At 44.9% G+C, this 72,089-nt stretch overlaps 1 pseudogene; it reads right to left on the reverse strand.

The window, feature by feature from the left end:
* Positions 1–43,626: 43,626 nt before the first annotated feature.
* Positions 43,627–56,125, reverse strand: LOC125547139 (annotated as a pseudogene).
* Positions 56,126–72,089: the final 15,964 nt, after the last annotated feature.

Genomic DNA, 72,089 nt, shown 5'->3' on the forward strand with positions numbered 1-72,089 from the left:
AGTATTCTCCAAGCTTGATCTCCGTATGGGTTATCATCAGATTCGAATCCGTGAGCAAGATATTCCTAAGACGGCTTTCAGGACAAGCTATGGGTCATATGAATACACTGTCATGTCTTTTGGCCTCGTCAACGCTCCTCCGACGTTCTCTCGCATGATGAACTTCATCTTCAACGCCTACACCAATGACTTCGTTTTGGTCTATCTCGACGACATTCTGGTTTTCTCGAAGAACAAGGAAGATCATGCCAAGCACTTGCGGTTGGTTCTGGACAAGCTGAGGGAACACCAATTCTACGCCAAGTTCTCCAAGTGTGAATTTTGGATCGATGAGGTTCTTTATCTTGGTCATATCATCTCTGCCAAGGGCATTGCCGTGAATCCTGAGAAGGTGTCTGCAATTGTTAATTGGGAACCTCCTCAAAACGTGAAGCAACTCCGTAGCTTCCTCGGTCTCGCAAGCTATTGCCGAAGATTCGTTGAAAACTTTTCTAAGATCGCGAAGCCTCTCTCAAATCTCCTCCAGAAGCACGTCAAGTACGTTTGGTCTCTGGAGTGTGATATTTCTTTCAACACTTTGAAAGAGAAATTGATCACTGCTCCAGTTCTGACTCCGCCTGATGAATCCAAGCCGTACGAGATCTTTTGTGATGCCTCTCTCCAAGGTCTCGATGCAGTATTGATGCAAGAGAAGAAAGTTGTTGCTTATACCTCTCGCCAGTTGAAGCCTAATGAGAAGAACTACCCCACTCATGATCTCGAGTTGGCGGCAGTTGTGCATGTTCTTTTGACTTGGAGACATCTCTTATTGGGAAGAAAAGTGGACATTTTCACTGACCACAAGAGTCTCAAGTACATCTTCACTCAGCCTAATCTCAACCTCAGGCAAACTCGATGGGTTGAAATGATTCAAGAGTATAATCCGAGTATCGAGTATACTCCAGGCAAGGCCAATGTGATTGCTGACGCTTTGAGCAGGAAGGCCTACTGCAACAGTCTGATTCTCAAGCCTTATCAACCCGAGCTTTGTGAAGCTTTCCGCAAACTTAATCTGCAAGTTGTTCCTCAAGGTTTCCTCGCCAACCTTCAAGTCTCTCCTACCTTGGAAGACCAGATTCGCCAAGCCCAGCTTCTTGATGCTATGGTGAAAAAGGTGAAGATTGGGATTGCCAAGACTCAACCCAAATACAAGTGCTACCGCCTTGATGACAAGGACACTCTCTTCTTCGAGGACCGAATTGTTGTACCCAAAGGTGACCTCCGCAAAGTGATCATGAACGAGGCTCACAATTCTCTCCTCTCCATCCACCCTGGGAGCACGAAGATGTATCAGGATCTCAAGCAGGCTTATTGGTGGACTCGAATGAAGCGCGAGATTGCTCAATTCATGAATGAGTGTGATGTCTGCAGAAGAGTGAAGGCAGAAAACCAAAGGCCAGCTGGTCTCCTCCAACCTCTTGCCATTCCAGAATGGAAGTTTGACCACATTGAGATGGACTTCGTGACTGGGTTTCCAAAGTCCAAGCGTGGCAATGATGCTATATTCGTTGTCATTGACAAACTCACTAAAGTGGCTCATTTTCTGCCTATCAAAGAGTCAATCACTGCAGCTCAATTGACGGAACTCTATACCTCTCGAATTGTCTCTCTGCACGGTATCCCTCAAGTGATCTCTTCAGACCGTGGCAGCATCTTTACCTTAAAGTTTTGGGATTCTTTTCAGAAGGCCATGGACACCAACATCCGCTTCAGCATAGCTTTCCATCCTCAAACAAGCGGTCAAGTTGAGCGTGTCAACCAGATTCTTGAAGATATGCTCAGGGCTTGTGTGATCTCCTTCGGCATGAAGTGGGAGGATTGTCTTCCTTATGCTGAATTCTCCTACAACAACAGTTTTCAAGCAAGTTCGGGCAAGGCCCCATTTGAAATTCTGTATGGCAGGAAGTGCCGTACCCCTCTCAACTGGTCCGAAACCGGTGAACGTCAGCTTTTGGGAAATGACTTAATCACAGAGGCATAAGAAATGTGCAAAGTCATTCGTGATAACCTCAAAGCAGCCCAATCCCGCCAGAAGAGCTACTACGATAGTAAGCACCGTGATTTGGCTTTCGAGATCGGAGATCATGTTTACCTCCGCGTCTCTCCTATGAAAGGGACTTGTCGCTTCGGTATCAAAGGGAAGCTTGCCCCCAGATACGTCGGACCTTTCAAGATTGTCAGCAAGAGAGGCGACCTCGCCTATCAACTCGAGCTTCCTTCAAACTTTGCAAATGTTCATGATGTGTTCCATGTCTCTCAGCTCCGAAAGTGCTTCAAGATGCCTGACCGCACCGTCAACTTCGAGGACATTGAGCTCCAAGAAGATCTCTCCTATCGTGAGCACCCTGTTGCTATCCTTGAAGAGACTGAACGCAAGAATCGCAACAAGTCGATCAAGTTCCTCAAAGTCAAGTGGTCACACCATTCAAACCGTGAAGCTACCTAGGAACACGAGGATCACCTCCGTTTTGAGTACTCGGCGTTCTTTCAGTCCTAGATCTCGGGACGAGATCTTTTCGTAGTGGTGGAGTGTTGTAACACCCCGGATATGATTTTCCCAATTTGTAATCCACCTCTTGCCGTTTCTGGCTTTAAGTTAATTTATTTTCTCGGGTTCGGGTCTTTGTCTCTGTGTGTTGTTATCATTGTCATGCATCTCATATCATGTCATCATGTGCATTGCATTTGCATACGTGTTCGTCTCTTGCATTCGAGCATTTTCCCCGTTGTCCATTTTGCATTCCGGCGCTTCGTTCTCCTCCGGTGGCCAATTCTAGCTTTCTTTCATGTGTGGGGATTAAACATTTTCGGATTGGACCGAGACTTGCCAGGCGGCCTTGGTTTACTACCGGTAGACCGCCTGTCAAGTTTCGTATCATTTGGATTTCGTTTGATACTCCAACGGTTAACCGAGGGACCGAAAAGGCCTCGTGTGTGTTGCAGCCCAACACCCCTCCAATTTGGCCCAAAACGCACCTAACCCTGCTCCATCACCTAGAGCGTTCGATCACGATCGCGTGGCCGAAAACCGCACCTCATTTGGACTCTCCTAGCTCCCTCTATGCCTATAAATAAGACCCCTCCGTTTTCGGATCTTCCTCTCCCCTCGAAACCCTAGAAATCGCCCCCGCACCGGCCGGACACGTCCGAATCCGGCCGGACGCGTCTGCTTCGCCCCGCCTCGGCCACTCCCACGGCGCCGCGTGGCCTCCCGCGCCGCCACACCCGCCGGCCCGCCGGGCCCAAGGCCGGCCCCCTTCGTCCCGCGCCCGGGCCGCGCCTCCTCCTCCAAGGCGCCTCGCCACGCCGCCCTGCCTCGCGTCCGGCGCCGCCGCGCGCGCCCGCCGCCCCGACGCCCGGCCGCGCCGCCCCGCCGCGCAAGCTCGCCGCCGTCGCCTCCTCCTCGCCGGCCCCGGCCACCTCGAGCTCGCCGTGCTACAGTGCCCGCGCCGCCGCTATAGTGCCGCGATCCCGATCCAGATCTGGCGTGAACGGTAAATCCTAGGAGGTTGAATTTTCTCTAAGTCCGTAAATTTTTAGTCCATGTGCCTATATTCAACTTCCTATATCTCCGCATTCGTAGCTCCGAGTCATGCATATAGCATATCAAAATGTTCGTCTCAGAGAGTACATCATTTCATTCCATTGCATCATTTTCATTTGAGTTCATCTTGATGCCCGAAATGCTGTTAGAAGAGGGCTACTTGAGTTAATTGTCAGATCTGCTACTCCATCTTAGACATTTGTCATTTTTGCCATGATTATTGTGTGCATGCTATGCCCATGAGTTCTACATATGTTTTGTTAAGGGTTTTGTCATCTTTCCAGAGGTGCAACCCATGTATTTTTGTGATGTGTGTGGTGCCTAGTGCAAGCTTGCAAAGTGAGGCACCCGGTAAATCTGTTTTCAGTGACTTAGTAATTTCACTAAGTCCTGGGATTGTTTAGCTCATGATGCCATATGTCCATGTTGTTTCCTAGTGATCTGTGCCTCTTTTGAGGATGATCAGTAAAGGAGTTTTGTTAATATTGTAGTGCTCTATCCATTCATGTCTTTGTTTGCATATATGGAGCACCCTAGCTTGAGTCAATCGAGCTCTACTTTTGCTTCGTTGTGAATCTGGGCAGATCGTCAACTTGTTTGCGATTTTGCCGATGTTATTGTAGTTGATCCGTGCATGCTATGCCATTGTTCTTGCCATATCTAGCTTGAATTTTGTGCCTTCTTAATGGATGTATGCTTGTCTTGCCATGACTTGCATCGTGGTGAGTGCATCGAGCTCGTAAACATGCCTGCTTGAGTTATGATTTCAGCATGTCCCAGTTTTCACTAAGTCTGAAAACTGATTATGTTTTTGCTATGTTCGTGTGCTTGTTAGTATATATTTTCGGATCCCTTTTGGCTCAAGGTCACTAAGGGACTTTTGTTAAGCTATTTGAGTAGCTCCATGCCATGTTTTACTTTGCCATGTTCAGGTCCTGTAACATGTTGTTTTGGTGCTCCGAAGAGGGCTATATGATCTGAAATTCCAGACAAGTGTTAATTTCACTAAGTCTGAGATCTGTTTTACCATTTGCATTTTTGCCATGATTGTTTGAACCTCCTAATGGATGAATTGGCCGTAGATTAGTGCTATACTTTTGTTAAGCATCTTGAATGCATCCCTGCCATGTATTTTGTTGCCATGTTTGAGTGCTGTAGCATGTTCATCTCATTGCATTTAGATGCCTACTTGCTGTAAATCGCAGACCGGTGTCATATTTGAATCGCTTGCCATTTACAAACCGTAACTCCGATTCCGGTGATATTTATATAGTTTTCAAGCGATTTCATATCATCTTTCCAGTGGCACACTTGGGTTTCCAAGTTTAGGCCAGGTTCATGCATTTCCTATCATATCTTTCATATGCATCCCGCATCGCATCCCGCATAGCATACCATGTTTGCATCATCTTGTTTGATCCTTGCACGTGGTTGATTGTGTTCTTGTTGCTTGTTTGTCTTGTTTGGGTAGAGCCGGAAGACGAGTTCACTAACGAGGAGCCCGTTGAGTTTGCTTTCGAGGATCCAGTCAACTCTGACAATTTTGCAGGCAAGATGATCATACCCTCGAAATCACTACTATCTTTGCCATGCTAGTTTGCTCGTTCTTTTGCTATGCCAATGCTACGATGCCTACCATTTGCTTTCAAGCCTCCCAAATTGCCATGTTCAGCCTCTAACCCACCATTGTCCTAGCAAACCGTTGATTGGCTATGTTACCGCTTTGCTCAGCCCCTCTTATAGCGTTGCTAGTTGCAGGTGAAGATTGGAGACCGTTCCTTGTTGGAACATTTATTTACTTGTTGGGATATCATTATATTGCCATGTTATCTTAATGCATCTATATACTTGGTAAAGGGTGAAAGGCTCGGCCTCTCGCCTAGTGTTTTGTTCCACTCTTGTCGCCCTAGTTTCCGTCATATCGGTGTTATGTTCCCGGATTTTGCGTTCCTTACGCGGTTGGGTTATAATGGGAACCCCTTGATAGTTCGTCTTGATTAAAGCTTTTCCAGCAATGCCCAACCTTGGTTTTACCATTTGCCACCTAGCCTCTTTTTCCCTTGGGTTTCCGGAGCCCGAGGGTCATCTTATTTTAAACCCCCCCGGGCCAGTGCTCCTCTGAGTGTTGGTCCACCTGTCAGCTGCCGGTGGCCACCAGGGGCAACTCTGGGCAGGCCTACCCGTACCTAGGACAATCTGAGTGTGCCCTGAGAAAGAGATATGTGCAGCTCCTATCGGGATTTGTCGGCACATTCGGGCGATGTTGCTGGATTAGTTTTAACCTATCGAAGTGTCTTGAAGGACCGAGATACCGAGCCTGATCGGAACGTCTCGGGAGGAGGTCTATTCCTTCGTTGACCGTGAGAGCTTGTCATGGGCTAAGTTGCGACTCCCCTATAGGGATTTGAACTTTTGAAAGCCGTGCCCGCGGTTATGGGCAGATGGGAATTTGTTAATGTCCGGTTGTAGATAACTTGAACCTTAACTTAATTAAAATTAATCAACTGAGTGTGTTACCGTGATGGCCTCTTCTCGGCGGAGTCCGGGAAGTGGACACGGTGTTGGAGTAATGTTTGCCGCAGGTTTTCCCTCTTGAGTTATGCGTTCGCGCTTTGCCTTCTCTTCTCGCTCTCTTTTGCGAATAGGTTAGCCACCATATATGCTAGTCGCTTGCCGCAGCTCCACATATATTTACCTTACCCCACCTATTAAGCTTAAATAGTCTTGATCGCGAGGGTGCGAGATTGCTGAGTCCCTGTGGCTCATAGATTACTATTACACTAGATGCAGGGCTTGATGATACAGCTCCAGATGGCGCGCTTGAGCTCAAGTGGGAGTACGACGAGGACTCTCAGCGCTATTATGTTTCTTTTCCTGATGATCAGTAGTGGTGCCCAGTTGGGGTGATCGGGACCATGTCGCTTGTTGGGTTGTCTTTTATTTTGGCGCCGTAGTCGGGCCATGAGTGTTTGGATGATGTATGTTATTTATGTACTTGATTGACGTGGCGAGTGTAAGCCAACTATGTTATCCCTTTTCATTATCTATATTACATGGGATGTTTGTGATGATAGCCTGACTTGCGACATATGCCTTCAATGCGATTATGCCTCTAAGTCGTGCCTCGACACGTGGGAGATATAGTCGCATCGAGGGTGTTACAATAGGCCCTCCGGTCGCACACACATGGGAAAAATGAGCTCGGTGCGACGACCGAGCGATCAAATACGGTTATACGTATAGTTGTGTTCAAAAAAAAATACAATTATATAGACCAATCATTTTCGGTCATAAGTACATCCCACACAGTCAGTCCCAGACAAACGTTTCCGTATGTATGTACATACCACACAGTCAATCCAATGAATACGTTTCCGTTTGTTTGTACATCCCACATAGTCAATCCAAGAAGTATGTTTCCGTTCGTATGTACATCCCACACAGTCAATCCAAGGAAAATGTTTCCGTTCGTACGTACATCACATACAATTGTCCCCATTAAATCGTTTGTGATATCATTGTCATTGAAGACGATATTAACAATTTTACCGTTTGCGTTATTGAATGCATCACACACAGTGCATAGAAGAAACTATGTGACATCGGGGTTGTCCATCACACACACTTTTTATATGGTAAATGTTTGAGCAAGGTGGCCTGACGCAAACACTTTTCAAGAGAAGGTCGTGTGTGATTGTTCATTGATCCAACACGGTTTATTCCTAGAAACTGTGTGTGTTTCTTGAGGTCATCGCCAACGGTATTTTCTTAATAACCGTTTGCAATAGCAAAACCCAATTAGCCTTCCATCCTCCGTCCTCTTCAGGAAGATTTCAATATTGAACCGTGGGTGTTATATGAATACATTTCTCGCCTCATGACCATATAGGTGGTTTGAGAGGTAATCATCAGTGACTTGCTTTGGAAAGGCGTGAAAACAAGGATATGCATAAATATCTTCTCTAGATTTTAAATGGCGCAAAGGAATTAAAAAGACAAGATATAAGAGTTAGTATCATCCTATAGTGAACTGATGTCTTCTTCATTGTGTAGACAAAGATCTTGTAGTTTTTTTGTTGCTAATTTTTTATCCTAACAATCTTTCTGAGTTTCTTGACTTGACTGATATTCATGGACAACTCATTTTCCGATATGCAAAAAGGGTCGAACAGTGGGTCACAACCTCTGACATTAGGACCTACATGTGCAAGACCAAATTGTTAAAAACCTAATATTTAAAAACAAGAAGTGGAAAAGCGTGTTATTAACTGCAACAAAATATTTAAAAACAAGCAAACATAGTCATTCAAACTTGTATTGTGCAGGTCTAAGGCCCTGTTTGGATACTCTAACTTAGCTGGAGGTTAGAGTTAGTTTCTAACTCATGACTAACCCTAAACTAACTCTTACCAAAGAGGTGTTTGGATGACAGGGTTAGATTGACAATAAATGCACTAGGAAAACTAGCTCCAATTAGCACCTCTTGCGTGGATCCAAACTGGGCCGCCTTTGGCCCGGTTTGGATCCATGGGTTAGAGTTAGTTTGAGCTAGTTTGGGCTCAAATAGCCCTAAAGTATCCAAACATGAGGGCTACTTTGAGCTAGCACTACTATGGAAAACCTTATACACAGAAGCATATCAGTAGCGAGGGATGAAAGGAGGTGCTACTGCTAATTAGCAGTAGCGCATGTACACAAAGGGCGCAACTGCTATGTGCATATCAGTAGCGCGGAGAGAGTAAAACACTCTACCACTATACATGCCACACCATTGACAGCAGGCTAGTTATAGTAGTAGTGCCCCCGTGGTAACTGCGCTACTGCTAACTAGATAGTAGTAGCGTCGGTCTGTGGCCCGCGCTACTGCTAATCCGGCCTTATCCCCCCGCCCACCCGTTTCCTCACTGTCTTGTCTCACTGCCACACCGTCGCGGCCGTCCTCCTCCTGCCATCGCCGGCGTCGCCGCCTTGCTGCCGGCGTCGCCACCATCCTCCGGCCTCGATAAGCCTCCTCCTTCTCCTCTTCCTCCTCCCTCCTCTAGCTGCCTCTCCTCCCTCCTCTAGCTGCCTCTCCTCCCTCCTCCGCCCAACCCCTCCCTCCTCTAGCCACCTCTCCTCCTCCCCTCATCCCTTCTCTCGCTTCTCCCTCCTCTAGCCGCCCCTCCTCCTCCATCAATAGCCCATCCTCCCTCCACAACCCCTCCTCCCTCCATAGATTTAGTTGATAGTATAGATAGGTAGAATGTAGGTTTTTTGAATAGTATAGACAGGTAGAATTTTGTAGAATGTAGGTCTTTTGAATAGTATAGATAGGTATGTAACACTTTGATTGTAGAATGTAGGTTTTTTGAATAGTATAGATAGCTAGAATTTTGTTGTAGAAGGTAGATATAAATATTTAGTAGTACAAAATTTTAGTAAAAAAATTAGTAATATAATTTTTCAGGTATAAATTTTTTTGAATTATAGAAATGTATTGGAATGCTATATGCCAATTTTTTATGTATCAGATTTAGTAATAGGAATTTCAGCAATCAAACTCTAAGTTATATTGTGAAATTTGGACATTTTTCTATGGTTCAAGAAGTAGACAGTAAGTTATATTCAAATGGGATATTTACTTGATAGCTTATCACTACTAAGGAAAACCCTATACACAGAATCTTAGCAGTTGCGCGGCTCAAAAAGGAGCGCTGCTGCTAATTAGCAGTAGCGCGGGTGTGGAAAACCCGCTACTGACAAGTGCTTAGCAGTAGCGCGCTCGGCGTAACCCGTGCTGCTACAAATATGGACCGACAGTGCCCACCCAACTCCATTTAGCAGCAGCGCGGTGCCGCGAGCCGCGCTACTGCTATAGTTGTAGCAGTAGGGCGGTTTTTCTGAGGTCGCTCCTGCTAATTTTCAAATCGGGCACACTTTTGGTCCCGGTAGCACTAGCGCTTGTACCGAAAGCGCGCTGCTGCTACTTTCTTAGCAGCAGCGCGTTTTACGTCCCGCGCTACTGCTAATCCGCACCCACCACCTTTTCCCCACCCCTCCTCCCCCCCCCCTCCCTTTCCCCTACATCTCCCACTCTCACTCTTCTTCTTCTTCAATACTTCTCCCCCATTAATCTCCCTCTTCTACCTACCTTTCTCTCTCTTCATTACTCCTACCTAACTACACCACCTCCACTAATGCATCTCCTTTCTCTTTTTCCTTCCCCCTCCACTAGTTGAAGTTGTCTCCTCCCAAATTAGGTAGCTAGGTAGATGTAGTATTTAGTTAAGTGACCTATTTGCCCCCTAACTAGATCTATCTTTGTCAAGAAGAGCTTTGTGCACTTTTGATCTCCCTACATCATCATCTCCACCGTGTGCTCGATCTCGAGATATAGGTGATTAAAATTTCATGCTTTTGCAAAATGGAAATATGTTTATGTGTGTGTGATATGTTTATGGAAATTGTGTGTGTGGCATGAGTTGATGCCAAATTGTGCTTTTGAGTTGCCTATGTTTTGCCGAAATGTTGATTTATTTCCGTTTTGGCGAATTCCGGGCAAACTCTAGATCTATATATGTCCTATTTTTAAGGAAGGTCATGCCGAATTTTTGTATGACTTTGATGCATGCACACATTTTTATAATCAATTTGTTTATTATTACCGTGCAGAGTTGACGATGGTCGGTGGAACGATGGTGGACAGGTGGTTGCGGTCGGCAGTGCAGGACATGAAAGAAAATAACCGGACAGAGGTTTTATGTCTGTGTCGAAAATGCAAAGGAATAGTTTGGCTCGACCCCCATGACGATGGTCGTGTCGAAGCGCACCTGCTCATGACTGGTTTCATGGATGGCTATACTCGGTGGATAATTGAAGATGAGGATGACGATGTTGAGGATGCCGACGGGGCAGGCAATGATGACACGGGGCAAGACAAAGAGATGATCGATAGTGGTGGCGGGGAAGAGGCCGGACATGGCGACAGAGAAGGGGCCGGACATGGAGGCGGAGAAGGGGACGAACATGGCGGCGGAGAAGGGGCCGGACATGGCGGAGGAGAGAACGACATGGACTCCACGCAGCAGAGTTCGTCGGTACTAAGTTCAATCGTGCGGGACCCTCATGTTCAAGCATTGCTTCGCAAGGAGACGAGTACTGAGAGAGCTGCTTCTAGATAGGAGGCTAAGCTGGAGCAACTGGTGGTAGACTCGAACACTCCACTGTATGATGGTTGCAATCCTGAGTTGACCCGCTTGAGTTTCACGCTCCAACTCCTGAAGACGAAGGCTAAAAACAAATGGACTGACACTAGCCTCGATGAGCATCTCAAGTACCTAAAGGATGTTCTTCCCGCAGGTAATCTATGTCCTAGTAGTGTTGATGAGGCCAAGAAGATCGTGTGCCCTCTTGATCTGCCACACGTTAGATACCATGCATGCATCAACGATTGCATAATTTATCGGAAGGAGCACACGGAAAAAACAAGTTGTCCGGTGTGCAATGCTTCTCGATACAAGAAGGCCGGGAAGAAATGTCCCCAGAAAGTGGTATGGTACTTACCGATCACTCCCCGTCTCCAGAGGTATTTTGTAGATCCCAAGGAAGCAAAGCTAATGCACTGGCACGCGGAGAGGAAGAAGCCCGACGATGGAGATGATCCGAAGCTGAGACACGTCAAGGATGGAAGCCAGTGGAGAGCGTTGAACAGCTTCTATCGGTATTTTGAATGTGATACAAGGAACATCGTGCTCGGCGCGTGTGCCGATGGCATGAACCCGTTTGGCAACCAGAACACCAACCATAGCACATGGCCCGTGTTTGTATGGATGTACAACCTCCCCCCTGGTTGTGCATGAAATCAAAGTACATTCACATGAGCATGCTTATTCAAGGGCCGAAACAACCAGGAAATAATATTAATTTGTATCCGGGGCTACTTCAAGAGGAGTTAGACACGTTATGGAAAACACCGGCCAAGACATGGGACGCCAGAAAAGTCGAGTATTTCAACATGAGAGCCGCGCTGATCACGACAGTGCAGGACTATCTCGGTTCCGGATATGTGGCAGGCTAGGTGTGCCATGGATATTACGGATGCATGCGGTGCATGGATGATACGACGTCTCAGCAGCTAACGTCAAGGAAAGATGGTGGGTCTGGGAAAATCGTGTACATGAGGCATCGAAGATGGCTCGAACAATACGACCCGTGGAGAAACCGTGGAGATCTATTCAATGGTCAAGCTGAGCATCGAGGACCTCCACGTAAGCGGAGCGGTGCCGAAATCGATGAGCTGTTGAAAAACTGGAAGGAGTGCCCCGTGCCGGGAAAGACGACGAGAAAGGCGCCGGAGCCGCTGCTGAAGGTATGGAAGACGAGGTCTATGTTCTGGGACTTGGAGTACTGGCACAAACTCGATACACCTCATTGCCTTGATCAAATGCATATCTGTAAGAATGCCCTTGAGAGCTTGCTCGCAACACTGATGAACATGCCGGATAAGACCAAGGATGGGCCGAAGGCAAGAAAAGACTTGCAAGATTTGAAAATCAGGGAAGATCTGCACATGCCGCCCCGTAAAATGTCAGACGAGACAGAGACGGAGACAGAGGCACGGGAGAAGAAGGGCAAGAAAATAAAGAAAGATGATTATTGCCCCCCTTCTTGCTTCACCTTAAGTCAGGCTGAGATCGATCAATTCTTTAAGTGCCTTATCGGAGTCAAAGTTAGTTCCGGTTACTGTGGCAAGATAAACAGATATCTAGACACGGACAAGAAAAGGTTCAGCGGGATGAAGTCCCATGACTGTCATGTGATGATGACGCAGATACTACCTGTTGCCCGACGCTACATGGCGAACAATCAACAATGTCCACAAATCCCTTTTTCCCTTATGTGGTAGCCAGGCACTCCTCTTACTACTGCCGTCGCTCCGTGTACCAAACAAAGCAGTCTCAGATCAATACAACTTCTGTTAAGGCCAGCCACACAGGGGAATCTAATGAAAAAAGTATCCATGATAGCCGGGTTAACCAAGCATAGTCATATGCTACTAGCTCATGTGGAGAAGCAAATCAAGGCCCCCCACTAATAATACTTCTCACGAGGGTACTACATGAGGACCATTAGTACCCCGTACATGGGAAAAATCATCAGGACGCGCACCAAGCATCAGTGTCCGCGTTTGTCTGACAGAAATACCAGATGCTTATCAGTGTTGAGCCGCCTCTGCTGTATTGAGCTGCCGGAGCCGCGTTAAGCTGCCTCTGCCGTGTTGAGTCGTCGGGAGTCGCCGGTCTGCCTGAACCGCCATCTGACGCGGCATACAGATCATCTATCATTCACAAACATCAGGTGATATCCGTCCGGTTTTGTTTTCATAACATATATTAATTTTTGTGTGAACAATTACTTCGGCATGTGGTATTTTTTGACGCAGGATAATTGTTCATTACAAATGAGGTGTCATATTACGGGCACGGAGCACGCGCTAGCAACGTTCTGCACCGGCATTTCGTCCGTGTCATACCACCCGGTGAATGAACATGCGCAAGTCGCCGTCCCCGTGGCCCGGTTTACATCAACGCGCTGGCCGGCTCGCCCGTCCGCACCGCCTTACAACGACACGGATGACTCGCCCGTCCGCCCTCGCGGCCGGTTCACACGTCCGCACCGGCTTACAAACATCGCGGCCGACTCACCCGTCCGCACTGGTTTACCACGCCGCGGCCGGTTCACCCGTGAGCGGTTTCAATTTCACCTAGCGATCATCAATTTCATGGCGGATTATTTCTGGCCTGGCAGATCAGCCGATTCTCCCGCCCACGCCGGTTTACAAATCTGCGGCCGATTCATCTGTCCGCGCTGGTTCTAAAGCCGCGGTCGTCTTTTGCGGCCTGGTCTACATCAACACACCGGGCCGCACCTGTCTGCATGAGTTGTTTATTGAGTATGAGCAAGTCACAGCTTGGGTAGCCGGTTTTCTTTCAACAAAATGGAGGCAAATTATCATATACTATCAACCACCGTCTGCACTGGGTGGCTCAATGGGCAGGCGCACAAGTCACCGCCGCTACAGTTTGGTTAACTTCAAAATCACCAGTTGGAAGGAACCATTGGCCGATTTGCTGACACGGCTCATACGGGATCATTTATAACCCACCGCAGTCACCTCAATCTTCTGTGGATTCACATCGTGCTATCAACACCAATAATATACAAGTTATGCCAGTTTACATCACGATCAAATATGGAGAGTCTCAAGCCAACTCCTCGAGTCACCTTTGAGACTCGGGGGCTACGATGACATGACTCAGTAAATCTTGCTAGTTTCAGCAAATTTAAGAACCCCAGGACGATGGAGGAAAGGATAACCCGGTCCCGGAGGCTATTGTTATATTGATGAAAATTCAAAGGCCATCAGAAAATTTCCGGCTTAGAAAGTATATGACAGTTACAAAATCCCGGCTCAATAAAGAAGTTCCGGGTCATCAGAAAGAATCCCGGTTTAAAATCCGACTCAAGGGAAGTCAGTCTCACTGAAGCACTCAATATCCGGTTTACGACCCGGTTCAAGGGAAATCTATTCTCCCACAAAGATCTGAAGCGCTCAAATCCGATTTAACAATGTCCGGTTCAAAAAGGAATTAACTTCTCGCAAGTTCGAGTTTAAAGGCCGTTAGAAAATTTCCGGCTGAAAATGAAGATTCCGGTTTAAGGTCTAGTTCAAGGGAAGGATGTCTCCCACAAAGCTTTGAAGCTCTCAATATCCGGTTTAACATCCAGTTCAAAAAGGATTTATCTCTTGCAAAAAGTTAAAGGGTGCCAAAGAGGACCTATTGCCATGATGCGCGGTTCAAACATGGGTATCATGCCTTATTGGCTTATCATATTATTGGTCACTTGGGGGCTTGGTCATATCTGAACCATAGTCACACCTCTTGATCGGCTCAATGCCACAACATCACTTGGGGGCTTTGGTCGTATCCGAACCATAGCAATACCTTTTGATAGGCGTAAAGCCACAACATCACTTGGGGACTTGGTCACGTCTGAACCGTAGTCACGCCTCTTGATCGGCCTAGTGCCACAGCATCACTTGGGGGCTTTGGTCGAACCCGAACCATCGTTACACCTCTTGATCGGCGTAATGCCAATGCATCATTTGGGGACCTGGCTGACTTGAACCATAGCTACGCCTTTTTGGGGGCATGGTCTTGTCCGACCATGGTAATGCCACTTGATCGGCTCAAAGCCTTATTTGCAATGGTTTTATCTTTGCCTTTGCTGCTGTTTCTCTTTTGGTGAAATATTTTTCCTTTGTTGGGTTTTCGACCAACATTATTAAACCGGTTCGACTGTCAATTACAACATTATTAAACCGGTTCGACTGTTTCTCTTAATCCGAAGACTATCTGCCCGGTTTGATTTTCTGTTACCATCTTATTATGGAGTAAACCGGTGTTCATCAACCCGGTTCGGCTATCAACTACAAGTTGTCATTACATGATCAGTTATAGTCCGGCGATTATTAACCCGGTCTGGTTGACTACAAGTCGCCAGTATTATATACGGATAAACTGGTGTTTGTCACAACCCGGGATGGTTTTTTCATAAACCGGTGGCACAATATGGGAGGAGTTATCATTACTCAAAGTTTGGGTTATCACCCTTACTACAAAAAGTTGGTAAACCAACAATGTGATTCAATGTCACAGGTTGAATAAAGCATGATTATAAGTCACCATGTTTATTAAACCTGCCTGGCTTTCGATTATATGTCGCCAGTCTATGATGAGAAATTATCCGGTGTTTATTAAACCGGCCTGGCTTTGGACTATAAGTCGCCAGTATATATTTGGATTGTGCCATTGGAATCATGCGTTTATAAATCATTGGGTTATATTATTCAAATAGCCAAACTTGGTTGAATTTTCATTATGATATTAAATGAATAAGATTTTCATACCGGATTATATTATCTTGAATAGCCAACATGGCTGGATTTTATTACGGTTATTAATAACCGGTATTATTGAGGTTTTCAAAGTCGCTTTAGCGCAATGGCTATTATTTTATCAAAGGATATGATTTATTCTACAATGGAAGGAATAGTCCCGAGTCGCTGCAGGCTTACGACCCGACACTTGGGGGCTACATTATTCAAATTGAGATTACATGCAAGCCTCATGTCGCTGCAAGCATGCACCATGACACTTGGGGGATAATGCAAAGTCATTTTTATTGGCCTTATTAAATACCCGACTCATCATATCATAATGAGCTGGCCCTTGGGGACTACCAATTGGTCCTGTCAAAAATTCAAGGTACACAAGTCTTAACCCATTATATTGAAGGATCCACTACTCAGTTGGTAAAGCACAAAGCTCTTAACCTTATGGACATGAGTTCAAGTCCCATGGTGGAGATTATATCATATGATGTTATTATCAATAAATTATATACAAAGTCCCAGCCCAGTATTTTCTTACTGAGCCGGCACTTGGGGGCTACATATATGGAGTATTCAGTTTATATGATTGAGATGAACAAAATGGATTTCTTCAAGGTTGCAACACTGATTGGAGCAAGTCTTAAGTTATCACTATATTCTCCTCTTAAGACTTGGGGGCTACAGGTATTATGCATGTAAAGGAGGAACATCTTCAAAATTTCAATTTTGAGCACATCAGGAAGATCAATTGTGTGACCCGGCGTTGGCAACAATCATAACCCGGTGTCTATAAACGGTCATGACCCGGGATCATCAGTTCTTATAACCCGGCAATTTTGGCAATGATAAACCGGCAAGTTCTACATTTTCAAACCGGCTGATATCAGTTGAATATTTGAAGACCAATATTTTTGTCAAATCAAGAGCATTGAAGGCCGATTCAAATGGATTCTTTATTCTCAAATATCTTCTGCAAGCAAATTGAGTATGAAGCTGGCTTATTGACCCGGATTTTCTAGAAGAAGGAAATGACAAGGATGATCAGGTGCCGGTTTACAAGAATTCTTAACCCGGAGCATAACCTGTCAAATTTGCTCTTGAGTTTATGTTGCAGATCAGTTTAACATGGATAAATCCAAATTAAACTGGGGGCTAATGTCGGGGATATACCCCGCAGCGTAAACCGGCCGGAAGTATAACCCGGCCGGACTTGGCGGTTTACTTGAGACCCGGATGAGACTTGGCGATTCACGGGCGACCCGCCCTAACTTGGCGGTTTACAAGCAACCCGCCTGAACATTATGACTCACTGGTAACCCGGCGGGCGGGACAGATGGATCACAAGGCCCAAGGCCCAGAAGGCCGGTTTATGCTAATGGTGGGCCGGTTTAAGAGAAAAGGTGTGAGGAATATTTTCCTTACAAGGAGTCAAGACCCGGACTTGTATCCGGTTTGTATTAAGATAGACTAGTCCTAATCCTAATAGGACTCCACATGTAACCCGCCCCTTCAACATATATAAGGAGGGGCAGGGCTCCCCAAAGAGGGACGGGGGAAGAAGAAACAATCTCTAGGGCTAGACACAAAGAGCCGGCTTACCGGCGACTCTCTCGTGATCATAATGAGACCTAGCCTCAAACAGCATGTAGGGTTTTTACCGGATGATGTTTCCCGGGGCCCGAAGCTGTCTAAATCCCTGTCTTGTGTGTTGCGTCTCTCATCCCGATCAACCCCTCTCAAGCTACCACCTAGATGCGTTAGCCTCACGACTAAGTCCTCACCCTAGGACATCTGCCGTGATAATTCCACGACAACGTCAGTGACACGCTTATTGCTCTCTGCAACTTTTTCGACGTCATCTCTCGAAAGTTGATCAGTGTGAAGCAGCTCTGAAGGCTACAGGAAGAGATCGTTGTGATACTGAATGAGCTTGAGATGTACTTCCCGCCCGCGTTCTTTGACGTGATGGTGCATCTGTGTGTCCATATTGTGGATGACATAATAGACCTGGGGCCGTCATTCCTGCACAACATGATGCCGTTTGAGAGGATGAATGGGATCATCAAAGGATTCATTCGTAACATGTCCCGTCCGGATGGAAGCATCGTCCAGGGCTATGTGACACAAGAGTGCATCTCTTTCTGTGAGAATTTTCTATATGGCGCAGACCAGCCGCCTGGTGCCCGTTAACAAGCACGATGGGAGGCTCGAAGGAGAAGGTCACTGCAACGGTCGCAGGGAACTGCACGTGGCATACTCAGATCGACGCAGCGACTTTGACAGAGCAAACTTGGTAGTGCTACAACACCTAGACGAGGTAGATCCTTTCGTGGCACTGCACAAAGAAATTATCGCAATGAAGTATCGTGACCGGGGGGTATGCAGGACGAACGCCGAAATTACTAGAGAGCACAACTCCACTTTCCTGCATTGGTTCAAAGAGCATATTATTGCTAATCCCCCGGAGGAGGGCTCTAAGGACGGATTGCTCATATACGCCTTAGCACATGGCCCCTCGCCCAACCTCGTAACCTATCAGGCATATGATATCAACGGATACACGTTCTACACGGAGGCCAAAGATATGGACAGTGATGATCAGAACTCAGGGGTGACGATGGAATGCATGACCGGCAGCGACAACGGCGCAACTGAACGATTTTATGGAAGGGTCGAGGAGATCTGGGAGCTTGACTACTCTGGACTGCACAACACGACGATGTTCCGTGTCAGATGGGCTAAGAATGTCGAAAGAGAAAACCGGATTTTTACTACCATGACTATACCCGACGCCAAGAGCGCTACCGTGAACGCTATCGCCAAAAACGAGCCATGGGTACACGCTAAGCACGTGACACAATGCTTCTTCATAACCGACCCATGAAATCCCAGTCGTGTTGTCGTGAGGAGAGGCAAAAGGAACATCATTGGAATGGATGGAGTCGCCAACGAGGAAGACTATGATTAATACGGCAACCCAATGAGGGAAGATTACGATGATGATGAAGTATACGTCAAAAGAAGAATCAATACTACATTACCTAAGAAAAATCGTACTCCATGGAAAAGGCAAATTCACAATGAGGGGCTCAATTATTCTTCAATGAACAAGAAGGGAAAGAAGCTGACTCAAAAATGAAAACGTCAGCGCTGAGGAACCATATGTTATCGGTCAAATGATGTAATATATATATATATATATGTTCCTATTTTGTATACACACTTAGCCATTATTATGCATGGGTTCAATGATGTAATATATATGTTCCTATTTTGTATACATATTTAACCGTCGAATGATGCAATATATATCGCCTTCCCTTTGTTCACCGCTCTCGGGAAATAAAAGTGGGAGAAAATGAAGGAAAAGAAAAAGGAAAACTGGCAGTAGCGATTTCCTTATAAAACAGCTACGGTCAAGCTAGCAGTAACGATTTCCTTATAAAACCGCTACAGCTAGTGAAGGTAGTAGCAGCGCGTTTTATCTAAACCGCTACAGCTAGTGAAGGTAGTAGCAGCGCGTTTTATCTAAACCGCTACATTTAGTGAAGGTAGTACCAGCGCGTTTTGTCTAAACGCGTTACTGCTACGTCCACTTAACCCAAAATTCTCACTCTCCCTGCTTCATCCCGCCTCTTAACCCCCAAATCCCCACTCTCTCTTCCCCCGTCGCACCGCCGCGCCCCGGCGCTCGCCCCCGACCCCGGCCCGCGCCCCCCCCCCCCCCCGCCCCCCCCCCCCCCCCCCTCCCCCCCGCCCCGGCACTCGCCCCCGACCCCGGCGCTCGCCCCCGACCCAGCACTTGCCCCCGACCCCGGCGCGCTCGCCCCTGACCCGTCGGCCCTCGCCTCCGTCCTCTGCTTCCTCCCCTCCCAACCTCGGCCGTCGTCGGGCCTGCCTCCTCGCCCCTGCACCCTCTGTAACCCCCTATCTCTCTGCTAGCTAGGGTTCTTCGGTTAATTTACTTAGGTTTTAGTTAGGGCAGTAGGTTAATTAGGTTATCTATTTAGTTATGAATTTAGCTAGGTTTTAAAATAGGATAGAAGTTTAGGGTTAAGCAATTGTAGTTAAAAGAAAAGGCAGCATTTAAGCAATTGTCCAAATCAACATCCCTTGTTAAAGCAAATTTAGGTAGGCTAAATTTATATGCAAATTTGAACTGGACATGTGATATGTGGATATGTCATGTTTTGGACATGTCATGTTTGGAATTTGAACATGTCATTCCCCGCAACCCCATGCAACCCACGTTCCACAACCAGCCGATCCCCGCTGGGCACTTTAGGGTTAGCTTGTCTAGTGTGAAATCAGGGCACGAGCATTTGCCTCCTCCGGTATATCCCGTGGGAGAGGACGACGAGACCCCGCCACGGATTGGAAACTGCAAGGGTTGGGTGCTGCTATGGCCGAAGAATCTTATTCGTCTGGAGCCGGCCGAGAGCACACCAATAACCACACATCAACAAGAATGTGCAGAGACCACCACCCCGCCTACGCAATTACCAGCTCCTGTAGTGCCGAGTGAGAGCGGCGGATGACGTGATGAAGGGGGTGCAATAGTACTGGCTGATGTAATCAGTCGTGTAGAACAGAGAATGGATGATGAGACGGAGGTCAACCCTATGGGTTTCCTCAATACAAACGCGTATGACTGTGACATAGATATGATGAGTCAACCATATGATGAATCGGGCTATCAGCATGCTAATGAGGATGTGGATGATATGCCCGAGCAGGAAGGTCGTTGGAAGGATTGCAAAAAGTCTCTCTTCATGAATTCCTCACAGGACATGCCTGAAGATGTCGCCTCAACACAGGCTCAACTAGCCGGGGGTCGTACAGTGCTTAGCCCGGGAACCCTGGGGCAGGGGTTAAGGAAGGGTCTGGAAGGTGTGCCCAAGAAAAAGGAGAGGAAGAGATCGGGGAAGATAACTGCCTCCAAACAAGCCAGAGCACAAAGCAGCCAGACGATGCATTCTGAAGAGCGTGTACTCGTGAAAGGTGCAGCCATGTTCCATCTCACGGGCGAGCCGATGCTACCGCCGAAACCGCTGGAGGCACTATCAGGGGATCTCAGGAGACTGCACAACCATGTGTTGTCGACTAAGAAAAGCCTACTAGCCTCAAAGGATCCAGGATATCCGACATACGCAGCTCGTGTGCCTGAGGGGAAGCACTACTAGGGAAAAGCCTAGCAGCAGCGCGGGTTTTCGGCCTTTTAGTAGCGCGGGGGCCGGCGCTACTAATAAGGCGCTACAGCTAACGTATAGCAGTAGCACTGGTCCACCCGCGCTACTGCTACACAAGTGTTGCAAGCAGCGCGCTTAAAGGAACCTCGCTGCTGCTAATAGCTATAGCGCGCTTCCCCTGTGCGCGCTACTGCTACAACCGCGCTGCTGCTAACTTTTCTCCACTCGCTACTGCTAATTTTAGTAGTTTTTTGTTTTTTTTTGGCATATTTGTTTTGTATTTGAACAGGCTTTATAGAAGAATCTTTAGCACATACAAATGTCATCATGATACACATACAAATGCCTGCGAGACCACAAATGTAATCATAGCATATACATACAAATAGTCTCGTCATAATCATCATCCAACACAAAGTGGTATCTTGTCATCATCTCGAAAATAGCGATCATCCATCTAAACAAAGGTATACGCGAGAAGAGCTATCACTATGAGTGAGAGCGGAACTATGCAGTACATGAGATGGCGGTTACGAGTCCTCTCTCACGCTAGCGTGAACCTCAAGTAACTAGCTTCTCCTTCTTGTCTGCTTTTGAAGCCTTTATGGCTGGCGTCCGAGAACCCATTCACTTGCGCCTGACACTCATGCCACTCGTTGTACACCCCCGGAACCTTCCCTTTGTACACGACATAGCAGTTCCATCTCGCCATCAAGAAACTAGGTACCTGTTAGAGATGCATGTTCATGAAGAGGTTGTACAATCATATATATGCAACAAAATATACTAGAGAACACCGAAAAAGAAAGGGTTAGCAACTAGATGCAACTAGGGATCGTGGACATCACAAAGTTGCATCGCTACAAATAGTATACAAGTTCAACCGACACATATCATCATCATCGGCATCATAAATCACTAGAAGTTCCATCCTTCCATATCATCGAGGATGGACCCTAGCTTCTTGAACGGCGTGAGGTCTAGACGTTGCATGCCTATGCGAGTTCGGACGTCAGCTCGCGATATAGGGCCGTGGTGGAACATCCCCTTCTCATGGACGACTTCTTTCATGATGATCATCACAATGTCGCTTTGGATGCGAAAGAAGTCATCTCTAAGTTTATAATCCGCTTCTCCATGAGATTCTAGCCACTTGTTGATATGATCATCATTTCTGCTTCTCATGTGAAGCTTTTGGTGATCCGTGTTGAACTGAATCATGAGATGGAGGATGTAGAATCCATCCTTCTTGCTTGGTTTTGGGACTTGGATGCAGGAGAAGTTAGTTTTATGCGCGAAACCCATCTTCTTGTTCCTTTGTTTCCTGATCTGCATGTGGCCACCTCTAAAGCTGAAGCCTTGGAGAGCATCATCTAGAATATTCATTATGTGGATGTAGTATTTTTTCTCATAGTCTCTGGAAGGGTAAAAATACACGGCGTGGGAGACTTGCGGATAAAGAACGATAAGGACGGCGCGCCCGTTGCTGCGGGGAAAAGACACCTCAAATTATTCCCCATAGAGAGAGAAGGAATGATTGAAATGTATGAAAGGGTTGTTCGAAACTGACTTACTTTGGATGATAAGGCACGAGGACAATTTCGGCATGACCTTTGCTAAAAAATGGACATATCGAGCGCCTGAAATTCACCGGAACGGAAATGAATCAACATTCCGCGTAACATAGGCAACTCGGATCATTTACCAAAACATGGCATGTCCAAAACATGACATATCCACATATCACATGTCCAGTTCAAATTTGCATATAAATTCAGCAAATTTTGAAACCTATCTAAATTCATAACTAAATAGATAACCTAATTAACATAACTAAAACCTAAGTAAATTAACCCTAGCTAGCAGAGAGAGAGGGGGGGTGGTTTACAGAGGGTGCAGGGCGAGGAGGCAGGCCCGACGACGTCCGAGGTTGGGAGGGGAGGAAGCAGAGGAGGGAGGCAAGCGCCGGCGCCGGGGGCGAGCGTGCCTGGGTCGGGGGCGGCGGGATCGGGGGCGAGCGCGCCGGGGTCGGGGCGAGCGCGCCGAGGTCGGGGGCGGGTGCGGCGGTGCGACGGGGCCGGGGAAGAGAGAGTGGGGATTTGGGGGAAAAGAGGCGGGATGAAGCAGGGAGAGGGAGAATTTTGGGTTAAGTGGACGTAGCAGTAGCGCATTTTCACGAAACGCGCTACTACTATTACGAGCAGCTATAGCGATTTTCTGCAGAAACCGCTACTGCTACCTTGACTAGTTGTAGCTCTTTTTCACTAAAGCGCTACTGCTATAACCAGTTTCCCTTTTTTCTTTTCCTCAGCATAATAGGAACATATATATTACATCATTGGACCCTTGCATAATAATGGCTAAGTGTGTATACAAAATAGGAACATATACAAATTACATCATTGGACCCATGCATAATAATGGCTAATTAAGTGTGTATACAAAATAGGAACATATATATATATATATTATATCATTTGACCGATTCCTCAGCGCTGACGTTTTCGTTTTTGAGTCAGCTTCTTTCCCTTCTTGTTCGTCGAAGAATAATTGAGCCCCTCATTGTGACTTTGCCTTTTCCATGGAGTACGATTTTTCTTTGGTAATGTAGTATTGATTCTTCTTTTGACGTATACTTCATCATCATCGTCATCTTCCCTCATTGGGTTGCCATACTGATCATAGTCTTCCTCGTTGGCGACTCCATCCATTCCAATGATGTTTCTTTTGCCTTTCCTCACGACAACACGACTGGGATTGCATGGGTCGGTTATGAAGAAGCATTGTGTCACGTGCTTAGCGTGTACCCATGGCTCGTTTTTTGCGATAGCGTTCACGGTAGCGCTCTTGGCGTCGGGTATAGTCATGGTAGTGAAAATCCGGCTTTCTCTTTCGACATTCTTAGCCCATCTGACACGGAACATCGTCGTGTTGTGCAGTCCAGACTAGTCAAGCTCCCAGATCTCCTCGACCCTTCCATAAAATTGTTCAGTTGCGCTGTTGTCGCTGCCGGTCATGCATTCCATCGTCACCCCTGAGTTCTGATATTCATCACTATCCATATCTTTGGCCTCCGTGTAGAACGTGTATCCGTTGATATCATATGCCTGATAGGTTACGAGGTTGGGCGAGGGACCATGTGCTAAGGCGTATATGAGCAATCCGTCCTTAGAGCCCTCCTCCGGGGGATTAGCAATAATATGCTCTTTGAACCAATGCAGGAAAGTGGAGTTGTGCTCTCTAGTAATTTCGGCGTTCGTCCTGCATACCCCCCGGTCACGATACTTCATTGCGATAATTTCTTTGTGCAGTGCCACGAAAGGATCTACCTCGTCTAGGTGTTGTAGCACTACCAAGTTTGCTCTGTCAAAGTCGCTGCGTCGATCTGAGTATGCCACGTGCAGTTCCCTGCAACCGTTGCAGTGACCTTCTCCTTCGAGCCTCCCATCGTGCTTGTTAACGGGCAAACCAACACTAACACCAGGCGGCTGGTCTGCGCCATATAGAAAATTCTCACAGAAAGAGATGCACTCTTGTGTTAAATAGCCCTGGACGATGCTTCCATCCGGACGGGACATGTTACGAACGAATCCTTTGATGATCCCATTCATCCTCTCAAACGGCATCATGTTGTGCAGGAATGACGGCCCAGGTCTATTATGTCATCCACAATATGGACACACAGATGCACCATCACGTCAAAGAACGCGGGCGGGAAGTACATCTCAAGCTCATTCAGTATCAGAACGATCTCTTCCTGTAGCCTTCGGAGCTGCTTCACACTGATCGACTTTCGAGAGATGACGTCGAAAAAGTTGCAGAGACCAATAAGCGTGTCACGGACGTGCTTGTCCATTATCCCTCTAAGGGCAACAGGTAATATCTGCGTCATCATCACATGACAGTCATGACACTTCATCCCGCTGAACCTTTTCTTGTCTGTGTCTAGATATCTACTTATCTTGCCACAGTAACCGGAACTAACTTTGACTCCGGTAAGGCGCTTAAAGAATTGATTGATCTCAGCCTGACTTAAGGTGAAGCAAGAAGGGGGGCAATAATCCTCATTCTTTATTTTCTTGCCCTTCTTCTCCCGTGCCTCTGTCTCCGTCTCTGTCTCGTCTGACATTTTATGGGGCGGCATGTGCAGATCTTCCCTGTCTTGCAAGTCTTTTCTTGCCTTCGGCCCATCCTTGGTCTTATCCGGCATGTTCATCAATGTTGCGAGCAAGCTCTCAAGGACATTCTTACATATATGCATTTGATCAAGGCAATGAGGTGTATCGAGTTTGTGCCAGTACTCCAAGTCCCAGAACAAAGACCTTGTCTTCCATACCTTCAGCAGCGGCTCCGGCGCCTTTCTCATCGTCTTTCCTGGCGCGGGGCACTCCTTCCAGTTTTTCAACAGCTCATCGATTTCGGCACCGCTCCGCTTACGTGGAGGTCCTCGATGCTTAGCGTGACCATTGAATAGATTTCCACGGTTTCTCCACGGGTTGTCCTGTTCGAGCCATCTTCGATGCCCCATGTACATGATTTTCCCAGACCCGCCATCTTTCCTTGACGTTAGCTGCTGAGACATCGTATCATCCATGCACCGCGTGCATCCGCAATATCCATGGCACACCTGGCCTGCCACATATCCGTAACCAAGATAGTCGTGCACTGTCGTGATCAGCGCGGCTCTCATGTTGAAATACTCGCCTTTGCTGGCGTCCCATGTCTTGGTCGGTGTTTTCGATAACGTGTCTAACTCCTCCTGAAATAGCCCCAGATACAAATTAATATTATTTCCTGGTTGTTTCGGCCCTTGAATAAGCATGCTCATGTGAATGTACTTCGATTTCATGCACAACCAGGGGGGAGGTTGTACATCCATACAAACACGGGACATGTGCTATGGTTGGTGCTCTGGTTGCCAAACGGATTCATGCCATCGGTACACGCGCCGAGCACGATGTTCCTTGCATCACATTCAAAATACCGATAGAAGCTATTCAACGCTCTCCACTGGCTTCCATCCTTGACGTGTCTCAGCTTCGGATCATCTCCATCGTCGGGCTTCTTCCTCTTCGCGTGCCAGCGCATTAGCTTTGCTTCCTTGGGATCTACAAAATACCTCTGGAGACGGGGAGTGATCGGTAAGTACCATACCACTTTCTGGGGACATTTCTTCCCGGCCTTCTTGTATCGAGAAGCATTGCACACCGGACAACTTGTTTTTTCTGCGTGCTCCTTCCGATAAATTATGAAATCGTTGATGCATGCATGGTATCTAACGTGTGGCAGATCAAGAGGGCACACGATCTTCTTGGCCTCATCAACACTACTAGGACATAGATTACCCTCGGGAAGAACATCCTTTAGGTACATGAGATGCTCATCGAGGCTAGTGTCGGTCCATTTGTTTTTAGCCTTCTTCTTCAGCACTTGGAGTGTGAAACTCAAGCGGGTCACCTCAGGATTGCAACCATCATACAATGGAGTGTTCGAGTCTACCACCAGTTGCTCCAGCTTAGCCTCCTCCCTAGAAGCAGCTCTCTCAGTACTCGTCTCCTTGCGAAGCAATGCTTGAACATGAGGGTCCCGCATGATTGAACTTAGTACCGACGAACTCTGCTGCGTGGAGTCCATGTCGTTCTCTCCACCGCCATGTCCGACCCCTTCTCCGCCGCCATGTCCGGCCTCTTCCCCGCCGCCATTATCGATCATCTCTTCGTTTTGCCCCGTGTCATCATTGCCTGCCCCGTCGGCATCCTCAACATCGTCATCCTCATCTTCAGTTATCCACCGAGTATACCCATCCATGAAACCAGTCATGAGCAGGTGCACTTCGACACGACCATCGACATGGGGGTCAAGCCAAACTATTCCTTTGCATTTTCGACACGGACATAAAACCTCTGTCAGGTTATTTTCCTTCATGTCCTGCACCGCCGACCGCAACCACCTGTCCACCATCATTCCACTGACCATCGTCAACTCTGCACAGTAATAATAAACAAATTGATTATAAAAATGCGTGCATTTATCAAAGTCATACAAAAATTCGGCATGACCTTCCTTAAAAATAGGACATATATAGATCTAGAGTTTGCCCGGAATTCGCCGAAACAGAAATAAATCGACATTTCGGCAAAACATAGGCAACTCAAATGCACAATTTGGCGTCAACTCATGCCACACACACAATTTCCATAAAAATATCACACACACATGCATAAACATATTTCCATTTTGCAAAAGCATGAAATATTAATCACACCTCTATCTCGAGATCGAGCACACGGTGGAGATGATGATGTAGGGAGGTCAAAAGTGCACACATCTCTTCTTGACAAAGAAAGATCTAGTTAGGGGGCAAATAGGTCACTTAACTAAATGCTACATCTACCTAGCTAGCTAATTTGGGAGGAGACAACTTCAACTAGTGGAGGGGGGAGGAAAAAGAGAAAGGAGATGAATTAATGGAGGTGGTGTAGTTATAGCTAGGAGTAATGAAGAGAGAGAAAGGTAGGTAGAAGAGGGAGAGTAATGGGGGGAGAAGTATTGAGGAAGAAGAAGAGTGAGACAGGGAGGATGTGGGAGGTAGGGGAAAGGGAGGAGAGGAGATGGGGAGGGGGAGGTGGAAAAGGTGGTGGGTGTTGCGTCTTAGAAGTAGCGCGGGAGAGAAAGCGCGCTGCTGCTAAGAGCGTAGCAACAGCGTGCTTTCCTGTCACGTGCTACTGCTAAACGGGCCAACCCTGTGCACAATTTCAAAATTAGCAGCAGCGAGGTGACAAAAAAGCGCGCTGCTACTATGGCATTAGCAGCAGCGGGCTCCCTGGCGTCGCGCTACTAGTAAACTTATGTCGTTGTGTACTATCGGTGGATTTTTGTAGCAGCGCAGTTTAAGCGTCACGCGCTACTGCTAAGTTTGCACCAGTAGCGAGCTTTCCGTAGCCACGCTGCTACTACTTAGCAGTAGCGCCTGTTTTTATGCCGCGCTGCTGCTAAGATTCTGTGTATAAGGTTTTCCCTAGTAGTGAAGTGCTACGTCGAGACACGGCCCGCGGAGGTGTTCTTCCTGCGGTTTGACCATATCTTTGAGATGTTTCTGACAAGGCGGCTCGATTTTACAATCGTCCGCCTTTTTGCGCTACATATGAGCTCCGCCATGAAGAGTGAAGAAGTCTCGCAAATCTGTGTGGCGGATCCGTACTACATGCACGAGTCTTTCTTGAGTCTCGGCGACTTTGAGCGTGAAACTGCTATGGAGTACCTCCAAAACTTCATGGTATAGAATAAGGACCGGGAAATTATCCTCGTGCCTTATCATCCAAAGTAAGTCAGTTCCGGACAACCCTTTCGTACATTTCAATCATTCCTTCTCTCTCATATGGGGAATAATTTGAGGTGTCTTTTCCCCCCAGCAACGGGCGCGCCGTCCTTATCGTTCTTTACTTGCGAGTCTCCCACGCCGTGTATTTTGACCCTTCCAGAGACTACGAGAAAAAAGACTACACCCACATAATGAATATTCTAGATAATGCTCTCCAAGGCTTCAGCATTAGAGGTGGCCACATGCAGATCAGGAAACAAAGGAACAAGAAGATGGGTTTCGCGCGTAAAACTAACTTCTCCTGCATCCATGTCCCAAAACCAAGCAAGAAGGATGGATTCTACATCGTCCATCTCATGATTCAGTTCAACACGGATCACCAAAAGCTTTGCATGAGAAGCAGAAATGATGATCATATCCACAAGTGGCTAGAATCTCATGGAGAAGCGGATTATAAACTTAGAGATGACTTCTTTCGCATCCAAAGTGACATTGCGACGATCATCATGAAAGAAGTCGTCGATGAGAAGGGGATGTTCCACCACAGCCCTATATCGCGAGCTGACGTCCGAACTCGCATATGCATGCAACGTCTAGAACTCACGCCGTTCAAGAAGCTAGGGTCCATCCTCGATGATATGGAAGGATGGAACTTCTAGTGATTTATGATGCCGATGATGATGATATGTGTCGGTTGAACTTGTATACTTTTTGTAGCGATGAAACTTTGTGATGTCCACGGTCCCTGCCGAACTTGCGTAATGCTACTTTGTTAGTTTGTGTACGATGACCTGCGTACCTCTAGTTAATTAATTTGTGTACTGTATGTTGCATCTAGTTTCTAACCATTTCTTTTTTAGTGTTGCTCTAGTATATTTTGTTGCATATATATGAGTGTACATCCTCTTCATGAACATGCATCTCTAACAGGTACCTAGTTTCTTGATGGCGAGATGGAAGTGCTATGTCGTGTACAAAGGGAAGGTTCCGGGGATGTACAACGAGTGGCATGAGTGTCAGGCGCAAGTGAATGGGTTCTCGGGCGCCAGCCATAAAGGCTTCAAAAGCAGACAAGAAGGAGAAACTAGTTACTTGAGGTTCACGCTAGCGTGAGAGAGGACTCGTAATCGCCACCTCATGTACTGCATAGTTCTGCTCTCACTCATAGTGATAGATCTTCTCGCGTATACCTTTGTTTAGATGGATGACGTTGTAGTTGCAAGTAGTCGAGACTTGCATGTATCGCTATTTTCGAGATGATGACAAGATACCACTTTGTGTTGGATGATGATTATGACGAGACTATTTGTATGTATATGCTATGATTACATTTGTGGTCTCGTAGGCATTTGTATGTGTATCATGATGACATTTGTATGTGCTAAAGATTCTTCTATAAAGCCTGTTCAAATACAAAACAAATATGCCGGAAAAAAACAAAAAACTACTAAAATTAGCAATAGCGAGTGGAGAAAAGTTAGCAGCAGCGCGGTAGTAGTAGTAGCGCGCACAGGAGAAGCGCGCTATAGCTATTAGCAGTAGCGAGCTTCCATTAAGCGCGCTGCTGCTACACTTGTATAGCAGTAGCGCTGGTGAGCACGCGCTACTGCTACGTGTTAGCTGTAGCGCCTTATTAGTAGCGCCGGTCCCCGCGCTACTGATACACCTAAAACCCGCGCTGCTGCTAGCCTTTTCCCTAGTAGTGTATAGGGTTTCACTAAGTCCTAAAATGAGGATAATAATGTTTTTTTGCAGAAATCAAGGAGCCCTGCATCACCCTCGCCGTCGTCCCCGTAGCTTCTTCTTCATTCCAAGGTGCTAGATGTTTTCATAGATGTAGTAGAGTAGTAGATGAGTAGCTGTGACAATTTTCATGGAATAGAAAATTTTCAATGTAGGTCTTTCAAGTACGATGGAGATTTAGACATGTGATATGTGGTGTTGTGTATTACTAGTGCTTGCCCAAGTGGCCTATGTTTGCAGGGAACACCTCACAGTGGCCTATGTTTTGCCGGGGTGTTGATTAATTTCCATTCTGGAAAATTTCAGGCGCTTGATACATGTCCTTTTTAGCAAAGGTCATGCCCGATTTTTTCATGAATTTTGGCATGACTTGTGCTAGAATATATAGGAAATAGCGAGTGGCCCGGATTTTGTAGAAATATAATTAAACGACATTACGGGTTGACTTTAAGTCTGTCGGGACTCCACCATATATATGAGAGAAGAAGAATGCCGACTGTTGTCGTGGGGGTCGTTCTTCCTCTCCTTTCTCGTGGTAGACCTTTTGGTAATGCACGGGAAGGAAGAGAAGAGCGACCATCACCGACGGTCGCAAATGTTAGAGAGGAATCAGTGAGGGAGAGTCGCCACCATATATGAGAGGACAAAGAATCCTAACTGTTGTCGTGTGGTTAGCTTCTTCTTCATTCCAAGGTGCTACACATTTTGGTGTAATGCACTTTGGAATGACAGGAGTAGCTACCATCACCAACGGTCACAAATGTCAGAGAGGAAGAATCCTGACTGTTGTCATGGGGATCGCTTCTCCTTCGTTCTCGTGTGCTAGACATTTTGCTGTAATGCACTCGGGGACGAAGGAAGGAGCGACCATCATTGATGGTCGAATATATACACCACGTGAGCTGAGAGTTTTCAAGAAAAGACTCGACAGACCGATAGTCAACCTGTGATGAATAATAATGATCTAATTTAGTTTTTTTAGTACATATATTGAATTGTACAAGTGTAATCTTTGAATTATGAACGTATAGGAAATATCTGACAACGACGATAGGCTCCCGGAGTGCGACAGGTGCGGCGATGACCGGGGTCTGTGCGACAGGCCTCGCCTGCTAGACGGTTGTCGCTTCAGTATTAAACTCGACGAGACCTTCGATGTTGAAATGGTATGCAACGACGACAAGTGTTTTTTCGTAATTAAGCATGACTTCTGCTTCTTCAATGTGTAATTTTTGTCTTTTACAATTCGACTAGTTTATCCCATGACATGTAAGACGCTATGTCTTGGAGAAGCTGAATTTTGAAGATCATGAAAATATGGAGACAGAGATAGTTCACTTAAGGACCCATCATGGTTATGATTTTGCTGTAAATTTATACAATTCTGAGAGCGTATCCCGTTTTGGTTGCTCGAATTGGGAAGCACTACGCAAGGCATATGATTTTCAGGAGGGTATGCTTGTCACCTTCGATCTTGGTGATCCTGACATCGATGAAGAGAATATGGACATTTGGGTCCTTGTTGATACGCTTCCACTTATACCTCTATGTGAGTTTCTCAAACATATTTATTAAGTAATTTATATTGTTTCAAAATAGTTGATAGCTTATTTCCATTCTTCAAATAATGTACGGAAGATGGTAGGCAGAACCTACTACACCGATGTCGCTGAATTAACTTATCAGGAGAAAGATCATCTTATTTCATTTATTATTGATGTTGACAATTACAATATCAATCATGAAACTCCTGCACATTATGGTCAATACGTTCCACTAGTGCACGTGTTGAACTACGGTAACATCCATGGAGATGGCATTGTAAGATTTTTTTTACTATTACAACATTCGTGCATCTTTTGCATAAATTCTTCTAAAGCTAAACTACATTGCTAACTACGATGTTATTATTATGTATTTCAACAGAAAACCCCGAAGGATTGTGTGCCTGATGTGATGTTTACGAAAGGTCGCCTTCATGTTATTAGCTTACGGCCATGTCATCCTAGGCTTCACCGTTGTTCATGCCGGATTTCTAAAACCGATGAAGACATGACAATCAAGGAATGGAAAATGTATGGACAATCATAGGGAGCTACTTGGAAGCAACATTGTGCGAAGCGCAAGAATTGGATACAGGATAATCTCCATTCTCCATAATGGAGCGTCAGGGCCTATCTTGTTTTATGCTATTTTACCTTAGAGAGGGTAGTAGGTCCTAGCTAATACTCATGATCATGTGCTAAGAACAATTAAGTAGGGTTGGTCAGATGACTATGATGATGATGAGTATGACTTGTTATTATGATAACGATGATGAGTTATTAGATGACTATGATGATGATGAGTACGACTTTTTATTATGATAACGAGTAGAAGTTGTTAGATGACTATGATGATGATGAGTATGACTTGTTATTATGATAACGATGATTATTTATTATTAATGATGATGATGCTTAGTTGTTATATTAGTATGAGCATGATCAGTTATTATATATATATATCAGTGGGTGAAATAAACATGGATTAGATTCAAGTGGAGGCAACACATGGTGCAGATTGAAAGTACTACTAATCCAAACTTGATCACCAATACAAACTTGATCATACTAATCCAAACTAAAGTGATCAAGTTTGGATTAGCAGTACTTTGGATATGCACCATGTTTACGTCACTTGAATCTAATCCATGTCTTTTTCACCCATTGAAAATCATACTAATCCAAACTAAAGTGATCAAGTTTGGATTAGTAGTACTTTGGATATGCACCATGTTTACTCCACTTGAATCTAATCCATGTTTTTTCACCCACTGAAATAATAACTCATAATGATCATAAAATCATATGATGAGACTACTATAGACCAGTACAAATACAGTGGCAAGCAATAGAAAAAATGGCAAACTTTACCAGTAGCGCAGGTAGCCCACAAGGCGCTACTACTAGGGAGGTGCAGTAGTAGCGCTGGGCGGGGAAACACGCTACGGCTAGGAAGGAGTAGTAGTAGCGTCGGGCTGGAAAACACGGTACTGCTATGCAGTATAGTAGTAGCGCGCCTCAACCCGCGCTACTGCTGAACATTAGCTGTAGCGCCGTATCAGTAGCCCCCCCCTCTCCACTACGACGCCTCCAACACGCGCTACTGCTAGGCTTTTCCCTAGTAGTGTAGTTGCGTCTAACCCACCCAAAACAACTATCCCACCCAATAGGTTAGTTCTCCTAGTGCATTTATTGGCCCTGTTTGGATACTCTAATTTAGCTAGAGGTTAGAGTTAGTTTTTAACTCATGACTAACCATGAACTAATTCTAGCCAAAAAAGGTGTTTGGATGACATTGTTTGCTTCTTAGTTTAGGGTTAACCCTGAACTAACTCTAACCTCTAGCTAAGTTAGATTATCCAAACAGTGCCATTGTTAACTCAAATGGAAAGGCGTGTTAAATACTCCCTCCGATCCTTTTTACTCTGCACATAAGAATTGTCTGAAGTCAAACTTCATAAAGTTTGACCTTATTTATATGAAAAAAATATCAACATCTACCATGCTAAAGTTATACAATATGAAAATTTAAGTTATGACACATCTATCGATATTGATTTCATATTGTGAATGTTGGTATTTTTTTCTATAAAGTTCGTCAAACTTTACGAGGCTTGAGTTTAGAAAAATCTTATATGGGAACTTAAAAGATTCGGAGGGAGTATAACATGCTTAACAACAACCAAATATAGTCATTCGTAGAGCTATTGTTAAAATTTGTATTGATGAAACTGAACTGTACAGTTCATACTAGCACATATAGAACATCACACTGTAAATAGGTGAGATAAACAAGGCATACTATGAATAACCAAAGATGGCAATTGAAATTGGACATATGCTAACTACAAACAACCAAAAACCTTAGAAATAAACAAGGCGTAATGCAAACAATCGAACATAGCAATAAATACTGGATAGGTTCTCAATAAAAGGGGTTCGAGAAAACAAATCATGGGATTCCCCCGGTGAAGAGGCATGACAAAATAAATCATGGGTTTCCTCACTTATCACAAATTGGCTCCTCCTCGTGGTCGCCGTCGATGAGGTCTAACTTCGCAACCGAGGATCCCAAGCCAACGTCGCAGAACATGTCCTTGAGAAATGACAAAAGGGGCTCTATGGCGATGAAGGATGACAAATTGTTCATTACGAGCTATAGGAGATCAGCGGCAGGGCCATCGATCTATCAAACCCGAGGGCTTGGGGGTGGGCAACTTAACCTGTGACATAGCCCGCGTCAAGCCGTCGCTGTCGACGTCCTCGATGTCCTAGCCGGCGTCCGCAACATGCCAGAATACTCTGGCCCACCGATTCAAAGGATGCATCCAGTCATCATCGTCAGCTTCCTCGGCGTCCACCTCGCCGACGTCGGGCGAAGAGGCCGTGGTAAATCTCTTTTGGGCCATTCGCTCCTCGAGCTCCCCGGGAAGCGTAGCCGGGCTTAGGTTGCGATGCTCTAGAGTGGGGAAGGGGGTCGGGATGGGGATCGGATGGAAAGAGGGCATTTCGCAGGCGTCATCTAAGAAACTCAGGGCGGCGAGGGTATGTATATCGGTGGGTAACCTTCACGGGCAGACCGTCAAAGGTTGAGGATGGAGGCAGCGCGACACCAGCGGTGTCACGTGAGAACACGATCACCTATGGAGCCATTGGGCCCATTGTGGTTTGGCAGGGGCGCAATCACGTCGCACAAAGAGCAGAGGCCGTGGAGCAGCACGGCAGAGATAACACTAATCGTTTTTACCCAGGTTCGGACCGCCGTGTGCTTTGGTGGATTGATGGGGGAACCGTTGTGCTGCGGTGCGCTCGAGCCCGGCAAGGTCGCCTCGGGAAAAGCAGCTACGCGTGCAAGGGTACAAGAGGGTCCGAATCCTTTCTACGACCGCCATGGCCCTCCTTTTATAGGTCAAGGGGTTACCACAATGGTAAAATGGTCATTATCTACTGATTAGATAGCCAACACTGCTATCATACCTAACTCTGGCAGTTATGACAAAACGCATTAAATGCGCCGCTGTACGTCACGTCGTGGATGCAGCCCGGCAAGCCTTGCCGCGCCGTCTTAGTCATCTTCAATCTTCCTGTGTGACATGCGTCTAGACGGGTGTGATAACCCACAAGTATAGGGGATCGCAATAGCTTTCGAGGGTAGAGTATTCAACCCAAATTTATTGATTCGACACAAGGGGAGCCAAAGAATATTCTCAAGTATTAGCAGCTGAGTTGTCAATTCAACCACACCTGGAAACTTAGTATCTGCAGCAAAGTGTTTAGTAGCAAAGTAATATGATAGTGATGGTAACGGTAACAAAAGAGTAATGAAAGCAAAGTAATGTTTTTGGTGTTTTGTAGTGATTGTAACAATAGCAGCGGGAAAGTAAATAAGCGTAAACTAGTATATGGAAAGCTCGTAGGCATCGAATCGATGATGGATAATTATGCCAGATGCGGTTCATCATGTAACAGTCATAACATAGGGTGACACAGAACTAGCTCCAATTCGTCAATGTAATGTAGGCATGTATTCCGAATATAGTCATACGTGCTTATGGAAAAGAACTTGCATGACATCTTTTGTCCTACCCTCCCGTGGCAGCGGGGTCCTAATGGAAACTAAGGGATATTAAGGCCTCCTTTTAATAGAGAACCGGAACAAAGCATTAGCACATAGTGAATACATGAACTCCTCAAACTACGGTCATCACCGGTAAGTATCCCAATTATTGTCACTTCGGGGTTAACGTATCATAAAACATAATAAGTGACTATAGACTTGCAAGATAGGATCTAGAACTCTCATATATTGATGAAAACATAATAGGTTCAGATCTGAAATCATGGCACTCGGGCCCTAGTGACAAGCATTAAGCATAGCAAAGTCATAGCAACATCAATCTCAGAACATAGTGGATACTAGGGATCAAACCCTAACAAAACTAACTCGATTACATGGTGAATCTCATCCAAGCCATCACCGTCCAGCAAGCCTATGATGGAATTACTCACGCACGGCGGTGAGCATCATGAAATTGGTGATGGAGGATGGTTGATGATGACGACGGCGACGAATCCCCCTCTCCGGAGCCCCGAACGGACTCCAGATCAGCCCTCCCGAGAGGTTTTAGGGCTTGGCGGCGGCTCCGTATCGTAAAACGCGATGATTTCTTCTCTCCTATTTTTTTCTCCCCGAAAGCAGATATATAGAGTTGGAGTTGGAGTCGGGGGGGTCTCCAGGGGGCCCACGAGGTAGGGGGCGCGCCCTGGGGGGCGCCCCCACCCTCGTGAGAAGGGTGTGGGCCCCCTGGTCTTCATCTTTGGCGAGGATTTTATTATTATTTATTGTAAGATATTTCGTGGAGTTTCAGGTCATTCCGAGAACTTTTGTTTTCTGCACATAAAACAACATCATGGCAATTCTGCTGAAAACAGCGTTAGTCCGGGTTAGTTCCATACAAATCATACAAGTTAGAGTCCAAAACAAGGGCAAAAGTGTTTGGAAAAGTAGATACGACGGAGACGTATCAACTCCCCCAAGCTTAAACCCTTGCTTGTCCTCAAGCAGTTCAGTTGACAAACTGAAAGAAATAAAGAAAAACTTTTACGAACTCTGTTTGCTCTTGTTGTTGTAAATATGTCAAGCTAGCATTCAAGTTTTCAGCAAAGATTATAACTAACCACATTTGCAATAATTCTCGGGTCTCATGATTACTCATATCAATAACATAATCAACTAGCAAGCCATAATAATAAATCTCGGATGACAACACTTTCTCAAAACAATCATAATATGATATAACAAGATGGTATCTCGCTAGCCCTTTCTGAGACCGCAAAACATAAATGCAGAGCACCTTTAAAGATCAAGAACTGACTAGACATTGTAATTCATGGTAAAAGAGATCCAATCATAGTCACAGCCAATGTAAATTAACAGTAATGAATGCAAATGACAGCTGCGCTCTCCAGCTAGTGCTTTTTAATAAGAGGGTGATGACTCAACATAAAAGTAAATAGATAGGCCCTTCGCAAAGGGAAGCGGGGATTTGTAGAGGTGCCAGAGCTCGGTTTTGAAATAGAGGTGAATAACATTTTGAGCGGTATACTTTCATTGTCAACATAACAACCAAGAGATGGCGACATCTTCCATGCTACACACATTATAGACGGTTCCCAAACAGAATGGTAAAGTTTATACTCCCCCTCCACCAACAAACATCAATCCATGGCTTGCTCGAAACAACGAGTGCCTCCAACATACATCAGGTCCCAGGGGGAGTTTTGTTTGCAATTATTTTGATTTAGTTTGCATAAAGCATGGGACTGGGCATCCCGGTGACCAGCCCTTTATCTCGTGAGTGAGGAGCGGAGTCCACTCCTCTTGAGAATAACCCGCCTAACATGGAAGATACAGACATCCCTAGTTGATACATGAGCTATTCGAGCATACAAAACAGGATGATTATTTGAAGGTTTAGAGTTTGGCACATACAAATTTACTTGGAACGGCAGGTAGATACCGCATATAGGAAGGTATAGTGGACTCATGTGGAATAACTTTGGGGTTTAAGGGATTGGATGCACAAGCAGTATTCCCGCTTAGTACAGGTGAAGGCTAGCAAAAGACTGGGAAGCGACCAACTAGAGAGCGACAACAGCCATGTACATGCATTAAAATTAATGAACATTGGATGCAAGCATGAGTAGGATATAATCCACCATGAACATAAATATCGTGAAGGCTATGTTGATTTGTTTCAACTACATGCGTGAACATGTGCCAAGTCAAGTCACTTAAATCATTCAGAGGAGGATACCACCCTATCATACCACATCATAACCATTTTAATAGCATGTTGGCACGCAAGGTAAATCATTATAACTCATAGCTAATCAAGCATGGCACAAGCAACTATGATCTCTAATTGTCATTGCAAACATGTTTATCCATAACAAGCTGAATCAAGAACGATGAACTCATCATATTTACAAAAACAAAAGAGGTCGAGTTCATACCAGCTTTTCTCATCTCAGTCAGTCCATCATATATCATCATAATTGCCTTTCACTTGCACGACCGAACGATGTGAATAATAATAAGAGTGCATGTGCATTGGACTAAGTTGGAATCTGCGAGCATTCAATAAACAGGAGAAGACAAGGCAATATGGGCTCTTTTGTCAGATAAACAATAATGCATGTATGAGCCACTTCAACAATTTAATCATGGTCTTCTCCTACTGACCCCCAAAGAAAAGAAAAGAAATAAGACTATTTACACGGGAAAGCTCCCAACAAGCAAAAGAAGAACAGGAAATATTTTTGGGGTTTCTTTTTAATTACTACTACAAGCATGGAAAGTAAATTAATTAAAAGCTACAACTAATTTTTTTGGTTTTCCTTAAGGTTTATTAATCACACAAGAAGAAAGCATAAAAGAAAATAAACTAGCATGGATGATACAATGAAAAAGTATGAGCACCGACATCTAGCAATGAGTGTGTGTGAACATAAATGTAATGTCGGTGAGAAATACGTACTCCCCCAAGCTTAGGCTTTTGGCCTAAGTTGGTCTGTGGCCACGGCTGGCCTGGCTAATATCCATAATAATAGTTGTTAGGATCGTACTGTGATGCAACGGCTATCACCTCCTGAGCTGCAGTGTGGCGACGAGCGGCCTCTGCTCTCCTCTCGTACTCATCTGCCTCCTCTCTGTTAATAGTATATCCTCCTCTTGCCTGATAATCAAAGAAAGAAGGAGCAAGGAGAGTAATATGGACAGCACGGTGTCTGTCAAAGATTAGTTGGTACTGGAGAGGTGATTCGTTCCTCTCGACAAAATGGTGGGAAACCATCGAATCAAAATCTAAATAAGCAGGAGGCAACTCCATGTCTCCTTCTCGAATGTCTATCTCAAGAAATTTAGCTAAGCGGGTTGCATAAATTCCTCCAAAGAAATCTCCATTATGTCTATTATGATGCAACCTACGAGCTACAAGGGCTCCCATAAGATAAGATTGGTCTCCTGACACAGCACTCCTGAGAATGCTAAGGTCAGGGACACACATGTGACATGCTTCATCCTTAGCATTTATGCACCTACCTATGAAGAGAGCAAAACAATGTATAGCAGGAAAGTGAATGCTCCCTATGGTAGCTTGCGTTATATCTCTGGATTCCCCTACAGTTATACTAGCAAGAAAATTTCTAAATTCAGATTTAGGGGGATCCCTAACACTACCCCATTGTGGAAGTTTGCAAGCAAAAGTGAAATCCTCTAAGTCCATGGTATAAGATTTGTCATAAAGATCAAACATGACTGAAGGAGAATTACGCGAAGATGAATACTCAAACCTCCTCACAAAAGAGCTTGTGAGCTCATGATACTGGGGGCATTTTTTTGCAAGGACGCACTGGAGCGTCTCTTGGTGGCTCTTCGTCAGCATCACGCATTGCAAGCCTGGCTCCTTGCTTCTTTGAAGAACCACCTTGGAACATTTTCCTAAGCATATTTCTTCCTCTGAAAAATTCTGATTTTTTAAGTAAATTCAAAATAAAAGTAAACCAAACTCAATAATATTGATAGCAACTACTCCTACAAGCGCCTAGGGCCTATATCATGCATCAAAACTACTTTTGACCATATAAATTTGACATGCAAGCTCAAGAACAGGGTCACCTAAGCAGCAAAAATTTGCAATGAATAAAGCACTAGAACAAAAACTAATTTTTTTTACCATAAAACAGTAGGGCAAAAAACCCTACTGTGTGACATTTTCATTATAAAGGGAAAGAGTGCATATTACAATGGTTGTTGGGAGAGCAACCAGAAATAAAAAGAACAAGGAATTATTACAAGCTTATTCAAATGTTGTCTATCCAGGATGACATGCCATCCTTGAGGCTAGGTTTGGCTCTCAACGTGGTGAGCTTGAAAGTGTTGATGAAGGCAAACTTGCATGATGCAATGGAGCATGGTATATTTTCAAATATTAGCCCATTTCTCTGATTCCATATACTCCAGCATCCTATAGTAACAATCTCCATAAAGAATGGAAATTTATATCTCATCTTGCCATCATAGATCATATCATGGATGTGAAGATCTGTGTTCCATTCGAAGCCAATACTCCACCAGAAGTTTTGACTGAAGGTGCATGAAAATAGTATATGGGATCTGTCCTCCATGTCTTCATCATTGCATAATACGCAAGAAGTAGAGTCCAAGTGGAAAGATTTTCTGGTAAGCAGCTCACATGTGTTAATTCTGTCATTTAGCATCAGCCAGCAGAAAAATTTATGTCTAGGAAGGCAACAAGTTTTCCATATCCACTTAATGGGGTCAGCAGTATCATGTTGTCCCATAAGGGAGTTGTAAATCTTCTTAGTCATATGTATGCTATTACCCCATTGCAATATCCACTTGTCATTATCATTTTGATCCCTAATATTGTTAAGGTAATCAGACATGTTGTGAAGTTGTTGGTGTGCCACAATAGATAGAGGTAGCTGAAACAATTCATATATGCTTTCCATATTTTTGGCTGTCTTGATGGAGATCTGTTCCTGAAGGGTGAAAGAATATAACTCAGGGAATTTAATTTTCATGATATTGCCTTCCCAGTTATCATTCCAAAGCATAGCAGTATTGCCAGACTTGACTTGATAGGTGGTCATGGATTTGAATAGATCCAAGTATTTCATACAATCCTTCCACCAGAATGAGCCTTTCTTATCACCAATAGTTGGAATAGTATTAGAACCGTAATATGCATTCCAAATCAGGTTAACCCAGGGAATATCAGCCCTATTAAAGAACTTATACAGGTGCTTAATAAGGAGAGCTTGATTTTGAATCCTGAGATTGAGCACTCCCAAACCTCCTTGGTCTTTTGGCTTACATATCATTTCCCAGCTAGCAAGACACTTTCCTTTTTTTGTTAATGTCATTACCATACCATAGGAAATTCCTGCTAGATTTGTCCACATGATCCAGAATTGTATAGTGCACTTTAAGGGAGCACATAGCAAATATGGGCATGGAAGCAACAACAGAGTTTACATATGTTAGTCTACCAGAGTGGTTCATGAATCTGGCAACTCCAGAAAGCCTCTTATCAATTCTTGAGATAACAGGTATAAGATCATGTACATATGGTTTGGTGGTGCCAAGGGGTAGTCCAAGATATGTGAAAGGTAAACTTTCAACCTTACATCCAAAAGATTCAGCCAAATTAGAGATAGTCTGCTGGTCAATATTGATGGGGATCATGGAGGATTTGCTGTAATTCACAAATAGACCAGTTGAGAGGCTAAATAGGTTTAGTAGATATTTGAGATGAGTTATTTGTTCAACATCAGCTGGCATGATCATAAGAGTGTCATCAGCATACTGAATAATTGGGTAATCCTGGCCATATGCATGATTAATAGGGAGAGTTAATTCCCCATTGGCCCAAGCAGCATTAATTACTGACTGTAATAAGTTAGCTACTAAAACAAATAGAAGGGGAGAGTATGGATCTCCTTGTCTCACCCCCCTTTTGCACATAATTTTTTTCCCTGCAACTCCATTTAGTAACACAGCAGTAGATGCAGAGTTAAGAATATTGGATACCCAATTAATCCACCTTGGTCCAAAACCTTTAGCTTGAAGCATAGCAAGAATGGCCTTGTATTCAATCTTATCAAATGCCTTTTCAAAGTCAAGCTTGAGAATGATAATGGGTCTTTTTGATTGATGACATAGATGAAGATATTCAAATGCATATCCCAAACAGTCCTAAATATTTCTGCCTTTGATGAATCCATATTGGTTTTGGTGGATAACTGATGTAATGATATTTTGGGCCCTGTTAGCCAGTAGCTTAGTAAAAAATTTGAGAGGCAAGCTAACCAGAGAGATTGGTCTGAAGTCATTCATACTCTCTAGATTGGCAACTTTTGGAATGAGGGTAATGAAAGCAGTGTTAATACTTTGTATGTCACAATTTCCTTCAAAGAAATCCTAGATCATAGTGTAAAAGTCTTGTTTTATAATGCTCCAACATTTTTTTAGAAACATACCATTAAATCCATCAGGGCCAGGTGCTCTGTCAGTAGGGAACTCTTTGGCAACTTGTTCAATTTCATCCACAGAAAATGGAGCATCCAGTGCAGATAGGTCATGTTGTTGTATTAATTCATCCAGGTTGAAGAGCATAGTAGGGTTGATGGATATACCCAGTCTGTCTTTGTATGATTGCCAAATAATTGCAGCCTTATGATCATGACTCTGATAATGAGTGCCATCTTCACTGAGAATGGATGTAATATAATTTTTCCTGAAACTTTGTGTGGCCATGGCATGAAAGAAATTAGTATTCTCATCATCAAGTCTAACACTCTTCATCTTGAATCTGGATTTCCAATATATTCTTTTGGCCTCAAGTAACTTGCTGGTATGTTTTCTCAGAATTTTCCTGAAGTTGGCCTCCATAACAGATAGCTGCCTTTGCTCCTCAATTCCATCAAATAATGTAAGAACATAATTACATGCAGCAATTGTAGAATTTAGTCTGGATAAATTTTTGCTCCATTTTTTCAAGCCAAGTCTGAGACATTTAAACCTGGCAGATACATCTTTGGCAGAGTTGTTGAGCTAGTAATTTCTGTTCTAGCATTGCCCCACAGTTTCATAGAAGCCATCAAATTCAAGCCAATAATTTTCAAATCTAAATATGGATGCTTTAGGAATGTCACTGCCAATTTGGATATGAATAGGTACATGATCTGATGACACTCTGGCAAGTGGATGAGCTAATGTATTGGGGAAGGAGATAGTCCAATTTGCAGAAGTGAAAATCCAGTCAATCCTTTCTAACAGTGGAAGATCTTGCATATTTGACCAAGTAAAATTCCTGCCTTTGAGGGGGACCTCCACTAGGTCCAGCTGTTGAATCAAGCTATTGAACATTAGCATGTTATTAGTATCACCACCTGGTCTATTCCTGTCCAGTGGGCTTCTAATAAGATTGAAATCCCCAACTAACATCCATTTGTCCATATTGGAGGCATCAACAGAGTCCAACCAATTGAAAAAGTCAGTCCTGGATTCATTACTGCATGGGCCATACACATTTGTAATATGGAATATATTGCCTGATAAGTTACAAGTAAGTTTGACAGTGATCTAAAAATTAGACTGATCAATTACAGTCCCAGTAAAGAGACTTCCATTCCATATAGTTATGATGCCACCAGATAGGCCAACAGATGGACTGAATGCAAACTGATTATATCTTCTGGGTGAGAAATTTCTCAAGTAAGGCATGTCAAAATTGTCTTTTTTTTGTTTCCTGGATGCAAATAATGCCACAGTTTCTTTCATCAATTCTTGCACGTAGATCATCCCATCTAGTTTGTGAGTTTATGCCTCTAACATTCCAATTAAGTATATTCCAGTTTCTGTTCATATATTAGCTGATTGGTATAAATGATCAAGAGCAGAGAGTGACTTAATCATCTCTGAATAAGCTGCCAGATCCTGAGGATGATGTGCTAAGCAAGCTCCAACAGCAAATTGACAGCTCAAAATGCATAATATGATATCATTCATAACATAACCATTCAGACACCTCATATCAAATACTGGTAAACAAATAATGTTCTTCAAACCATAGTGCCACTTAATGGAGCATAGCTCCTTACAAACCAGAAATAAAAGTTCAACATACGAGAAACAAAAGCAAGATAAATTGCCATGGATAGCAAAAGGCCTAAGACCATAGTTGGGCATGGGAACACAGGCCCAACTCCATAAGAGGACAGATTTATTCATGATCTGCATCAGGGTTCAGGAGACTTCCAGAAACCTCCTCAGGAGGTATCTGACACTGCATAGTGGCAATTGCCTGAATGGTGGCAAGTGGGAGCTCTGGTGGGGGCGCAGCATGTGGGTCCCTGATCTCAAATTCAAAGTCCGCTGAGAGATTCTTCTTGCAGTTGCTCATCTTCTTTGCTTTATCAGCAGCAGCTTGATCCTTGAATCCCACACTGAGACCAGCAAGTCGACAGCTACGATGAAGATCTTGGATGTCCAGCGGGGCATTAACCTTCTTTCTTTTATTGACAGCAGGAGATATCATCAAAGCAGGATAAGGCGCATTAGGATTAGGTGCCATCTGTGGGTGCTGCACGGGAGCAAGGATCTCCTGGGCAGGGTATGCTGAACCAGAGGGAGCATGCTCAATTGGCTGCTGTTCATAGGGTATGTCCAGGGGGTCTTCAATGACAGGCTGCATTTCGTCAGCATATTCGGTAATGACCACAGAGGTTGCAACTGGAATTGGGGGATCTTCAGTGGTGACAGTCAGCAAGCATTTCTTGACAGAGCCCTGTTCTTCCTCCACGTTGACGATCTGACATCGAGAACTTATAACAGTGGAGCTTGCAAGTTTCTCCAGTATGGTTGGTGCAGAGGAACAAAAACTAATTGGACCAATGGAGGAGTCACATACCAAGGAACAATCTCCCCAAGCAGTTTTCTGAGAGGTGCTTTGAGCAAGGAGATCGAAAATGGCAGCAAAACGAGCTTGGACTCGGGTTTGAGTTGGTTTTTCATGTTTGGGGGAGGAAGATGAAGTGTGTGGCTGAAAGAATAAGTGGAGGAGGGCCACCGTGGGCCCACGAGGCAGGGGGTGCGCCCTAGGGGGTGGGCGCGCCCTCCACCCTCGTGGCAAGGTGGTTGGCCCCCCTGGTGTGTTCTTTGTTCCATAAATCCTCAAATATTCTATAATAAATCATATTTAATTTTCAGGGCATTTGGAGAACTTTTATTTTCGAGGTATTTTTATATTTCACGGATAATCAAATAACAGACAGAGAATTATTTGTTTTTACTTTATTTCAACTAAATAAAAGAAAGTATAGAAAGGGTACAGAGAGTTGTGCTTCTAGTTTCATCCATCTCATGCTCGTCAAAAGGAATCCACTAACAAGGTTGATCAAGTCTTGTTAACAAACCCATTCCGATTAACATGAAACCGGAGAAATTTCGAATGACACTAGGTTACCTCAATAGGGATATGCACATCCCCAATAATAAGTATATCATATTTCTTCTTGACAGTAGGAAGAGGAAATTCAAAACCTCCAAATATAATCGATGGGAATTTTCCGATAGAATTTATACTATGAACTTGAGGTTGTTTTCTCGGAAAGTGTACCGTATGCTCATTACCATTAACATGAAAAGTGACATTGCCTTTGTTGCAATCAATAACAGCCCCTGCAGTATTAAGAAAAGGTCTTCCAAGAATAATAGACATACTATCGTCCTCGGGAATATCAAGAATAACAAAGTCTGTTAAAATAGTAACGTTTGCAACCACAACAGGCACATCCTCACAAATACCGACAGGTATAGCAGTTGATTTATCAGCCATTTGCAAAGATATTTCAGTAGGTGTCAACTTATTCAAATCAAGTCTACGATATAAAGAGAGAGGCATAACACTAACACCGGCTCCAAGATCACATAAAGCAGTTTTAACATAGTTTCTTTTAATGGAGCATGGTATAGTAGGTACTGCTGGATCCCCAAGTTTCTTTGGTATTCCACCCTTAAAAGTATAATTAGCAAGCATGGTGGAAATTTCATCTTCCGGTATCTTTCTTTTATTTGTAACAATATCTTTCATGTACTTAGCATAAGGATTCATTTTAAGCATATCAGTCAATCGCATACGCAAAAATATAGGTATAATCATTTCAGCAAAGCCCTCAAAATCCTCATCATCCTTTTTCTTGGATGGTTTGGGAGGAAAAGGCATGGATTTCTGAACCCAAGGTTCTCTTTCTTCACCATGTTTCCTAGCAACAAAGTCTTTCTTATCATAACGTTGATTCTTTGATTGTGGGTTATCAAGATCAACAGCAGGTTCAATTTCTACATCATTATCATTACTAGGTTGAGCATTACTATGAACATCATCATTAACATTTTCATTAGGTTCATGTTCATTGCCAGATTGAGTTTCAGCATCAGAAATAGAAATATCATTTGGATTATCAGGTGGTTCAGCAATAGGTTCACTAGAAGTTTGCATAGTTCTATCATTTTTCTTTTTCTTCTTTTTTGAAGAACTAGGTGCATCAATTTTATTTCTCTGAGAATCTTACTCAATTCTCTTAGGGTGGCCTTCAGGATACAAAGGCTCCCGAGTCATTCTACCAGTTCTAGTAGCCACTTTAACAGCATAATCATTTTTCTTACTATTCATCTCATTGAGCAATTCTTTTTGAGCTTTAAGTACTTGTTCTACTTCAGTGGTAACCATAGAAGCATGTTTGCTAACAAGTTTAAGTTCACCTCTAATGTTAGCCATATAATCACCCAAGTATTTAATCATATCAGCATCTTGTTTTAATTGTCTACCAAAATAAGCATTGAAGTCTTCTTGCTTAAACATAAAATTATCAAACTCATCCAAGCATTGACTAGCAATTTTAGTAGGAGGGATTTCAGCTTTATCATATCTATAGAGAGAATTTACCTTTACTACCTGTGTCGGGTTATCGAGGTCTGGAGGTTCTTCAATAAATAAAGGATTAAGATCATATATTTCTTCATCAGGCGGTAAATTGAGACCATGTATTTCTTCAATAGGAGGTAAATTCTTAACACCTTCAGCTTTAATACCTTTTTCTTTCATAGATTTCTTTACCTCTTTCATATCTTCAGGACTGAGAAATAGAACACCTCTCTTCTTCGGAGTTGGTTTAGGAATAGGATCATTAATTGGAGCAGGAGCTGCCTTAGGAGCTGGCTCAGGAGGTGCCCAATTATTTTCATTTGTCAACATATTATTCAATAAGATTTCAGCTTCATCCGGTGTTCTTTCCCTGAAAAGAGAACCAGCACAACTATCCAGGTAATCTCTGGAAGCATCGGTTAGTCCATTATAAAAGATATCAAGTATTTCATTTTTCTTAAGAGGATGATCAGGCAAAGCATTAAGTAACTTGAGAAGCCTCCCCCAAGCTTGTGGGAGACTCTCTTCTTTAATTTGCACAAAGTTGTATATTTCTTTTAAAGCAACTTGTTTCTTATGAGCATGGAAATATTTAGCAGAGAAGAAATAAATCATATCCTGCGGACTACGCACACAACCAGGATCAAGAGAATTAAACCATATCTTAGCATCACCCTTTAATGAGAACCGAATATTTTAAGGATATAAAAGTAGCGAGATCTCTCATCATTGGTGAACAGGGTGGCTATATCATTTAATTTAGTAAGATGTGCTACAACAGTTTCAGATTCATAGCCATGAAAAGGATCAGATTCAACCAAAGTAATTATACCAGGATCAACAGAGAATTCATAATTCTTATCAGCAACACATATAGGTGAAGTAGCAAAAGCAGGGTCAGGTCTCATCCTAGCATTTGGAGATTGCTTATTCCATTTAGCTAATAACCTTTTGAGTTCATATCTATCTTTGCAGGCTAAAATAGCTAAAGAAGCATCTTGATCAAATGAATAGCCCTCAGGAATAACAAGTGATTCTTCATCATCACTTTCATCTTCATAATCATATTCAATATTTTCAATCTCTCTAGCCCTAGCAAGTCGTTTCTCTAGAAAATCACTAAGTGGCATAGTAGTATCAGGCATAGAGGTAGTTTCATCATAAGTATCATGCATAGCAGAAGTAGCATCATCAATAACATGCGACATATCAAAACGAATAGTAGAAGCAGGTGTAGGTGTTGCAAGCTTACTCATAATAGAAGGTGAATCAAGTGAAGAGCTAGATGGCAGTTCCTTACCTCCCCTCGTAGTTGAGGGATAGATCTTGGTTTTTGGATCTCTCAAGTTCTTCATAGTGTCCAGCAGATATAAATCCCAAGTGACTCAAAGAATAGAGCTATGCTCCCCGGCAACGGCGTCAGAAATTAGTCTTGATAACCCACAAGTATAGGGGATCGCAACAGTTTTCGAGGGTAGAGTATTCAACCCAAATTTATTGATTCGACACAAGGGGAGCCAAAGAATATTCTCAAGTATTAGAAGCTGAGTTGTCAATTCAACCACACCTGGAAACTTAGTATCTGCAGCAAAGTGTTTAGTAGCAAAGTAATATGATAGTGATGGTAACGGTAACAAAAGAGTAATGAAAGCAAAGTAATGTTTTTGGTGTTTTGTAGTGATTGTAACAATAGCAGCGGGAAAGTAAATAAGCGTAAACCAGTATATGGAAAGCTCGTAGGCATCGGATCAATGATGGATAATTATGCCGGATGCGGTTCATCATGTAACAGTCATAACATAGGGTGACACAGAACTAGCTCCAATTCGTCAATGTAATGTAGGCATGTATTCCGAATATAGTCATACGTGCTTATGGAAAAGAACTTGCATGACATCTTTTGTCCTACCCTCCCGTGGCATCGGGGTCCTAATGGAAACTAAGGGATATTAAGGCCTCCTTTTAATAGAGAACCGGAACAAAGCATTAGCACATAGTGAATACATGAACTCCTCAAACTACAGTCATCACCGGTAAGTATCCCGATTATTGTCACTTCGTGGTTAACGGATCATAACACATAATAAGTGACTATAGACTTGCAAGATAGGATCTAGAACTCTCATATATTGATGAAAACATATTAGGTTCAGTTCTGAAATCATGGCACTCGGGCCCTAGTGACAAGCATTAAGCATAACAAAGTCATAGCAACATCAATCTCAGAACATAGTGGATACTAGGGATCAAACCCTAACAAAACTAACTCGATTACATGGTGAATCTCATCCAACCCATCACAGTCTAGCAAGCCTACGATGGAATTACTCACGCACGGCGGTGAGCATCATGAAATTGGTGATGGAGGATGGTTGATGATGACGACGGCGACGAATCCCCCTCTCCGGAGCCCCGGACGGACTCCAGATCAGCCCTCCCGAGAGGTTTTAGGGCTTGGCGGCGGCTCCGTATCGTAAAACACGATGATTTCTTCTTTCCTATTTTTTTCTCCCCGAAAGCAGTTATATAGAGTTGGAGTTGGAGTCGGGGGGTCTCCAGGGGTCCCATGAGGTAGGGGGCCCCCACCCTCGTGAGAAGGGTGTGGGCCCCCTGGTCTTCATCTTTGGCGAGGATTTTCTATTATTTATTGTAAGATATTCTGTGGAGTTTCAGGTCATTCCGAGAACTTTTGTTTTCTGCACATAAAACAACATCATGGCAATTCTGCTGAAAACAGCGTCAGTCCGGGTTAGTTCCATTCAAATCATACAAGTTAGAGTCCAAAACAAGGGCAAAAGTGTTTGGAAAAGTAGATACGACGGAGACGTATCAGGGTGTCACACAGGGATAATCTTCTCTCCAAATGACTGCCACGCGCTAAGTGATAGTCACTTAACCACCTGGGGGCTCAACACCGCACCGATTGGTGAATTGCATTGCGATGCGGTGGAGCGATGGAGTCTTGGCAGGGGAGTGGGTCCCCGCTGGTCTCGGCAGGCCTACCTGGGCGCGTTGGCTTCGTCTTCGGGGAGGCCTCGACCTGACCAGGCTCGCCTACCCGGCAAGGGAGGTTTCTCCTCTGGCGAAATCTTGTCCTTCTGGTTGGTCTTGGTCTTCTTGATCCGCCCTTTGATCACTACTGCAGGATGCTGCTAACGCGACACTATGATCAGAGGCCCTTTGACGAAATTGTGTGCGATGCATTAATCGCAAACGGTGATTAAAAACCGTCAAAAAGATGCAAAATGTCTGCGATGAAGGATACAGCAATCATGGTTCAGATTTTAGTTGCATGTGCGATGCGGGGCATACGGTTCAGTTCAATTAACTATTTGTGATGAGGCGGAACAAAAGAAACAGGAAGCCAGATGAAGGCGTGTGCGATATATGGCATACAGTTCAATCAGATTAACTGTTTGTGTTGAGGCAGAACAATAGAAACGGGCAGCCAGATGAAGGTGTGTGCGATTGAGGGTATACGCTTCAGACGGATGAACCGTTTGCGATTAGGAAACACAACAGAAACGGTCAGCCAGATCAACGTGTCTGCGATTGATGGCATACACTTCACACGGATGAACTGTTTGCGATTAGCCACAACAAACAGAAACAGTTAGACAGATCAACGTTTGTGCGCTAGACGGGCACACATTCTAATTAAAAGAAGTGTGCACGATGGTAATAACAAGCGCGCGCGGTTGTTGGAACAAGACGTGTGCTGACATTGCCTGTTGCGGTGCACCCTATGGTGCAAACGCCACGTACGTGGCCGAGAAAGCGTGCCCACGTTACGCCGTCTGGGAATAGTGCTGCACTTAGAAATTATAGAACCGTCAATAAATTTTGAGCCTGTGTCCTGTCACATTCCAAATTACTACCACACTATATTTAATTGCAAGCCTACCACGATTCGCACTAGCCCAAGATGGTATCCATACTTCAAGGTGAGCACCGACAGTATGTGGTTCATGCCTTGAGATGTTCTTATTGTTCCGTTGTGGCCATAACAGCATCTTGTAATGCCATTTCAGGATTGCATTGGAGCAATAGATGGTACTCATGTCATTGCTAGAGTGCTGAGGTCACAAGCTGCAAGCCATAATGTGCTTGATGCGCTATTGACTTTGATCTGAAGTTTACATATGTGCTGGCTGACTGGGAAGGATCAGCACATGATGTTAACATTCTCAGTGACATCATGAGTCATCATGATGGCATCAACATCGTCCCCGATGGCAAGTTCTACCTAGGAGATGCTGTCTATGCATGTCGGCCAGGCGTTCTTCCACCCTTCATGAAAACTAGGTACAATCTGAACGAGTTCTCTGGTAGAAACTATCCAAGAACTCCTCAGGAACTGTTCAATCTCGAACACTCCAACCTTAGAGTAACGTTTGAGAGGAAATTTGGAGCTCTGAAGAATAGGTTTAAGATCCAGATCAAAAGCCGTTACACCCTTACCCTACCCAGGTCAAGCTTGTTCTTGCATTCATTTTTAAGAAAAAAAAATACATACTTACGCTAGCTGCAACATTCAAGAACATGGTTGCATGGGTGGATACTTCTTGCATTCATTTTTCTGATCCAGGATCTTAAATCTATGTTGGGCTGGGCATGGATACCTAAGGGACATGGCTGTGGGTGTGGAGACAATTAGTTGTCGCAGCCAGCGTAAGTATATAATTTTTCTTTCCAACTTAGCGAAGTATCGATGTGTTGAATTGGAACATGCTTTTAGAAGATATCTGCATGAGCATTTGTTTCCTACTTGGCTGGAACAGATTAACTGAGTTATCTGCATTGTTTTCACTGATATTGATCAATTGGATGCATGTTTGGATGCCTGATCCATATGTCGTGTATTAAGTTAGATCTTTCTCTAAAATGGTCAACTTTCGTGCCATTAAATATGATATTGTGCCAACAGCACCCGGAGACTGCCCTACACCTATTTGCCCAATGCCGGTTCTCCAGGTCGGTGTGGCAGCAGATCATCCAACGCTTCAACGCCCAAATCACGCCTCCATCGGCCATGGAGCCCTCCCTTGAAGACTGGTGGTACCGCTCTGTCAAATCCCTATCCCTGGCTGGCAGGAGGAAGATCAACAGCCTCATTATTTGCGCCTGGTGGTGCATCTGGAAGGAGAGAAATGCTCGAATTTTTAAGCACCGATCGACAACGGTCGATGCGGTTTGCTCGCTCATCAGCGAGGAACTTCGGCTCTGGTGCACGGCCGGCCTTGTCGGGGCAATGTGGATGCCACCTGACTAGAGACTGCGCACTAGTCTTCTAACCTGGCCGCCGGCCTTTATTTTCGTTTTCTTTTCATTCCTAGCTGTCCATTAGTAGCTACTAACCAACCTGACACTGTAACCTGGCCGTCTTGGCCTTTCTCTTAATGAATGAAATCAGCGCTGGCTGTTTTTTGTCAAAAAAAATCTCCAAGCAATATTCATCTATAACGAAAAAATGAGTATGGACAATTAGATAAGCGGCGTCATGTGGCCAATGGTACATGTCTTTTCTGTAGGAACTTGCAGACAAGTCAGCGTTTTTTATTGATTGTATTGTGGGTCGTAATACTTGGGAGATCAAATTCATGTTCCTCTATGCTTTGCTGTTCTGGCTATTTACTGAAAAAAGTGGACCAATGCTTTTGTTAATAAGTTCATTACTTCAGTTACCTTCTGGAGCTTATGGGTATTTTGCAATAAATTTATTTTTCAGGGAAGTTCTTGGCGAATTTTGAAAAATGTGCTGGTCTTGATGGGGTCTTCTGTGTGTCAATGAAAGGTAGTTTTCGATGGCCTGCTCATCTTTAAAAAAATCTCATGATCTATATAATAACGGTGTAGTACAGTATGAAATAAGTTGAATGATCATGGCATAATCACAGAATTTTGAGAAATATGCAATGTGGTCACTGAAAATTGCAGTTTGTGGTCAGTGCAGTTCTCATTGTCTGGGTTTTCGACAAAGGCCAGCATTCACTTAAAATCGCCAGTATTTGTGTTCAATGCTATGTATTCACTGTGCTGCTGAAGTCAGCAAAACTTCACAATGCTCCCAAACAGGGGCTTGGGTTTATTTGTTTCCAAAGCTAGACACCTGGACCAGGCACTTAAGGCAAATTGTTCAAGTGGTCAGCTAAATATTTTGGGTTGCTCTTTTGGCTCTGAGTAATACAGTAATAATATTCTAAGTGTGATGCAAGAACATACTGAATCAAGCGAAAACATGAAAAACATTGGTCGCAAAAAACCCGAATGGAGACGAGGCTACACAAGTTCCACATAAATCAATCCAGATAATCATTTTTTGCATAACTCTCATTTCTCATAGATCAATTCAACAAGCTCCTTGATCGCCAGTTTCCACATTCTTCATCTGCTCACCAAGTCGCCTCAGGCTGTGCTCCAAGGTATTCATTACCCTTGGGTTCACAGGCAGCCTTGTTTTGCCGGTCCGTTCGTCCACTTGCACCCTGGTTGGTTCACCCTCCTTTTTGTGAGTTGGCTTAACAGCTTCTTTTTCAGTCCGTTTGAGTTCTACTGCTGTGCCTGTATCAAAGAGTATATCGGTCACGTTAATAGGAAAATGGTTAAGAGCAATAACTGATTCATTTTCTTCCATCAACTAGATAAAGCAGCCATGTTGCCGGATACTAGCACAAAGATAAGACACACAAAAACATGCAGCTAGAATCACTTGTCCAGGTTGGCTTTGCTGAAACTTCTTACTATTAAAGTAAAACCCAGAGGAACTTAATTTCTTATCAAACACAACTTCAATATCCCCTCCGTAACATAATATAAGACATTTTTTTGACACTATGCCAGGAACAGGTTGAAACACAGACTTTTGGTTACCTATCTCTAGCTAGCATTACAAGCATGTATAAATGCAATGTATAGTTTCTCTCAACTTGGCAGACTCCACAAACATTAAACGAAACTAGAAGATATGGACATGTGGCCATTATTTACACCAACCCAATCTACAGTGAAAACAGATGTACTTGGATAAGAAGGGAGTCGAGCTGGAGTCCATATTACAACCCTGACTATTCGGTTTGTATAAGATTCAACCCCAAACTCTAAAACCGTCAAAGATTCAACCCTGAACTATCAAAACCCGGATATGATTCAACCACGAACCTAGTTCTCGCTGAGTAGGCCAGGTTTCACCGTTGACCATCCAGTCAGCTAGCCCAATCAAGAGCCAATACTATTGCCTTTTTTGGACAAATTTTGTCCAAAGAATAAAAGTATCTAGCAAATTTTGAAATAATTCACTAAAATCAGGACAAATATACAAACCCTTCTGGAAAAGTAATATACATTTTTGCTGAACAGATATAAAAATGAGCCAAAATTACAATACTCCTATCAGACTGTGTTTAGCAAACATTATCCAGAAAATAGAATATCAAGAAAAAAATTGAAATAATTCTGTAAAATCAATAATAATATACTGACCATTCTGGAAAATTTCAAGAAATTTGTGCTGAACAGATTTGAATAGCGTGAAATTACAATTCAGCCACTTTTTTGGTCAATTTTTGTCCAAATACGAAAGTATCCAGAAAAATTGAAATAATATGTAAAATCAAGACTGATCACTTTAGAAAAGTTTCAGATATTTTTGCCAAACATATTTTAAAATGCCCTGAAATTCAATACACTGAAACTACAAATTCAGGCCCTTTTTTGGCCAAATTTTGTCCAAAAATGAAACTATCCAAACTTCTGTCAAGAAAGAAAAATATACTGGGTATTCTCGGAAAGTTCTAGATATTTTTTCCGAACATATTTAAAAATACTCTAGAAAAAATGTATACTTCAAATATGTATACTTACAATATAAACCCTTTTTGTCCAATAAATGTATCCATTTTTTTGAAATAATTCTTTAAAATCTGCAATAATTTAATGATCATTCAAGGAAGTTTGAGACATTTTGGCCAAATAAATTTAAAAATAACCTCAAATTTATTGTTTTCTGCCTTATTTTAGCCCATGTACTGACAATACATCGCTGTAGATTGGGACGGTCAATGGGATCAAACCCGGCATGCACTAGCCAAAATCAGGGCCAGGGGATGGTAGGATTGAATCCAGGCATGCGCTAGCTAAAATCAGGGTCGGGGGACGGTTTTCAGAGTTTGGGATTGAGTTTTTCACTATCAATTTCCACAATAATTTTGCACAATTTTATAAGAATGGTTGCACAAAAACACAAGACAAATTCAGTAACCTATTTGTATTGGGTTACCACAGGACACGTTTAACCAGCTGATATAGAGCTGAACATTCATACGGATAGCCACACACAAAAACATGCAGTCGAGCAGGGTAGCAGTACACAAAAGTCCGTTACCTGCACTCTTGCTTAGATATGTGCAGATCTCACTGGTGAGGAAGGTGGGCATGAGATTAATGTTCTTCTGGGCTGCACGTTGTGCAACTCCTAGCAGGATTTTGTTCCTCACATTGACAGCAATCAGCATCTCCAATTCTTCCATGCCTTCGGGTTTGATGCTAGAGACGAAGTAGACAATATCGCTGTCATATATGCTTATTGGGTTTACTCGGGTTTGCCATCGCCATCCGAAGTTTCTCTAATCTCAGCATGGCGTCGCTGCCGCTGTCGCTGTTGCTCGGTAGGTCATCGTCATCAATGTTGCAAATGTTCGACTCCAATTTCACAGTCGGGCTGCCAGTCTGCAAATGAACCGGCACCGACCGGCGGTATTGCCAAGCTCCATGTTTTGGCCTTCCAGCCACCAGGGGCGACCTGGGTGACGCTCGGCTTACATCGCACCCAATCCAGATAGGAATCAGGGTCCTTATGCAGCATTCTTGGTGTCCAGATCTCCATCTCAATGTACTTGATGGTATCCTTGTGTCTACTCATGGCGACGTCCCGGATATAGTTTGGATCCAATTGCCAAAGGAGACGACCCCAGTTCTCCCTTGCTGGAACGGGTAGCGGGATGTCTTGGACTATCACCGGAGGCTCCACGAGCACGTCGCAGAGGAGGATGCCGCGCCAGAGGTCCACCCAGGCGACCGTGCCGCGCTCGCCGCCGAGCGTGATCGTCTTGGCTGTCTCGTGATACCGCTTCTTGCAGACCAGGCTGTCCGGTAGTGGGACGAGCTTGTCCCTCACGAGCTCGTCCACTGACATGGGCATGGTGATCCAAGCCTCGGAGTCGCACGAATAGGAGCGGTATAGGTGGAGCTGGAATTCCCGCCTGATAATGGGCACGTCGCTGCTGCTCTCGGTCTCACTCTCATACACCGGGGACCAATTGCTGATGGCGGCGACGGCGTACCAGGCACCGCTATCGCGGCTGAGGAGGGCGGTTGCGGAGTCGTGGAAACTTCTGGGGTGCGGGTTGGGGAGCAAGTTCAGCCTATGGGCTCGCGGCCTGTATAAGAAGAAGTCCCACGACTTTACGTCGTCGGGCGCGTTGGGGTTGATGGGGATGCGGAGGAGCACGAGGTCCGCGTCGGTGGCGACGACCCTGGGCGCAGACCGGTGGAAGTCGAGGCCGGGACAGTGGACGCACAGGTAGGAGGGGAGCGGCGGTTGGGCGGCGTGGAAGGTCACCTAGATCGGCCGGCGGCTGCTCGTGACGCCCCAGGCGGTGGTGGCGTTGGGACGGTTGGCGATGTGGCACCGCAGTTCGAGGAGGAAGGCCTCGTTGTAGCCGTCGCACTCGGCAAGGGTGGACGGAATCATGGTGGCGGCGGCCATCGGGGAAGGAGGGGAGCTAGGACCTAGGAGAGGTCAGAGCTGGGATCGACCGATGGAGAAGTGGGGTTTGGCCGCTATATATATACCCTCGCGGTTTTCTTTTTGATGGGAAATCTAGTGCCAAGTGAAAATACATGAATACTTTCTGGTAATGGTAACTGGCAAACGTTCATGAGGGAGAAACTGCCAGCGAACATAACTGTCACATGATCTTGATCCTACGGTGCAGTTTGGATGACCTTTTTACATTCAAAATAAAAGAAATGCCGTGGCATTTTTACAAAAAACCTTCCAAGTTTTCCAAATACATTAAAACTGCCAGACGAACCTTCGCAAATGCCATGTCTTGTGACGAGCTTTTAAGTGAACTTTTATAGAGAGGACATAAAATGAACTTTTAAGTGAAATGTTCGCGGTCTCTCTCGATGTCACCACACGGCAGTGGGCCCCACATCCATCACACGGCAGTAGGCACGTCTGTGGTCACCTTCCCCCATAGCGGAGCATGGCAAGGAGGATGGGGGGCATGACTACAACAAAAAAACAGGGAAGGGTGTTGTGCGGGGGCTCAATCGACGCCTGCATGCAATGATGCAGCGTTGGCAAGGTTGCAAGCAAAGCAAGGGTAGGTGCATATGGTGTCCTCGTTGATGAAAGCCCAACACAGGAACTACGATGGTGTCGAGGGATGCTAGAACTAGCTATATACCTGCGCGGTTTTGTAGATAGAACGAAATTGCTACACCTACGAACGAGTCTTATGGAAGCTGTCCCACGGAGAGACGTGGCGGCCTCTATAATGGCATCTTCAGCGGGGAGGCGCTTATTTAGACACTAGAGAGGGAAATAAATCAGAATATTAGGTTAGTGCCATGTAAGAGTCGGTGTACCCAACGCTAGCGCCCATGCATAGGTGTTACACGAAAAACAAAATAGAAAATGATTTGATCTGGCAGGCCGGCCGAAGCTTTTGGCCGGTCTCACACGCGTCGCACCATCTAATCTAGTTCGACGTCTCACAGGTCACAGGCCAACCTCGCGCACACGTCCTTTTTTAGGTTGGCCCCGCTTCGCACATTTTCACCTGCTGCCCAGTTCCATCCTTATCCCCTCAGCCCAGCAGTCCCCTTTCCTCCAACTCACGTCATCCCTAGCGGCCCCGCGAATGCCTGCACCACTCACCACCATGGTTCTGCCCCAACACCGCGATCATCAACGGCCGGGGCGAACGCGACTATAGCAGTCACCATGGCCGCGAGCTGCGACTAGCTCGGAGCGACAGCTAGGAACCACCGTCGTGGCATGTTGTGATGGCTTCGTCAACGAGTTACAAGTAGTAATCTCCATGCTACACGTTCAGTATCGAGTGTTCGAGACTACTAATGATTGGTATTGATGTGTAATTTACACTTGAGAAGCATGAGACAATCATATATTTATGTATTATATCAAGTTATTTTGCTAGATATCAGATTTATGTATTATATGAAGTTGTGCTATGAAAGAAAGAAAATGACTTGTCAAATATTTCAGACCCACCAAAGAGTGCAAAAGTTTCAGAAATTTCCAAGATTATTATTTCAGATTTCTACAATGCAAAACTGATTGGAATCCCACAAAATTTATCAAAAACAGTTCTTATTCAAAACATACACAATATGCTATATAATATCATCTCTAAAGTCACTAGTAGAAAAGGGTCAATCGTGAAGCACATTAGTGCCGGTTTGTATTTGAGCCGGCACTAATGTATACATTAGTGTCAGTTCCAACGGCTAGCCGGGCCGCTTTCATTAGTACCGGTTCGTGGCGAACCTTTAGCACCGGTTCGTGCCACGAACCGGTACTAATGAGAGTGGTGGCAGGATGTTGTCAGACAGGCGCCCCTCCAGCCCCTTTAGTACCGGTTCTTGGCACGAACCGGTACTAAAGGTCGTCCTATATAAATCCTTCGTCCACCAGCACTCTGTTCTTCCCCCTTTCCCCTCTCCGGCCCTCTCCTCTGTTCTTCCCTTCTTCCTCTCGAGTCCATCACAAAATTTGCCCAAAATTTGTCAAGATTTGAAGGCCCTCATCCATTCAAATGATCACAAAGGTTAGCAACTTTGTCCTTTCATCTCTCATTGCTAGATTAGCTCTTGCATTGGTTTATATAGTGATTAATTTGTGAGTTTAGTAATTTGGGAGGATATATATATATATATATATATATATATATATATATATATATGTGTGTGTGTGTGTGTGTTAGTATTTGATTTATATGCAATTTGAGGTCAAAAATAACACTTAGTTTGCATATGTAGGTGTGGTTTACTTAGTGCCTTCTAAATCTCCATCGTAGCCACCGTCGATCGCCCGCACCGTCCCGTCGCCGGCACCACCTTGTGGTGAGCCTCTTGTTCATGAAATTTTATATAAAAATTGATGTGTGTGATTTGGATATATAGTTACTCGTATAATTATCTTACCCGTACGTTGTTTGTTATACATATAGTGCCATGGTTTTGATATCCGTCCCCGTCGGCCCTAGTCCTTGTTATGATTCGGATGTGGTATGTATATTCTCTTTTAAAACTAGTTGCATTTCGTGTTTATGACAAATTATGCCCATCAAGTTGACATAGAAATTTTTTCTAGGAGGTATCTGAAGCTGAAATTCCAACCGACCCTATTGCCGAGAGGTTAAATTTAGTTGAAAGAGAAAACGAGTACTTGAAAGAAAAATTGAAAAGAATTGAGGGGGAGAAGATGGAATTGGAGTTGCATGTTGCCGATGTCGTCGATGATCACAAGATCAAGATGGAGAAAATGCGCTTGAAGATTAGAAAGATTAGAAAATATGCCATCGATAGTGAGGCTTGGTATCATTATGCTGTTGGATCCATTGTTACCTTAGTTGCGATCTTGATCGTATTTGTTGTTGCATTTAAATGCTTTAGCTAGAGAGTTATTTGTTTGTTGCATTTAAGTGTTGTATGAACTTGTATTAATTTGGTCTATTCGGTGTTGTGTAATGAAGATGAGCCGGCAATGGATGTACGATGACCGATGCTCTCCCCAGTTCGTTGAGGGCGTGCGTACTTTTCTGCTTGCAGCTGAGGCAAACAAGCGGGCGGATGGTTTTATGCCTTATCCATGTGCTCGCTGTAAGAATGGTCACAATTACTCTACGTCAAGAACCATTCACGTCCACCTGTTTAAGACCGGTTTCATGCCCCATTATAATGTTTGGACCAAGCACGGAGAAAGAGGGGTTATGATGGAAGACAATGAAGAAGAAGAGGACGATGACAGCTATCCTGGCCATGGGTTCCCTGAATACGATGATACAACAATGGGGGAAGAAGTTGAGCCGGTAATGCGGGAAGAAGCTGAGCCGGCAATGCGGGAAGAAGCTGAAGAAGAGGCATCAGATGAGCCCGTTGATGATCTAGGTCGGGCCATTGCCGATGCAAAGATAAACTGCGCAAGTGATTTGGAGGAGAAGAAGTTGCAGCGCATGTTAGAGGATCACAAAAAATTGTTGTACCCGAATTGCGTAGGTGACAAGAAAAAGCTGGGCACCACACTGGAATTGCTGCAATGGAAGGCAGAGAATGGTGTATCTGACAAGGGATTTGGAAAGTTGCTGGTAATGATAAAGGATATGCTTCCAAAGGACAACGAATTGCCCGAGAGTACGTACGAAGCAAAGAAGGTTGTCTGCCCTCTAGGGTTAGAGGTGCAGAAGATACATGCATGCCCTAATGATTGCATCCTCTACCGCGGTGAGTACGAGGATTTGAACGCTTGCCCGGTATGTGGTGCATTGCGCTATAAGATCTGCCGCGATGACCCTGGTGATGTCGAGGGCCGGGGCCCCAGAAAGAAGATTCCTGCCAAGGTGATGTGGTATGCTCCTATAATACCACGGTTGAAACGTTTGTTCCAAAACAAAGAGCATGCCAAGGCGATGCGATGGCACAGAGAAGACCGTAAGAAAGACGGAAAGTTGAGAGTACCCGCTGACGGGTCGCAGTGGAGAAAAATCGAAAGAAAGTACGGGAAGGAGTTTGCAGATGACGCAAGGAGCGTATGGTTTGGTCTAAGCGCAGATGGCATTAATCCTTTTGGGGAGCAGAGCAGCAACCATAGCACCTGGCCTGTGACTCTATGTTTGTATAACCTTCCTCCTTGGTTGTGCATGAAGCGGAAGTTCATTATGATGTCAGTGCTCATCCAAGGCCCTAAGCAACCCGGCAACGACATTGATGTGTACATAAGGCCATTAGTTGAAGAACTCTTACAACTGTGGAATGGAACAGGTGTACGTGCGTGGGATGAGCACATGGGGGAAGAATTTGACCTAAAGGCGTTGTTGTTCGTGACTATCAATGATTGGCCTGCTCTCAGTAACCTTTCAGGACAGACAAACAAGGGATACCGCGCATGCACGCACTATTTGGACGATACCGACAGTATATATTTGGCTAATTGTAAGAAGAATGTGTATCTGGGACATCGTCGATTTCTTCCGAGCAGGCATCCCGTAAGAAAGAAAGGCAAGCATTTCAAAGGTGAGGCAGATCACCGGACGAAGCCTCGCCACCGTACTGGTGCTGATGTACATGATATGGTCAAGGATTTGAAGGTGGTCTTTGGAAAGAGTCCTGGTGGACAACCTGTTCCGAATGACGCTGACGGACGCGCACCCATGTGGAAGAAGAAATCTATATTTTGGGACCTGCCCTATTGGAAAGACCTCGAGGTCCGCTCCGCAATCGACGTGATGCACGTGACGAAGAATCTTTGTGTGACCCTGCTTGGCTTCTTGGGCGTGTATGGGAAGACAAAAGATACACCTGAGACACGGGAGGACCAGCAACGTATGCACGGAAAAGACGACATACATCAGGGTCATGCAAACTACGCTCTTACCAAAGAAGAGAAGGAAATCTTCTTTGAATGTCTGCTCAGTATTAAGGTACCGTCTGGCTTCTCGTCGAATATAAAGAGAATAATAAACATGGCAGAGAAAAAGTTCCAGAACCTAAAATCTCATGACTGCCACATGATTATGACGCAACTTCTTCCGGTTGCATTGAGGGGGCTTCTACCGGAAAACGTTCGATTAGCCATTGTGAAGCTATGTGCATTTCTCAATGCAATCTCTCAGAAGGTAATCGATCTAGAAATTATACCAAGGTTACAGAATGATTTGGTGCAATGTCTTGTCAGTTTCGAGTTGGTGTTCCCACCATCCTTCTTCAACATCATGACGCACGTCCTAGTTCACCTATGCGAAGAGATTAACGTTTTGGGTCCTGTATTTCTACACAATATGTTCCCCTTTGAGAGGTTCATGGGAGTCTTAAAGAAATATGTTCATAACCGTGCTAGGCCAGAAGGAAGCATCTCCAAGGGCCGTCAAAATGAGGAGGTCATTGAGTTTTGTATTGACTTTATTCCTGACCTTAAGCCGATTGGTGTTCCTGAATCGCGGCATAAGGGCAGACTGGATGGAAAAGGCACGCTAGGAGGGGAACAAATAATATGTATGGACGGACATTCTCTCACTGAAGCACACTACACAGTTCTACAGAATTCCGCCTTGGTGGCTCCATATATGGATGAACACAAGAATTTGCTACGCTCCAAACACCCGGAGCGGTCTGATGACTGGATTACACGTGAACAAACCAGGAGTTTCGCCGGCTGGTTGCAAGCACGTACCATGCATGACACCTCTATTGAAAATGACCTGTACTTGCTGTCCCAGTTACCATCTTCGAATATAATGACTTTCAAAGGGTACGAGATAAATGGTAATACATTTTACACGATCGCCCAAGATAAGAAGAGCACCAACCAAAACAATGGTGTCCGCTTTGATGCAGAAACCAAGACGGGAAAAGAAACATATTATGGTTATATACAGGACATATGGGAACTTGACTATCGACGTGGTTTGAAGGTCCCTTTGTTTCGGTGCAAATGGGTCAATATGACACGAGGCGGGGTAACGGAAGACCCACAGTACGGAATGACAACAGTGGATCTCAACAATCTTGCGTATGCAGACGAACCATTCGTCCTAGCCAATGATGTGGCACAGGTTTTCTATGTGAAGGACATGTCTACCAAGCCAAGAAAAAGAAAAGATAAGGAAGCGAATGCATCGTACGATGAGTCAAAGCGGCACATAGTTCTTTCTGGGAAGAGAAACATCGTGGGAGTGGATGACAAGACAGACAAGTCAGAAGATTATGAAAAGTTTGATGAAATTGCTCCATTCACAGTGAATATTGACCCGAGCATCCCGTTAAATGATGAACATTTTCCATGGCTACGACGCAAAGGGACACACGCGAAGAAAAAGTTTCACATCCAAAGATCTGGGATGTGATCGGCTTAGCTATCATCACTTCTTCTGTGTTTCACACCTAGGAGGGAATCTCTGTAATAGTTAGGGTAGCTAGTTATGTGTTTTGGCATTTGAAACGCGAAGAAATTTTATGTGCAAGCAAATTCTTTCATGCATTTATTGATTTTTTCAGCTAAATGACCCTGAAATTGAAAAGCATTTCAAATGAACTCTGAAAAGGATGAAAGTTGGCATGGTATCATAATTTCACCCACATAGCATGTGCAAAAAAGTAGAGAGGGTTACCGCAAAAACTGGATGCACTTCGTGTACAAAATGGACAATCTGTTCCGAAGTATCAGGGTTTCAGACGAAAACTCATCCGTTACAAAATAAATAAAGCAGAAAAGAAAAAACTAAATAAAAAAGGCATTTCATTTTTAAATAACTTAAGCATTACCAAATTGAATATAATGATAAAACACACTAATATTAAACATAAGAAAAAAGAATCACTGGAAAATGTATTTTTAAAGTTAAGTTATTCACAAACTAGTGATTCACACAAATTTCAAATAATTCAAAATTTAAACTATTCAAATTTAAAAACTACCGTCACTAACTGAAGTTTCTAAAAACTATCAAAAATATTCACAAAGAAACTCTAAATACAGCAAAAAACAACTAAAAATAAATAAAACAAAATAAACAAAGCAGAAAAGAAAAAACTAAATGAAAAAAGCCCACCTACCGGGCCACAGCGGCCTGCATACGAATAGAAACCCAACCTGTTGTTGGGCTAGGATGCAGGCTCGCAAGCCCAATAGGCCCCACAGGACAGAGTAGCAGAGGTAGGCCCAGAAGGCCTGCTTTAGAGAGGAGCTCGAGACAGCAGCGGCGGCGGGGCTTATAAGCAGGTGTGAGCGCCCTTCGGCTAGCGAGGTGGGACTAAACTTCTGCACCCCTCGCCTGGCAGCGCACCCCCTTTAGTACCGGGTCGTGGCACCAACCGGTACTAAAGGGGGGGCCTTTAGTACCGGTTGGAGCCAGGAACCGGTACTAAAGGGGGGTGCTCCCCCCCCTCCCGCTTGGCCTGGCCAAAACAGGCCTTTAGTACCGGTTGGTGGCTCCAACCGGTACTAAAGGTGTCCCCTATATAAGAAACACTTCAAAAATTTTCAGTTTCTCATCTCCCACTTCTCTCTGCCGCCGCCCCGTCCCGCGCCGTCGCCGCCCCCGTCGAGCCGTCCCCGTCGACTCCGCGACGCCCCCGTCCTCGTCGCGTCGTCGCCGTCGACTCCGCGGCACCCCCGTCGCCGTCCCTGTCGCCGATCCCCTCGCTTTGCCGCCGCCGTCGCCTTTGGATCGACCTCGCCCTCGCCGTCGCCCTCGCCTCGACCTTGCCCGCGCGCGCTGTGAGCCCCTCCCCCGGCCCCTCTCCTCCCTCCAATCGATCGTAGCGCACACTGGCGCCGGCGCCGGCGCCGACCGTAGCGCACACACACGCGCGCACACACACACGCGCGCGCACACACACTACATGCACACACACACACACACTAGACGCGCACACACACACAATTTTTCTGTTTTTAGCTTTTAGTTTTTTCTGTTTTTCTGTTTTTCATACAAAGTTTTAGATGAATTAATTAATTAGATTAGATTAATGTCAAATAGTATGTAGAAATGTTAGTTATAATATATATAATGTCAAATGTTATAGAAATGTTAGTTATATAGAAATGTTAGAAATTTTGGAAATGTTAGTTTTAGCTAGCTAGATGAATTAGATTAATTTCAAATTGTTAGACGATGATCGATGTTTTTTTAGTTTCTTATATTTTTAGTTATAAAATTTAGAAATTTGCATATATGAAATCATCACAATCCATCATTTAAAAAATGTTACTTTACTTTTGCGGCATATAGTATTTTGTTGTCGACGATGCCCGGCCCGCATCCTCGCCGTCGACACGTCCGCGACGACGTCCTGCTTCAGAGGACCCATGTCCGGGACTGGGCTCCGCCGGGCTGGCACTGGGAGGTGCTACCTTCAGGGGCGTGACGCTTGGTGAGGAACCCGGCCCCGGGTCCCGTCGTCGACCCTCATCTCCTTTGGTGGCATTCACGTGGGCCACTTTCGGTGCGGAGGGAGCCGGCCCCGCCGGAGGTGGTACGTCGCCGTGTCAGGGAGGAGGACGAGCACGTCCATCGCTACATGGCTGCTATGGACGTCAGGTTCTCCAATACCTGGCAGGTTCTTTGGGGAGATCACCCGAGCTATGATCCAGTGATGGTTCCTTCTCTTTGGGTGTCCACCGCCCGCACCTCAGGAACCGCGAGTGGCCTAGATTACTCTGTACTATTCGATCTTTATTAGCTTGCTAGCTAGCTAGCTAGTGATGTATTCAATATTATATCTATTATTCGAAATGATGTATTCGAGATTATATCTATTATTCGAGACGATGTATTCGAGATTATATCTATTATTCGAGATTATACTAAATTGTTTTATATTTCTTTTGGCATAGTTAAATAAAAGCTATGGCGGACAATACCGACAGAGAGAGAGAACAGACCATGCTTGATATCATACGCGGGCCAGATGATGATCAGAATGAAGAAGATTTTGACGGCTCCGAATTTCTAAACAACACCGGAGAGGGTGATATGATATTCGATCGTGACGACCGAGAAGATGAAGTCATGAACTACGACGAAGAACATGTTGATCCTGAAACAACAAACACCGGCGAGGTATATATATTTATATAAGCAGGAATCTGGTGATCATCGCATGTTTTAAATGAGTTGAAGATATATTAACGAATCGATCTTTCTTCTTTCAGCCATCCGGATCGAGCAAATCTTCAGGCAAAAGGACGAAACGAGGCCCGAACAAAAAGTTGAAGGAGGGCATAAAGTACAATATCGAGGCAATCAGACCTAATGGCGAACCATTAGCGCCTAAGAAGATTGCGGACAAGTTCGTTCGTCAGTGCGGAGTTCTTGTGAAGGACCAACTCCCGATCTCCCTTCAAGAATGGAGAAAGCCAGCAAATCCACGTCCAGATGTTACTTTTGTCGACGAGAATCAAAAAAATCTGCTTTGGGATACTCTCATGGAACATTTCACCCTACCAGATAATTTCACAGAAGCAGACGTGCGGAAAGTCAAGGACGCTGCTTTTAGGAAGATGGCGGTTGCATTCAAGAACCACAAGAGAATGACGTGGGAGAAGTACGTCAAGGGAGGAAGGAAGACTCCAGTATTTGAGGGGATACTAGAGAATCAAAGTGCTCATTGGGACGATTTCTTGAAATTCAAGGATTCCGAATTAGCTAATGAACGGTCGAGAATAAACAAGAAGAATGCCGAAAAAAAGGATAAGTTCCATAAGCTGGGGCCAGGTGGCTATGCGGTGGCAATGCCTAAGTGGGATAAGTCTGAGAAAGAGATGGAGGATGCAGGTGTCACTCCGGTTAGTAAGAGCTGGCCCCCCAGGTGCAGGACTTGGTTCTATGCGCATGGGGGGGAGTTGGACCCGAAGACAGGCAATGTTTCGACGAAGGCATGTCTGAACGGAGCCGACGATGCGCTACTTGTTGCAATAGAAGAGGCTCGATCGGGGGTGTTCCAGCCCAACAGAGAGAACGACGAGCTTACGCGTGCCCTGGGAAATCCTGAACACCCGGGAAGAACACGAGGCAAGGGCGCTATTCTGTGGTATGAGGGGTTTTCGGACTGGAACGCCGACTACAGAACCCGTGCGAGAAAGAAGATTGCGGAGGAGAAGAAGAGGAAGATGGAGGAGGAGCAAAGGAAGCTCGACTATGAACGCCTTCAAGGCCTAGAAGCAAGTCAAGCGGAATTGGCAGCTAAATTCCAGCGGCAGCAGGAGCAGATCGACTCACTTAGCCAGCAAAGGGGGTCTCAGCAGCTGCAGCAGCTAGCGGATGATCCAGCATTGGATACCACCGCCCCATCCATGCCGAGAAGCAGCGTGGGTTCCGCCCCGGGCGACGCGGTAGTGCTGGATAGATACCCCGTGGATGACATCACGGAGAACACTAACTGCGAGCTACACTTCAAAATGAAGAACATATCCATGAAGGTGGCGGACGCCGTTGCTTTTTCAAATTCCCACGAGGCAACCTTCCATTACAACCCGATTCCAGCGGGCTATGCTCGTGTCTTGGTTGATGAGGTGGTGGACCAATATTCGGGGCTAGAGCTTGACATTCCTGGAGGTGATGAGGAGCACACACTCGGAGATGCCAAACATCGTATCATCCTATGGAGAAAGGATTGCATCATTTTTCGAAGACCACCGACACCGCGTCACCCGACTCCTCGTCGAAGTCCGCCACCAAGTCAGCAGACTCCCGCTCCTCCAAGTCCACCAACGCATGAGGCCACTCCTCCTCCTCCAAGTCCGGCAAAGTGTCAAGCCACTCCTCCTCCAAGTCTGACACAGCGTCAGACGTCCACTCCTCCTCCAAGTCCGGCACAACCTCAGGCCACTCCTCCTCCAAGTCCGGCACAGCTTCAGGCCACTCCTCCTCGTCCAACTCAGCCCCGTCAGCCGTCTCCGCCACCTCAGCAATCGCAGAAGAGACACCCCGCAGCTATGGTGCGTAGCGGTACCAGTCGAGGTCATAGTACAGGAAGTATAGGCGGAGGCAAGCGATATAAATATGGTCCAAACCTCACTACTCCTCTTCCTGTGAGGGCTTACGACAGGACCAAGGAGCAAACCAATGCCATACTGCGGGCAGAAGTCGACGCCCATTTTGGACCAAAACCGCCACCACCGCCAAGGGAGAAAGTGCCTGTGGAAGTAGTTGACCACTTCATTCGTATGGCTCAACCACCAGCTCCTAAGCCTGTTGACACATACTATGAGCGCCACATCAGGAAGTTACATCGACAACGTCTATAGAAGGAGGCGAGCTCGAGCTCGAGCAAACAACAAGCAGCTGTCGAAAAATGCAGGAAAACCGTTGCCCAGCTGGGAGAACAGGCGGCGCAATCGACCCCCCCGCTTGTTGTGCCGACAACACGTGACAGTACGCGCGCCCAATATTATTGTGGCCAAACAGTTTACGTTCCCGAGGTGGGCGATGTGGTAATAACCCAAGAGCATATAATGCAGGCTGAAGAACTCAAGATCACTGTTGGACAACTCCTCGAGATCGAGGACATGCCTGTGATTACAGAGGAGGAAATAAAACAGAAATATGTCCGGGGCCAACCTTTGGTCAAGTCAGAAGATGTCAAGAAGCTCCCAATGAGAATGTATGAATTGCATCAATGGTACATGGATATTACCAAGAGATCCGATCGAGAGTCCCTCATGGTGTATGTCAAGAAGGATCATTACTACCATGAGAAAGTTGTGGCCGTTGAGTATTCTGAACTGTTTCAGTTATACAATCAAGACGCACTCGACAAATCTATCGTCAGTTGCTATTGTCTGTAAGTGATTTCTTTCTGTAATTTAAGTCTCAAGCTAGCTGTAGTGATCCTTTTAATCAATCATTACCTGTAATTATTCTCACTATATTCTTTTCTGTGGTATTATGCAGGATGAAGATGTATGAAATGAGAAAAGGTGGACGCTATGGCATTGGGTTCATTGACCCAAACACCGTTAACCAATACACATGGAAAATGAGCAAGTATTATGAAAAGCAGGTAGAGGACAGCATGCTAGAGTTCTTGAAGCGCCTCAAATACAATGAAGATATACTACTTTCTTACAACTTCGAGTGAGTCACACTTTCTTGTACTATAAATTCTCTGTTTTTGCCTACTAGCTAGCTACATGTTTTTGCTTACATATGCCCGCTTAATTAAGACATGCAAACGTGTGTGCATGCAGATTTCACTGGATCTTGTGTATCATTAAAGTTGACGCCGGAACAGTTGAAATACTGGACTCGCTACTCAAAGCAAATAGTGACTACAACATCTTGTATGGGATAGTCAACAGGTAATTTCAATCATTATTAACTATATATCTCGACCTATTTAGTTCGTCATTTCATGATATGAACTATTTAATAACCCCTTTATTCATTTTCTTTGTCGGCGGGCAGGGCTTGGGCAAGATTCATCAGCGTCACGGAAGGCGTATGGAAACCACAGCTGAAATGGTTTCGATCCAAGGTAAGTAATTAAGTAGTACTAGCTAGCTAGCTAGCTGCCATCTCTTTAATTATCATGCTTGATTAATTATTATCTGATCAAATTAAATTCCATTCTCGTAATAAAGGCCCTGAAGCAGGCGCAGGGGACTAATCTATGTGCATACTGCGTTTGCGAGAACATTCGCATGATGGCGTCCGAAAGGAGCAGATCTCAAAGACAGGAATGGGTACGCTTGTCAGAACACTATTCACAATTTTTACACCATTATCGATATCTAGTCACACAACTAATACACATGCATATTGATCTCCTTCTTAACAGTTCAAAGAGGTGCGGGACAAGCTCCTAGAAACGGAGCGCGTAGAAGCACTTCAAGAGGAAATAGCGGGATTTTTGCTCGACCAGGTCATAAATCCGAAGGGAGAATACTATTACCCGCTACCGCCCCCATCGAACATGTCATGAACCACTTCCAATTGTCATCGTGCTTCGAAGGCACCAATTAGGCTAATGCCACTGGCTCCAAAGGCAACATGCATATGTAGGAGAAATTGTATATAGCTATACATGTGTGTATGTGTAAATTAATATGGTGGTTTGTGAGACATTGATGATATATATATATATGATTGGTTCTACTAGAAATTCTATTTATATATATATATATGCATAACGTGTACAATGTGTAGTACCGTAAAATACTAGCAAACAAAAAAGAATTAAAATGGAAAACACAAAATTAAATGAAAAAGAAATCATAAAACCAAAAATCCCCCAAACATTTTAGTACCGGTTGGTGTTACCAACCGGTACTAAAGGGCTCCCGGCCCCCGGAGCTGGCTCGTGCCACGTGGTTGCCCTTTAGCACCGGTTCGTGCTGAACCGGTACTAAAGGGGGGCCTTTAGTGCCGAAATGTTAGTGCCGGTTCCGAAACCGGCACTAAAGGGCCTTATGAACCGGTGCTATTGCCCTGTTCTGCACTAGTGAGTGTAAAAGAACTTGCAAGCAAACATTGTAACTCGATCATCATCAGCATGCTCCAAAGTCTAAAATTGCAGTAGAAGAAGTCCATGTCCTAGGGCAACATGAGTACTAGTATCTGTGATAGGCTTCTCTAGTAGCAACTCACAAACGATTATCAGCTAATTACTTCTCAATGAAGTTGGTAACTTGATTGATCATGTTTCGAGGTCTTATGATCAAAATCTCTTTAGTTTCTCTACTAATATCGATTGAATGGTCGATCCTAAAGATCCCACTCCCCACTTTTCTTGTATCACAAAACCGCAAACATTTTGCAATGCTTGAGCCAAATATGTAAAACTTTAACCACAAATTTCATTTCCTGTATTCAGATTGGATATTTGGAAATCATACGTTTGGTTTGTCTCAAAAAGTATTTGTAGAATCTTATATTATTTTTTGGTTTTAATCTTACGTAAGAATGGAAATGAACAAATGGAGTAGGGGGAGCCAGTTTTGGAGGCACTAACTGATCCACTCAACAAAATGGCAAGTCTTAACACCCAAGAAAAGGTTTCTGTTCGTCCTAACGCCATGAACACTCTTACAAAGCTCATGCAGTAAGAAGGAGAAGATAACCAAAGCATATATAAATAAACAGCAGTAAATAAAGAACGATTTCGTTAATTAGAAAATGGGGCACATACATCAGAACAACGCATTTGATTGAGTACAAGACTTGACCCGCAGTCCTACACCATCGACCTGCACTCAAATCACATACCGAAAATAAAAGCCAAGATCGAGATCAGGCACTGGGGGAGGTGACGGAACACGAACACGGCCGCGGCGGGTCCGTACGTGCGGAGCAGGTAGTAGTAAAGCTTGGGGAAGGCTTCGAACGCCGCCCGGCTGATGAGCAGCCCGGCGGCTCCCGGCCCATGCATCATCACCACCGGCCCGCAGAAGAAGGCGCACACGGCCGCGACCAGCGCCAGGATCCACAGGGGAATCATCTTGTCGCCTCGCTCCTTCGATCGGCCGCCTTGTTGCTGCTGGAGTGTTTGTTCTGGAGCAGAGGAGCGGAGTGAAGGATGCAGGTGTCGCTGGGATGGTGGGGTTTTATAGCGCGCCGCGGTCCAGGCATGGCGCCGCTCCTCCGGGAAGTGGAACGGCGACTGGTGCCGCATTGGCTGTGTTTATTTACCTAGGGAACCAGAGAGCCATCATAGTGCCATTCCTCGAGAAGGGAGACGACTTGTGCATGGCTGGAGAGCTCGTCCACAGAAGAATCGCATTGGAAAAGCTCGTACTCCTACGTCATAAATAAAATATAAATTCCTTGCGGTCTCTCTTAAGTCCCAAAGTGAATACTTTTTTACTATATCTCGCCCCGTTCTTATATATAAATCAAAAACACCGAACAGTACATGGGATAAGGGGTGTTTGTTTCAGAAGTCCTAGGACTTTTTCTAGTCCCAGGGACTAATCAAAAAAGACTCTCCAATAGAGTCTTTTTCTAGTCCCTGTAGAAAAAGTCCCTCCCGTTTGGTTCCTAGGGACTTTTTCTAGTCTCTCGGACTAAAAAATCCCTGAACCAAACACCCCCTAAGTGAAGAAGAGAAGGCTCTCTTACAAAGCGATTCAGAAGATATAACAAGAAACTTATAGCTAGCCTAACACCTCGTCTAGGACCAACAGACAATGGCACAACTCCACTCCACTACAACACCCCTAGAAGGATGACGACGCAACACGTCGCCACTGCCGAGCCTGAGAATAGACAAGGGTTTTCATCCAGAGCCCTGAAACATGAGCAAAACCCACAACTACACCTTCAAGAAGAGAATGACACCCAAGGGCGCCGCCGTTGCCGTGCATGGCGCGAAACTTCCACGCATGATCTCGCCCCTACCACCAGGAGGCAGCCCCGGTCAGCACCATAGTGAGAGTTAGGCCAACCACACTAGATCCGGGAATCAACAAAGCACGCCAGAGCCTCCCGTCCCTACACCCTTGCCGCCCTCACGGCCAAGAGGTGAAGGCACCACCACCACCAGGAAGCCTGCTAGAAAGCACATCGTGGAGTCCGCCATCCAGGTCGCCGCCCCGACATCCTCTGACAACTCAACACCGACGCCAAAAAATTGTGGCCGCCTCCCCAACTAAGCCACGAGCCTCCACCACGACATTGACAGAGAGAGCCGAAGCAAGCGCGAAAGAACAACTAGCCTCCGGCGGGGGGGCCAAGTCCAACCCCTGCCCTGACGGCCAGCCTGTGCCGCTGACCAACTGTCAACAAGCGGTAACCGGAGAGGAAGGGGTCGCGCGGATCATATCCGGCAACTCTAGATCCAGTCGGGGGGAGAGGGGGGCATGACAGCCGGCACCTCCGGGCACCCGGTGGTAGCTGGTACCTCCAGCCGCCAAGTACCCAACTCCAGCTCCATCGGCTCTCCGCGACACGCTCCGACCCCACTGCACCACCACCGAGGGCCGCCGCACCAACCTACAACAACCCGCTACCACA

Source organism: Triticum urartu, chromosome 3 (assembly GCF_003073215.2).
Source record: "Triticum urartu cultivar G1812 chromosome 3, Tu2.1, whole genome shotgun sequence".
Lineage (NCBI taxonomy): Eukaryota > Viridiplantae > Streptophyta > Magnoliopsida > Poales > Poaceae > Triticum > Triticum urartu.